General features: G+C 40.4%; 2 protein-coding genes across 2 annotated transcripts in view; one reads left to right on the top strand and one right to left on the bottom strand.

Moving 5' to 3' along the window:
- Window positions 1-4,963, top strand: part of LOC139452684 (uncharacterized) — a 16,176-nt gene extending 11,213 nt beyond the window's left edge. Inside the window, exons 4-5 of the mRNA XM_071234232.1 lie at window positions 1,815-1,871; window positions 3,559-4,963. Of these exons, the coding sequence (XP_071090333.1) occupies window positions 1,815-1,871; window positions 3,559-3,717 (216 nt within the window). The 3' untranslated portion in view covers window positions 3,718-4,963. The remainder of the gene's footprint in view (window positions 1-1,814; window positions 1,872-3,558) is intronic.
- Window positions 4,964-18,025: 13,062 nt separating this feature from the next.
- On the bottom strand, window positions 18,026-68,195 carry LOC139452142 (uncharacterized). The gene is made up of 25 exons (XM_071233480.1): window positions 67,901-68,195; window positions 45,151-45,425; window positions 43,701-43,796; window positions 42,673-42,778; window positions 41,316-41,508; window positions 40,023-40,191; window positions 39,701-39,799; window positions 38,997-39,226; window positions 38,139-38,250; window positions 36,913-37,171; window positions 35,910-35,999; window positions 35,467-35,778; window positions 34,532-34,692; window positions 33,868-34,014; window positions 32,463-32,596; window positions 31,826-31,964; window positions 29,960-30,081; window positions 29,611-29,767; window positions 28,844-28,969; window positions 28,374-28,534; window positions 27,756-27,864; window positions 26,702-26,836; window positions 23,176-23,312; window positions 22,397-22,570; window positions 18,026-21,490 (listed from the first exon to the last, which is right to left on the bottom strand). The coding sequence occupies exons 1-25, from the start codon at window positions 68,094-68,096 to the stop codon at window positions 21,391-21,393; spliced, it is 3,939 nt and encodes a 1,312-aa protein (XP_071089581.1). The 5' UTR covers window positions 68,097-68,195; the 3' UTR covers window positions 18,026-21,390.
- Between the last annotated feature and the right edge of the window lie 3,894 nt (window positions 68,196-72,089).

Here is a 72,089-nt window from a genome sequence, read left to right as displayed (position 1 = left end):
TGTCCGCGCTACCCCCGACACCCCACCCTATCAGTGATACAGCGTCCGCGCTACCCTAGACACCCCCCTATCAGTGATACAGCGTCCGCTCTACCCCAGACACCCCCCTATCAGTGATACAGCGTCCGCGCTACCCCAGACACCCCACCCTATCAGTGATACAGTGTCCGCGCTACCCCCGACACCCCACCCTATCAGTGATACAGCGTCCGCGCTACCCCAGACACCCCCCTATCAGTGATACAGTGTCCCCGCTACCCCAGACACCCCACCCTATTAGTGATACAGCGTCCGCGCTACCCCAGACACCCCATGCCACAGTGGTTCTGATCCAGTGTCTGTGTGTCAGCACCACACCCATGGTTACGCTGGCTTTACTCCCACACTGAGCTGACGCCCTTTGATAAAACCGAAATACAAAATCGATCATGCAATTGTAAAATCTAGAACCATAAACATCCAACGATTAACTTTCAACATGCACCATTAGTTATTCTGTTGGCCCTGGTAGCTGAATTGAGCAGCTATGATCAGGAAGAAACCTGCTTTCGTTAAATAAAAAAAAAAAAGCTACAGGGAAGTGTTCTGTTGAATAATCCAGTATTAATTACCGTGTGTATTGAACTATATCGCATTGTGACTGATATGTCAACGTTGTTACGTTTTATTAACATCATGAATCCCATATAACAATCTATTCTCAATTTGTTAGCGATTTAATCTGACAGTAAACTTATCAAACTATTTTCCCTATAATTTATGATAGTATTGGAGATGTTATCTAACTGGTACACAGCAAAAACCGTTAATTTTTAAACCTCTAGATAAATACGTTTTGGGAACGACTCAATGTGACCCATGGACACATGTGCCCCTCCCTTTCATCCCTCACTTACAAGTCGAATTAAATTAATGATACATCACGAACATAAATTTACAGTTTTTTTATTCTGCGGGAAACTCTGTTCTGTGATATCATCCGCTGTCAGTTCAGGTAAATCTCGCCATTTAATAGCGTCTCCTTGTCAAACCGGTTCGATAGTGGCAGTTACATTTACACCATAAGATAGGAAATTTGATACCAGTATGTGCGACATATAGGCGTAGTGTTTACAGTCGGAGATTGACTTTCGAGCGCAATTCTGGTACAACCTTAATTTTTCAGATCTTATGAGTGAGTGAGTGAATATGGTTTTACGCCGCTTTTAGCAATATTCCAGCAATATCACGGCGGGGGACAAAGAAATGGGCTTCACACATTGTACCCATGTCGGGAATCGAACCCGGGACTTCGGCGTGACGAGCGAACTCTTTAACCACTAGGCTACCCGACCGCCCATGATCTTATGAAAATGTGCGTCAGAAAAATGACTCCACATCCACCGGGTTGAGGATGTGTGCTGGTTTTGCATTAACTGCGCAACTCGACCTGTCATGTATGACAGTGTTCTAAACGACATAGTGTCATTCAATCTTTGATTCTGAAGCCGGAAATCATAGAATCAAGAGTCGAATAATAAAATAGACGGCGTTATATATCAAACGTAAATGGAACGAATTCACATTTTACGACATCTGACGTCTTTTTTTATGGCAAAGAAGAAAACTATGACATCACTGCATTGTAACCTCGTTGTGTAACGTCATAGCCACATTATTGTGATTCGATAATCTGGAAATTGAAACAAAAACATCTCCTCTTCAGTTCAGTGTCATATTATTATATTAAATCATTGGAATAATTATATACTGCTCAGCGTCTTAATAGGGCTTAAATGGTCATTGTCAGCAGTGATGTATTCTGTTTGTTACAGAAGGTGCTAGTCGTCTACGCCGAGAATAAGCCAAGAAAATTCCGAATTGAAAATGTCGTAAGTATTTGCATTCAGTCAAAAGACACAGTCGGATAATACTTGAGAGATTGGTTGCACAGTGGGTGGTGAGTTGTTTGTTGTTGTCGGGGTTCTAGTGCCAAATTACAAACATGATAAATTAGTAGTGTCTAGAAGTGTTTTTGTGTGAGACTCGCTGATGTCTTCACCGTCATCTCTGGGTTGTCTGTGTGAGACTCGCTGATGTCTTCATCGTCATCTCTGGGTTATCTGTGTGAGATTCGCTGATGTCTTCACCGCAAACTGTGGGTTGTCTGCGTGAGACTTGCTGATGTCTCCACCGCAATCTCTGGGTTATCTGTGTGAGACTTGCTGATGTCTTCACCGCAAACTCTGGGTTATCTGTGTGAGACTTGATGATGTCTTCACCGCAAACTCTGGGTTGTCTGTGTGTGACTCGCTGATGTCTTTACCGTCATCTCTGAGTTGTCTGTGTGAGACTTCCTGATGTCTTCACCGCAAACTCTGGGTTGTCTGTGTGTGACTCGCTGATGTCTTCACCGTCATCTCTGGGTTGTCTGTGTGAGACTTCCTGATGTCTTCACCGCAAACTCTGGGTTATCTGTGTGAGACTCGCTGATGTCTTCACCGCAAACTCTGGGTTATCTGTGTGAGACTTGCTGATGTCTTCACCGTCTTCTCTTGTCTGTGTGCGTGCATCTACCGATCGTTTCCGTCCACACGTGTATTTTGCAGTCGATTTATAAACACGTTATACCTTTACTATAACGCAGTATCTCAATCTCTGGCAAAGCTTATAACTGAAACATTGTTCTTTAGAATCTCACACACTAATTCCTTTGGTCTGAGAAGGATATTTTTTATCAGTGTTAATATATTCGAAGTACATCAGGAGGTGTATGATGTATTGGGTAATTAAATCAAGCCCGAGCTTAGTTCAGCATGTGATGTCTATATCTTTGTATATTATATGTTATGTAATGTATTAGATTGTTCCAAAGCTGTTTTCACGCCCAACTATTATTGGCTTACGACATATACAAAGGTGGGGTGTAGGTCAGATGACGCAGCGCAACTCCCAGTTACGCATCATTTTAGAGTTAAATAAAGATGTATGGTACTGTTCACTAGCAAATCAAATGTCCTATTTTACATCTTTTCTTACCAGTTTACCGGTTAATTTGACCATTTGACTAAACCACCCAGAATATTAAATGGTCGGCCCCAAGGAAACATCAATATATTGAACCCTCTGGAGCGCTTGAGTGTGTATGTGGCTTTAGTGTTGGGGGTCGAACCAGGTCCATGTCTGTCTGTAACCGTGTACTCATATTCTGCTTGTGTAAAGATTTTGTGAAAACCATTCACAAGACATAAACTCACAAGCATACATATAGTTTGTTTGTTGTTAAACGCCGCACTCAGCAATATTCCAGCATTATGACGGAGGTCTGTAAATGATCGAATCTGGACCAGACAATCCAGTAATTGATATCATGAGCATCGATCCACGCAATATGGATACGATGACATATTGACAGACAGACAGACAGACATACAGATAGATAGATAGATAGATAGATAGATAGATAGATAGATAGATAGATAGATAGATAGATAGATAGATTGATTGATAGATATTTTAGGGCAAAATCATGGACTCTGATTGCCTTGATGCTTATCTTATCTTTCTGTTGACTTTCAGCAAGGACAATATTGCTTGGAGAGTAATCATGAAGTCGTATGCAGCACGGTGGAAGAATTACTGCACTATTACTATACCACGTGTCTACCTCATTATAACGTGTACCTGACAACTCCTTTTCAACTTCACCCAAGGTTTAGTTCAGACATGATGTGGTAACGCCGAACTGGATTTGGTGTCATAGGGTAAATATTTGTGACCATTCCAAAGACTCGCCCGGAAATGTACCGGAGTTCAGTCCCACGTTCGTGCATGGTGACTGTGATTGTCCCACAGTGAGCAACAGGATATGGTTATACATATCCATTATCCGGGCACTATTATGAAATTTACCAGCCATCGTCGTGGAAACGAAGTAATATTCTATCCATATTTAGGATTGTCCTTAGTTCCCATTGGCCCTGAATGTGTATATGGATGAATTTATGTGGACTCAGATGATTCCGTGGATGAACTAGTGAATTATTGACTCATCAACAATATCTCAGCTATTTGTGACTAAGATGAGTGAGCGTGTTGAGTTCAACGCCGCTTTGAACACTTATGGTATGGGGTTTAGAACCGATGTTATGTAGTTCCTCGTTTAGCACGCCACAGGGGGAATGAAGAACCGATGTTATGTAGTTCCTCCTTTAGCACGCCACAGGTGGGGATGAAGAACCAATGTTATGTAGTTCCTCGTTTAGCACGCCACAGGGGGGATGAAGAACCGATGTTATGTAGTTCCTCGTTTAGCACGCCACAGGGGGGATGAAGAACCGATGTTATGTAGTTCCTCGTATAGCACGCCACAGGGGGGATGAAGAACCGATGTTATGTAGTTCCTCGTTTAGCACGCCACAGGGGGGATGAAGAACCGATGTTATGTAGTTCCTCGTTTAGCACGCCACAGGGGGGATGAAGAACCGATGTTATGTAGTTCCTCGTTTAGCACGCCACAGGGGAGATGAAGAACCGATGTTATGTAGTTCCTCGTTTAGCACGACACAGGGGAGATGAAGAACCGATGTTATGTAGTTCCTCGTTTAGCACGCCACAGGGGGGATGAAGAACCGATGTTATGTAGTTCCTCGTTTAGCACGCCACAGGGGGGATGAAGAACCGATGTTATGTAGTTCCTCGTTTAGCACGCCACAGGGGGGATGAAGAACCGATGTTATGTAGTTCGATTGTGAATTATTGTGCTTTTGCATGTGGTCTCATTTAGCCAGCAAAACAAACCATTTTATTATCTATGTATGCGTTGTTTTTATTGAAACAAGGTCCTAGCTGCGTGTCAGGATGTAAGTGTAACACTGCATGCAGCAATACTTCAGCTTCATCACGAGGTGGGACATTACACCAAAAATGCGCCTCACGTTTCGTAACCATGTCGGGAATCGAACCCGTGTCTTCGGTGTGACGAACCAGTGCTTTCACCACTAGGCCATCTAACTCACCGCATGCGTTAGTTTAGGACTTTCCTTGAAATCGACGGAAATCCTGAATGTACAGCAATCAATCCTGTCAAACGTGTATTTGTTCATGTAGCTGAACCGGACATCCGAGTGGTCTTTTTATGTGCTTTGAAATTCTCGGAAATCACAGAAATTGTGTGTTCATGGGTAGAAGGAAGTTGTCACCGCTTGCCAAGAACACCAAAGTGTATTAATATTAACATTCCGCTTCCTCCCGCCCGACCAACACTCAATCACAGCTCAACTTGTCAACATGTCTGTCGTACAGACCCTGAAACAAATATATCCAATACAGCCCATGCATGTCTATAATATCGGGCAAGTCTAGATTACTGCAGTATCAGGAAGAAAGTCCTTTTATTATATGTTATAACTATAATTTAACGACTATTTTTCTGTAAAATGGTTCATTTCAGAGACTTGATGATATTCTACTTGTCAACTTGAAGGGGCCGTATTGCTCAAGTGAGCAATACTTTTAGCCGACTTTGACATCATCTGACAAGACTGTTAGTTATGTGTACCAATCCCACTGGACTGAAGACGGATGCTTCGTCTGTGATAAAGCAATGAGCTCATCAATGTTCCCTGTCATTTTTATCCAGAAATGTAAAACCTCTCTGGAAATGAAATAAGTCTTTGGGGCCCTTTTTATTATATTTTGTAACTATAATTTAACAACTGATTTTTTTCTGTAAAGTTATTCATTTCAGAGATGAGATGTAAGTTTACTTGTCAACATGATGGGGTCATAATTTACCATAGGAATAATCGTCGAGCAGTGAATGTTACCAAAAGGATTATCATTTTTTTTCTCACAGTTCATCTTTGTATTGTTAAAAGAGCAGAGTATAATACTGTTTCTTCAAAGGCTGGCTGTGGTATTATTAATATTAAAAAGAGATAAATGTCAGGTGTTATATTAACAGATATATATATATATGAGGTCGTGTGTAGTAGGCGACGTATGTTTCACCACTGAATCTTTCGCTTCATGTAGTGGAGCGCGACACGGTTGTATGCTGAGCCTGTAGGTATTTATGTACTTTTTATAAAAAAAACTTGTATGTAAACTTATAAACGATTCTGTTATGATCCAGGTAACGTTTTGATGCGATCGCTTAAAGCTTATGTAACACGTGTCGATGACTTTATCGGTCACTGTTCTTTGCGATTTATCGCGTAGCTATCTTATATAGATATATAAAGGTGTTCCAGTGCCGCTATATAGGTATATATAAGATAGATACGCGATAAATCACAAAGAACAATGAAGAACGAATCGTGTTTTTTTTCACGATAAAACATTGTTCTCTCATGACGTCATTTCTGGAGATTCGAACACGCGCTCGCAACTTGATGACGTCGTAAATTGGACGACGTTTTTCTTAGAGGTTACTAGTGAGTTCCCTGTAGATGTAGCTGGCCAAGGTGTTCCGATTCTGCTATATACTCATATATAGGTGTTCCTATGCCGCTATATAGGTATATATAAGATAGCTACGCCATAAATCACAATGAAGAACGAAGCGAGTTTTTTTTCATGATAAAACATTGTTCTATCATGACGTCATTTCTGGAGATTCGAACATGCACTCGCAACTTGACGTATATTGGAGGACGTTATTTTTGAGAGGGGAGTGTCTAGTGAGACGTTCACCATAGATGTAGCTGGACACGCAGATAAACGCAACGACCAAACGCATCAAAAAGCGGGAGGGGGTATCTTAATGACAATCGGTATTGGCAGGAAAGGTAATCGACGTGAGGGTTGTGAGAATATGCGGGAAATTCCAACCTGTGCATAAAATGTACCGTATTCTATTGAGGGAGTCATCATTATTTAAAAACGTGTTAATAGTTCTAATGCTTGTACAGTTTATCATCATCCTTACAGAGGCTGTCTCATATAAGAAATATACGACTCGTGGTCATACCGTACAATAAAACACTGCAGAGAGAACAAACCACTCCGGGCCGCTCCCGCCATGATTTATTCTCCCTGCAGTGTTTTATTGTACGCTAAACAACTCCCACTTGTCGTATATTTCTTAAATAAAGGTGTTATTATTCTACTATATAGATATACAAAGGTGTTCCTATGCTCCTATATAGGTATGTAAAGGTGTTCATGTGTTGCTATATAGGTATATGAAGGTGTTCCTATTCTGGTATATTAAGGTCTTCCTATGCTGCTACATAGGTATATTTCAAGGTGTTCCTATGCTTCCATGTAGGTATATAAAGGTGTTCCTTTGCTGCTATATAGGTATATAAAGGTGTTCCTATGCTTCTATATAGGTATATAAAGGTGTTCCTTTGCTTCTATATAGGTATATAAAGGTGTTTCTATACTTCTATATAGGTATATAAAGGTGTTCCTTTGCTTCTATATAGGTATATAAAGGCGTTCCTATTCCGCTATATAGGTATATAAAGGTGTTCCTTTGCTTTTATATAGGTATATAAAGGCGTTCCTATTCCGCTATATAGGTATATAAAGGTGTTCCTATGCTTCTATATAAGGTATATAAAGGTGTTCCTATGCTTCTATATAGGTATATATAAAGGTGTTCCTATGCTTCTATATAGGTATATAAAGGTGTTCCTATGCTTCTATATAGGTAAATAAAGGTGTTCCTTTGCTTCTATATAGGTATATAAAGGTGTTACTATGCTTCTACATAGGTATATAAAGGTGTTCCTATACTTCTATATAGGTATATAAAGGTGTTCCTATGCTTCTATATAGGTATCAATCAATCAATCAATCTTTATTTCAAGTACTGAAAAGGCCATAGGCCTATAGTACATATATACATACAGTAGCAATGGGTGCAATAGGAATTACATATATCGTAACAAAATATCACATCTATAATGCAGAGGATCTGATGTTCATTGCATGATATATATACATTGAAAGATATTTTGTGACTGTTTCATTTTGGGATGACATGAGGATATAAAATTTGTCTATTCTAGGATTCAGATAAAAATAGTTATGTATGTATTCTTTTCTGATATTTGCATACAATGGACAGACTAGCAAAAAATGGTATTCATCTTCTATCTCTTTGCAAGTACAATATTTACACAATCTGTTTTCCCTTGGTATCGCTAAATGTCTACCTTTTTCTATTAGAAGGTCATGAGAACCACATCTGAAACGGGATAGTGCTGTTCGGAATTTCTTAACATTTATATCCAAAAGATATTTTTCGGTCAGAATGAATGATTTAAAACAGGTGTAATGCTTTAACTTATTATGTAAGTTTAGTGAAGAGTACCACTTTTGAAAATACATATCTTTTAGCCTTTGTCTTAAATCATATATGAAACGATCTGGTACTGTTACATGTTGCTCTCTCCAAATGTACTCATACCCGCAAGATTGGAGTATCTTTTTGACACCCGAGGCCCAGTTATTTTTACCTCTGCTATCGTAAAGAATCATCATGTTATAGCATTTCTTTGGGAATCTGGTATTTGGCATTTTAAGCAATTTTATCCAATATTTTATTACTTTTATGTAACTGAATATATACATTGGGTATCTCCCACATTCCCCGTAAACTGTAACATTTGGAGTGTTGGAATTTACTCCTAAAAATCTTTTATACGCAAATAGATGTACCTTCTCTATTGTATCATAGTTCTCTAGGCCCCAGACCTCAGCACCATAGAGTAAAATAGGACTGATCTTAGTGTCGAAAATCTTAGAGAATGTTTCAAAGCTAATATTTCCAAGGGGTTTTAGGTTTTGTAAAATGCCAATTAAAATCTTTTTGGCTTGTAGTGCGGCTTTGTTGCAATGCAGTGACCAAGTAAGTCGATTTGTAAAATGTACCCCCAAATATTTGTAACTTCTTACAACCTCAAGTTTTTCACCTTTGTATAGCCATTTTTCTCGTTTTGATAATTTCCCTCCATTTTTGAAAACTACAACCTTTGTCTTATCGATATTGACCTTCAATTTCCATTTGTTACAATAATACTCAAGTTCATTTATTAACTTTTGAAGTCCAGGTACTGTGCTCGAGAACATAACTATATCATCAGCAAAAAGGAGTAGGAAAAGTTTAATAGTTTCTGGATGGAGTTGGATACCCTCGTTACAATTTTCAGATATTTGTATCGAAAGTTCATTTATGAAAAATGAAAACAGGAATGGACTTAGAATACATCCTTGTCTAACCCCAATATTACAGTAGAAGGAATCAGATAAGGTGTTATTGTTTCGAACACAGACCTTCACATTGTGATATATACAACATAGTAATTTACCAATTTTACTACTGATACCTTGAGATTTGCAAAGGGACCACAACATGTTTCTGTTAATTGAGTCAAACGCCTTAGCAAAATCAACAAATATAGCATACATTTTTTCTCCTTTTCGTGCTAAATATCTCTGTACAAGTGTCTGCAATACAAATACATTATCAATTGTAGAGTATCCATGCCTGAAACCGGCTTGTGCTTCATCTATCTTATTGTGCACACTATCCGATTAAGAGAAACCCTTAGAGACATGGGATATGGCGTAGCAAATGACTTGACATATAATCAAAGACAAGAACTCAATAAATTACGAACTGAAAATCCGACTAAAAGATTTTTCTATAAAGGAGGCAAAATCGTAGAGGATATTAGACGCCAAAAAGGAAATGACAACACACAGCAGAGTCAAGGTAGAGACATTAGACAAGGTGACAGGAGAGACACACGGACAACACAGGATGACTCTGGGAGCGGGGAGCAAAGGAGACGTTATCTTAGGTCAACCTCTCGCTCCCAGACCCCTGGTCGGAAGGCTGTGAGATAGGGGTGTGGCCAGGGCCATGACAATTTACGGGTGCTTCAAACAAGTGTACCCCACAGAACTATCAACAAGGATGTACAATTTTTATTTTGGAATGTATCAGGGCTGGTGGCTAAATTACAGGATCGTGACTTTGTAAGCTTTATATGTAAATGCGACATCATTGGATTGACAGAATCCTGGTCCAAAGATATTGACTTACTATCCATATTTCCAGATTTTAAGGTTATAACAAAACATGGAGAAAAAATATCTGACTTCGGCCGCCTTTCAGGTGGAATAGTACTTCTTATAAGAAAAAGGTATGAGAATTTTGTGAAATGGACAAAAATCCGTAAAAGTGGAATATTTGTGTTATTAGACAAAACCATGTTTAATATAGATAAGGATGTAGTGTACTCATGTGTGTATATTCACCCAGAATCGTCACGCTGGTACAGTGCGTTATCACCTGATTGTAGTAACGGTGTGCTATTGTTGCAGGAGGAGCTACTAGATGTTCTTTCTCACTGCGGCAACTATTATATTATGTTAGGTGGAGATTTCAATGCACGCACAGGTACTGAGCCGGATTTTGTTGAAGATGATATTCTTGAATATTTAGAAAATGATAATTCTTCCGTGTATAGTTTTCTACTCGACCATTTCAACATGGTACGAGCGTCAGCAGATAATGTGTTAAACAACTTTGGAAAAAGTTTGATAAATTTATGCAGTATCTTAAATATACATATCTTGAATGGAAGATGTGGGTCAGACTCAGAAGTTGGAGACTATACGTTTATTGGCCATCAAGGTGCTAGCGTCATAGATTACATAATCTGTTCATCTGGGTTGTTTGACGTATGCTGTAATTTCACCATTGTATCACGCACGGAATCCTGTCATCTTCCTGTCATGGCGAGCTTGTATACTTCTGTGCAGACTAAACCCGTGCAAGCTCATGGTAATAAGAAGGCTTCCAAATTCGTTTGGGTCAATGATAAAGCTGACCAATTTATGTATAACTTGTTGAGCAGTGAATGCTACTCTTTATTAGAAAAGGCTGTTGACGAAGTGTTACACAATATAGACGAAAGTGTTAGATACATGTCAGAGGCCTTGTGCACGGCAGCAAGCGACATGAAAAGAGTGTGTACTTCTAACACATCTAGTCAACAGTGGTTTGACCGTGAATGTGAGCTACTCAAAAAGGAAAGATGTAAATATTTAAACAATTTTAGGAGAAAAAAGGATAATAACTCATTATATGAGTATAATTATATTAGAAATAAATATAATAGTGTATGCAGAGAAAAGAAAACGAATTTTTTCAAAGAGAAACAGGAAAAACTTGAACGTTGTATGCGCGATTCTAAACAATTTTGGGCCACTCTTAAAGGGCTAAACACTAATCGTTATACTCAAAACAGTATTCCAATTGATGATTGGTTTAACTATTTCAGGGATCTGTTTTCAACTTCTACAGAGAACGAGGAAAGATGTTTTGATATCGACGAATGGAATGTATTTGATAACTCTTTTTGTCAGTTAACTTCAGATATTCTTGATTCACCTATAACAAGAAATGAAATTTCAGAAAGCATTGCAAACTTAAAAAGCAATAAAGCAGCTGGTGAAGATAATTTGATTCCTGAATTTTTTAAATATTCGTCCGATATTCTCCTCCCCTACCTTGAAATTCTTTTTAACGTTATGCTTGAAAAGACTTATTTTCCAGAACAGTGGACTCTGGGGATAGTAATTCCTTTGCACAAACAGGGATCAACTAATGTCACCAATAACTATAGGGGTATAACTCTTTTGAGTGTTTTCAGTAAGATTTTTACCAGTATTATACACAAACGTTTAGTATTTTGGACAGATTCCTATATAGGTATATAAAGGTGTTCCTTTGCTTCTATATAGGTATATAAAGGTGTTCCTGTTCCGCTATATAGGTATACAAAGGTGTTCCTATTCCGCTATATAGGTATATAAAGGTGTTCCTATTCCGCTTTATTCAACAAAGATAACGGTCGGCACAATAGCAATAATATAAAATATAAGAATAAAATGACTTGGTTGGTCATCTGACGAACAAATCGACGGCTGAGGAAATAGTTCCTCGCCGGCGTGACAGTCCCGAAGTGATGCAGATCTCAGACGTTTGCCACTTTGGTGAAACCCAAGAGCACGGGTACATTGTGCAAACAAACTTAGAAACATAATGAGGGAGAGCCGTGACTGCAAACACGGGTTTCTAGCACACCTGAAGGACACAACTCTTCACTTCAGGACTAGGACACACGTGTCCCCGGTATAAATACGTAAAAATCATGTAAATGTGTGTGTGTGTGTGTGCGTGTGTGTGCGTGTGTGTGCGTGCGTGCGTGCGTGTGTGTGTGTGTGTGTCTGTGTTTGTGTGTGTCTGTGTGTGTGTGTGAGGAAGGGGAGGGGGTGAACAAATGTTACACGTATCATTTAAAAAACATTTATTTGGGGGGCGTGAGGGGGGTGGATGTTGAATAAAACGAGCCCCTATAATAAATTACCAGTTCCTTAGACTAATACCATGTGTAGATATTAGTAAGTAGTACATAACCTTGACCAATGTATTTGTATCATATTATGTCATTAGAATAGGGAGTCTTGAACGGGTTTGTCAAATAAATAGAACATCACCTTAACCATAGTACATGGGCCGAGGGCCTAGCATCCATTAGAAAACCCCTGTGACGTCATGTATTATTTTCGGAGGCTTCTGAAACTTGTATACTGACCTCTGACCTCAACTGTGCTCAAAGAAGGAAGTCCACGTCACCTTTGATGATCAGTTGCAGTAGGCTATTTTTACAAACTTCACAATACATTTGTAGCTCAGTTGCAGCGGGTTATTATTACAAACTTCACAATTCACCTGTAGCTCAGTTGCAGTAGGTTATTTTTACAAACTTCAAATACACCTGTAGCTCAGTTGCAGTAGGTTATTTTTACAAACTTCAAATACATCTGTAGCTCAGTTGCAGTAGGTTATTTTTATAAACTTCACAATTCACCTGTAGCTCAGTTGCAGTAGGTTATTTTTACAAACTTCACAATACATCTGTAGCTCAGTTGCAGTGGGTTATTTTTACAAACTTCACAATACACATGTAGCTCAGTTGCATTAGGTCATTTTTACAAACTTCAAATACACCTGTAGCTCAGTTGCATTAGGTCTTTTTACAAACTTCACAATACACCTGTAGCTCAGTTGCATTAGGTCTTTTTACAAACTTAACAATACACCTGTAGCTCAGTTGCATTAGGTTATTTTTACAAACTTCACAATTCATCTGTAGCTCAGTTGCATTAGGTCATTTTTACAAACTTCACAATACATCTGTAGCTCAGTTGCAGTGGGTTATTTTTACAAACTTCAAATACACCTGTAGCTCAGTTGCATTAGGTCTTTTTACAAACTTCACAATACACCTGTAGCTCAGTTGCATTAGGTCTTTTTACAAACTTAACAATACACCTGTAGCTCAGTTGCAGTAGGTTATTTTTACAAACTTCACAATTCATCTGTAGCTCAGTTGCAGTGGGTCATTTTTACAAACTTCACAATACACCTGTAGCTCAGTTGCAGTGGGTCATTTTTACAAACTTCAAATACACCTGTAGCTCAGTTGCATTAGGTCTTTTTACAAACTTCACAATACATCTGTAGCTCAGTTGCATTAGGTCATTTTTACAAACTTCACAATACATCTGTAGCTCAGTTGCAGTGGGTCATTTTTACAAACTTCAAATACACCTGTAGCTCAGTTGCATTAGGTCTTTCTACAAACTTCACAATACACCTGTAGCTCAGTTGCATTAGGGCTTTTTACAAACTTAACAATACACCTGTAGCTCAGTTGCAGTAGGTTATTTTTACAAACTTCACAATACACCTGTAGCTCAGTTGCATTAGGTCATTTTTACAAACTTCACAATACATCTGTAGCTCAGTTGCAGTGGGTCATTTTTACAAACTTCACAATACACCTGTAGCTCAGTTGCAGTAGGTCATTTTTACAAACTTCAAATACACCTGTAGCTCAGTTGCATTAGGTCTTTTTACAAACTTCACAATACACCTGTAGCTCAGTTGCATTAGGTCTTTTTACAAACTTAACAATACACCTGTAGCTCAGTTGCATTAGGTCATTTTTACAAACTTCACAATACATCTGTAGCTCAGTTGCAGTAGGTTATTTTTACAAACTTCACAATTCATCTGTAGCTCAGTTGCATTAGGTCATTTTTACAAACTTCACAATACACCTGTAGCTCAGGTGCAGTAGGTTATTTTTATAAACTTCTGTTTATGCACAATGTGTAACAGGGACACAGATAGTTTATGGAAACACTCTACGTTCGGAAGGCAAAGTTCACTGAATGATGAGTCTGTTTTCTCCCTGATAACGCCAATACAGTGAGTGATTAAGTGCTTTAACGCTCTGGACAGCATATCCGTATTTCAGTTACCCGTCAAGATCCGGCCGGGTTAGAATAGGTCTTCAGCAACCATGTTTGTCGAAAGACGCGACTATGCTTGTCACAAATGGTCAGGCTCGCTGACTTGATTGATACATGTCATCGTATCTCAATTGCGTGGATCGATGCTCATGGTATCAACTACTGGATTGTCTGGTCCAGACTCGATTACTTACAGACCGACATCATACAAGGACACAACTCTTCACTTCAGGACAAGGAGACACACGTGTCCCCGGTATAAATACGTATTGCGTAGCGCTGGATGCCAATTGTGAACATTTATTCTGAAACATCGACCTCACTTTGGAGGTAAACGTTCTGTGTTTTCAAGTAAGAGATAAGTCATCTGTAGATTATCCGCGCTAAATTGAATTATATATTAGTGTACATATAATCGTTTAAAAAATGCCTGCCGACGATGACCGAAGAAGTGTTTTATTATCTCCTGGGGTGATGCGGCCATCAAGTCGGCTGTTTCAATCACAGGTGGTTATTGTGATTTGATACCTCGAGCTCTGATTAACCAATCAGAATCAATTTCCCAAATTAATGGTAGAATGATAACTCAACTCACTATCGATTTCCTCAATCAATAGAGATCATTAGTACAGCCTGTTTCAGCATGAGCACAATGCACGTTTTACGAATATGATATTTACGATTCGAAACGATTTCCTCTATGTTTTGAAATCAATAGAGATTATTAGTACAACCTGTTTCAGCATGAGTACAATACACGTTTAACGCCTGATATACGAATATGATATTCACGATTCGAAAGCAACCACGAGGGTAATAAACATATTTATCATACAATGTCACATATAATCATCAACATTTAAGATCGGTATTTATCACTGAAGTAACTTGAGGAAGTGCGTTTGAATATAACATGTTAGAGTGAATCGCCAAATGATATGAAACACCCACATATCGATGAATATACATCTCAATGTATAGGGAACGTTTGGTAAAAGTATACATTGACATATTGATATATACGAGGATGTTGATTCATGGATCTTATTGAAAGTATATAAGTTTCTGTAGAGTGAGTGAGTGAGTGAGTTGGGTTTAACGCCGCTTTGAACATTATTCCAGTCATATCACGGCGTGCCAGCTAAATGTGGGAGGAAAGCCCGAAGTGATGCAGGTCTCAGACGTTTACCGCTTCGATGAAACCCACGAGCACGGGTATGGTGCTGACAAACCTAGAAACATAATCGGGGCGAACCGGGATTCGAACCCACAATCATAGGTTTCTGGCGTGCCCAAGGGACGCAACTCTGCACAGCGAATCGCGGCGCCTTAGACGACTGGGCCACCCGTGCCCCCTTCTGTAGAGTGACCTTCATATGTATACATTATAAGTAGTCAAACGATCCCTCGGGGCATAGGGAGTGATGTGCCCTGTGTGTGAGCCTATAAAGAGGTACATAGTCTCACCCAGGGTACATCACGCAATAAGCCCCAAGGGATCGGTTGACAACGAATTTATCTTACCGACACTAATTCATACAGGTCCGGAACATATATCCGCAGTTTCACTAGCAATAACAGACGACGCAACCTAACCGAGTTACTTCCCTTTACCGAATGCATTCAGATAAATATCGGTTTATTTCAACTCAAAGATACTTATCCGTCATTTTGTCTCTATCTATATGTATCAAATTCAAATGTCAAAATGACTTCATGTAAAGGATAAAACACGCCCCCAAGGATTGTATTTAAAAATGTAAACATTAGGCATGGACAAACCTGAGGGTCTAAGGGTTCTGATCCCGAGCGTTTATGTTTTTAATCAAACTTGTGGGACAGTGTTATATCTGCCTTAAACACCGAAAGAAATACGTGAAACAACATTTATGAATAATTTTATGTGTATAACACACTGTCGATAAACCTCAAGAAACGGACGTACAATATCTATTGTTGGTCTACATGTTCCTGAAAATGATTCTTAAAAGCATTGCGCTTTACAAATGCCATACCAAGGTTGCAGGTTCGATCCCACAGAATATGAATAACATTGTCGTTGGATTTTGAAGTCATCATTTGGCACATTTCGTTAAGTTAACATTGTAATGCGTGTTATGTTGTGTTTAAATTCAAAATGGATCTCTAACGAGGGACATTCTGTAGAATATCCCAAGGACAGCGGGATATACTGTAGAAATGTCCCCCTAAGATGCTATTCTATAAAATGAAGGTCCGGCGGAAACAGTAGGATGACGTCACTAGAGGTTTGTAAACGTCCAGTAATCTTAAGGGCAACGTTAACTCCATTTCACCCAACCTCACTCGTCAGTATATGTTATATTTTTCACACCTCACCTCGTCAGAATACGTCAATACATTTATCTCAATTCACCTCAGTATTATCTTGATATATTTATGTACACAATTCATTTATAACAGAAATATGGCACACAATTAGTCCATGAAGCCATACTGGTTTACTTATCATAAACAAGAATATGATTTTTGTGTTAAGGTATACACTTTAACACCGGCGTGCATACTGTGTACATCCGAGTAGGAAATATGTGGCCCTGTTCCGTTTCATTCGTTAAACTGAAAAAAAGAAACCACAACATCATAGTATACTGAATAAACGTTGACCGGGTGTGTGTACCCTGTTTGAAATGAAAGCGGACTGGGCTCATCTCCAGATTTCACACATGTAAACAATGTTTCGGGTCCTTTTTTGTAAATTTGCACGAGACCAGGAACATGAGAGAGAGAGAGAGAGTGTGTGTGTGTGTGTGTGTGTGTGTGTGTGAACAACATGTTATACTCGGTAAGTCTAGGTTTCTCTGTAACATTTCAAACGTTTTTTCTTCATGATCATTCTTAAAATGGCAACGGTTAATATATTATTAACATAAGTTACTCGTAAAGTCTTGCGGCATTCACACTTCGTTACCTCCGTTTTGATAATCCCAAATTCGTTGCAGTGCGTTGGTTATTCTCCAAATACTACCCCACCCTGATTCTGATGTGTGTGTGGTATGGGGATAGTGGTAATGGGAACATGCAACAGTTTCTATTTGTACAGAAAACCGCTTTTGATGTTGTAGTTCCCCCTTCAGTCATAAACGTATAGTGACGAACACGCCCTTGTGTGAACACTCAATTTGTGAATGGCACGAGGACACCGATAGTTTATGTAAACATTCAATAAGGGGATTACACTAATTCACCTGATTTTAGTATAAAATTGTATTAATTAATTTCTAAACGTAACATTTTTTAGTCGCAACAGCTATTTCCAACAGCACTTTGTTTCCACGTCTATTTCCAACAGAAAGGTTTTTAAGCCTTATATCGGGTTTTGAAACGGGCCTTTCAAAACCTAGGGTTTGATATGATAAACGGAATAGTTTTCTTGATTCTGCAAGGAACCTACTTTATTATACACTCAATCGGCGATAAGTTTAAAAGATAAACAACTATTGTATCTTGAACTGTGCTTACTTTGAATGTTTAATGGTTGTCTTTTTGGTTGATAGGATATTTGCTGACCGTTATTATACGAGTTGAACGCACACATACAGAACAACATGATGCCTGATGAATTACCAGCTGTAACACACACCTGGACAACTGGCGAAATATGGCAATCCCAAACAAAATGATAAAACGGACACAATGTATCCGATAAAGTAAGAAAATATTTTATTTTTCAAAAATAGGAAACGTATTTGCACTTCAGCACATCATATGTACAACAAAAGATCACACATTCGACTCTTTGCAAATAAATATTTACATCAAATTGTCATTTAAATCTAAGCAGAATAAAATATGGTAAAATATTAAAATATTGTATACAATTTTGTTTTTAAAACATGGAAATAGCACTTTGACTAAACTGTGTAGGTACAGTTGATTTCATGAATTTGACTTTCTTGCCAATTGAGACATCTTATTATTAACAATCATATTAGTGCTAATTTTGCAGCACTTTTACAGCGAAGTATAACCAAAGGACTCAATGTACACGTGCACCGCACGTGCTGATACACAAGTAGAATTCTTTAAGGACGCCTTCTCCAAACACATTTTTATTTCCTTGTCATCAGAGGGTTATTAAATAAATAGTAACTAAAGTATCTTGACTTTTCTAGAGTGCTTCTTAACATTCACGAGTCTCTTACAATTTCAAGTAGTATTCTTGTTATGTATATTCGAGAAATTAATTGCAAATATTAGAAAAGACACGTAATGGAAACTGATCGAAGATATATTGTGAAAAAAAAGATAGCATACAAGATTACATATTTTTCTCTCGTGCAAGAGACAGTATGAAGACTAGGCAGACAGGATCAACGGTATGATTTTAACATTTTTATTCTTTCACCTCGAATAAAATTCCTGTCCAATATGAGACAGCAGCTTCTAACACAGAGTGACTCTTAAAGATATTCTAGTTTAAGTAGCTCAACAACTGTGGACCAGCAGACTTGAAGGTTTCAGACAGGGCAAACGGCATCAATAATACCATCACAAAGTTGGTTCTCTGTCCATACGTGATCTCTCTATAAATGTCGTCAACAAACACTCCATACTAACACATTATTCCTGAGGTCTGGTTACCACGGTCGTGGCTTCAGGAATGAACAAAGGGAATGTTTTCCATAAGGATGTATGTGTAAGGTCATTATTTGGGCAGGCATAAGGGAAAAGAACATATTAAATGTAACATTATCCTCATGAGGATTTATAACTAGGCGAATCTGATATATATTGTTTTAATCCTTGATGGGGGGTCAGTTTTGCATAAACAGGCTTAGAAATGTTTGCTCGAAGCCAAGCATGCATATTATGCATAATCTTATTGCAAGCCAATACTTTATACACTAAACCACACGTTTATGTGTCTTCTTTTGATTTCATTCTCTGCATATATCGATGGTTAAAATCTCCTATTTGACATACAATACAGAAATGAACCGAATACCAATCTCCGATGCCTTTTGTTCATAGTCGAATCATTCAAGTCATGTTTTAGCATCTGAAGATTGGAATGTAAAATGGGAATAATTCAATAATTATACTTGTTTTCATACTGATCTTTCAAACCTGACTTTAAAAAAGGTAATTAAGAATGACATAATTTTGAAAAAGAATTGTAGAATATTATTTCATCACACAGCACAATTTTAGAAGCAAACACAATCATCAATTAATTTGACGTTGCTACAGGATTTTTGCTTTCCCAAATTCGAAAAAACTACCTTTATGTAAATTACAATGACAATTTGTATTGTACACTTCAGTGTGAAAGACTGAATTTTCTGAAGTTGAGAAAAGTGATATTTTCATTGCAATGAACGTAACGCTTGACATTTTCAAATGCAGTGAACATAACACTTTGACGGAATTATTGTCATACAAGAGTTACCTGCCCGCAAATTGTCTCCCTTTATCGTCAGTGTTTAGCCTGTACACAAACGTTGACTTTTACTTCTACATTGACAAGGCAAAATAATTACAGATGGTCATTTATGGAGTTTTATCGTTTGTTGCCGTTTTCTTGAAAATGTTTCGTTATAAACTGTAAATTTCTCTTTTAACTCGTCAATCGACGTTCGTTTCGCCAAAGACGTGTATATTATATAGTATATACGTCTTTGGTTTCGCAAAGCGGCGCTTTTGTTCCTTGACAAGCGTGTATTCTCTCGCTTCCAACAGCGGTTTCGTAGATTTCAAGAATATTGTTTGTTTAAGTTGATTTTGTATGTAATCTTATCTAAATATATGATATGAACTTTCGTGACCTGAAGTATATTTTGTTACTTTTGTTTATATATTTTAAAATTTTGCAAAACACGGAACTACCTTTTAAGTCGCGAATACAAGGGGTGGTGAAACGTCACCGTGTGTTAGGTAGGGAGAATTTATGTTTCAAGGTTTTACTGTATTAATGAAATCCGGTAGATAACTACACAATAGGATATCATAAATAGGATATTTCATATGTCTCGTGAAATATCATGTTTATCACATCAAATGACGGGGAAAGGAGGTACTTTCACGAGTACACTTGAAATAACCTCTATATATCAATGAATAAAACATGACGTATTTTGTATACGCCTGCGTACCAAACTGGCAGTCAACGCAAATTGGTAAGACAGATAAGTAATTATAAACCCCTTAATCTTGGCGTTTACTGGTTTTCAAAATCAATATATACACATATCGTGTCCAGTTAACTCTATCACAGCACTTAATGACAAAACAATGATAACGAACACTGTGAAATATATGATGTTTTGCAACAGGTGTTCACCCATTAAGTAGTTGTTTAAGCTTCATACTGTGCCGACAAGAACTGTTATATCATTGAAATTTCTCACTACAAACGTCACACCAATGCACACAGGGCACAAGGGGCACACCATGTATTTCTATTAACACATTTCGATATAGTGTGGTATTGTCACTTCGTTTTTACAACAGTAAAGTATTATCGAACCAAACAGTTGGGCAGTTGGATTAAAAAAATGTGTTTCACTCGGATGTATGTGGGGAGCCTTCCCTGGTCAATGACAATTTCAAAAACTAATTTGATATTCAAGTTTGAAGTTCTTCCTTTTGTACAAAACATTCCTGTTTTTTCAAAAGGTGAGACACTTTTTCGAGTCTTTAAATGCTCCGACACGAACAATTTTGAGATTTGCGAGTGTTCGAATTTTCACAGGTTCTTACCAAGAAGCAGCACAATGATATTTCTACAAATCAAATATAACGGTATCCGAGGTTTCCTGTTAGAGACAACGGGGATGTTGTCTAAACTTGTGTCGTTTATAATGAATACTACCCTATAATGTGGATGCAGGAAATAACTACAGTTATCAGAAAAGGAAAAAGTTTACATATGTACGATTATATATCATGAATGTATGCATATATGTTAATCTCATCATGTGCTTCGGTCAACGGCTTGCAATGCCCTCTGTTGATACAAGTTGGCAGCTGATAACTTACAACTATTTACAAATGTGTGTGGTGAGGAGAGTTAGGTACACCCTAACGCCGTCTCACATCCACGGAGACAGGGTCCGATCTGTGGGCACTGGGGCATGAGGACAGTCCGTTGTCTGTGATGTATTTCGTCATGTCCAGATATCTGAAATTAACACACATATGTTTGAGTTTGAAATGAAATAATTGTCGATGGCCTGCTGAACTTCAAACTTTAAAATCATGTCTACATTGAATCATCATGCCAGCTGAGATTATCCATAACATGCAAACAGCTATATCAGATGTGAGGTGAGGTGAGGTGAGGTAAGGTGTAATGGGGTTTAACGTCGCGTCCAGGATTATTGCACTTATATAGCACGTGTGTGTGTGTGTGTGTGCGTGCGTGCGTGCGTGCTTACAAATGCAGATTTTATGGTGCTAGCCCACTGGGATACCATGCCTCACGGTTAATGTATTTAATGATTTTAACTAGGCACATATAGACTGTTCTTCTGCATAATCTGATTGTTATAATGTAGAGTGTATTTTGATTGTTAAAATGTAGACGTGGCTGGTTATTCTGTATATTTTGATTGTTAGTAAGTAGACTGTATTTTGATTGTTAAAATGCAGACGTGGGTGGTTGTTTTGTATATTTTGATTGTTATCATGTAAACGTGATGGTTATTCTGTAAATTTTGATTGTTAGTATGTAGACTGTATTTTAATTGTTAGTATGTGGACGTGATGGTTGTTCTGTATATTTTGATTGTTAGTATGTAGATGTGATGGTTATTCTGTATATTTTGATTGTTATTATGTAAGTATGGGGGTATCGTGTAGATAGTGATTGTCATCATGTAGATGTGATGGTTATTCTGTATATTTTGATTGTTATTATGTTAGTATGGGGGTATCGTGTAGATAGTGATTGTCATCATGTAGATGTGATGGTTATTCTGTATATTTTGATTGTTATTGTGTTAGTATGGGGGTATCGTGTAGATAGTGATTGTCATCATGCATGGTGATGAGGCAACATCCACAATGTGGGTCACAGCATACTTACTGTTTTCCAACAATCATCTGAGAAATGCCTCCAGAGAATGGTGACATGCTGTCGTCCTCGTCCTGCCCGCCGATAGTGACGGTGTATGGAGTGTTCGAGTCACCGCCACCAAATAACCAACCACCCCCATAGTTGATGGACGCTTCCTTGTCCAAGTACTTCACTGTCAGTGTGCTGCAAAATGAAGATGGATAGGGATTTCAAATAATGTTTTTTCTTAAGTCCCAACTAAATAACTTCTTATACAAATGCCCAGAGCCAGGAAGAGTGACAACAAGTACAATCTTTTTAGCGTCTTTTGGTATGACGCGATCGGGGATTGAACCCCCGCCCTTCCGCTCTCTGGGCAGACGCTCTACTAACACATGGCGGAGGCGGTCTACAATATCTTTGAATCGCCAAAAGGGTTTATGAAATGATCATGCACGATGTACTTGTGAAAGAACAAAAAATCCACACAGAAATTTGAGAAATACATTATGACATTGTCAAGTGACCCGTGAAGATCCGGGTTAGAACACGTCTTCCGCAACCAGTGTTTGCTGTAAAAGACGACTGTGCTTGTCGTGAGAGGCGACTTGGTCGTCCTCGTTGACTTGGTTGAAGCATGTCATCGTATCCTAATTGCGGGGATCGATGCTCATGATGTCAATCATTGGATTGTCTGGTCCAGACTTGATTAATTACAGACAGCCGTAATATAGCTGAACTATTGCTGAGTGCGGCGTTAACCAACAAACAAAGAAACAAACAAACAAAAATTAAGAAATGTTGCCAACCTGTCCTTGTCTGTTATTGTGATGACCACAAACATATTGTGATCATTCTTCGCATAGTCCAGTTGACCGTCGTAGGATTTCTTAGACTCTACAATGGCGATTCCATTTTCTTCCATCGAAATAATGGCATTGAACTTCTGCAAGAAAATGTACTTCCTAATTACAATGAACGTTCATGAATTCCTGATCGCAACAAAAAACAAAAACTCCAGCTTTAGTAAGGAAAGATTTGACTTCAATTGGGAACTAACCTAACGTTCTGTAAAAACAAAAGCTAGCTTCATCTAATACCAATACAGAAAGTATCTAAGGCCAGTCTACAGAAGCAAGTAAGTTAGCATAATTATATATCAAATATCAAATATATAGAACTAAAACAACCCTAGGTACGCTGAATACTCATTTACATAGATGGATATTCTTCAAAGCATATTACTATAGAATATAAAGGAATATTAATAATGAAACATGTGTCAGTAAATGTCTAGCAAACACAACTTGTTATATATACTACTCAACGTTTTCTAGGGATATGCCAATAGTATTTGGAGAGTATTACGGTGGTGAAGCGGTGCACGGAAGATCACTTTTCACACAGATGAGGACGGTAAAATATATATAATCAGGCGAAATAGCTACATTAAACGGTATCATGCCGTGCCATCTCATTGACGATGATATTATAAGAAGAAACTGCGTTTCTACAAAAAGTCAACCTTATTCGTCGTTTTGGGAAGTAACGTCAGTATCCTTGCAAAAGTTGAGTAGTATACCATAAGTACAACACAGATGCAAAGGGTTTCCATGCAAAACTATCACCAAAAGTCCTTCCTATGAACCAAATTAACACATAAAACCGTTTCATTATTTTCTGGAATGAAATCATAATCAAGGTGACACTGTGAGATAACATAGTTGTTGACTAAAGCGCCATGTAAATACTTTTCGAAAAATGTTCTTAATGTTGCGTTTCATACATTATTCAGTGTTAACTTGAACTGCATTGTAGTGAAATACTTCCGTCACTTGAATTATGAATTTCCCATTTGTCAGAATCTACGTCACACTCGATGTTGTCATACCGAATCGGTTTTGTTGATATTCTCCTATATTGTTGTTTGTGCAAAGACGCTTGTAGTTATCGAAAGAATTAACAGCACTGAAAAGATGACAGTTAATAGCGATAACAGGATTTGAAGTAATGTGATGGAGAAGAAGTACTGAAATGAACTCTCAGCATACTAGATAGGAGATTTAGTACATGTGACTTTATATTACGTTATCTGATAACATGTGACGGAGATCATGAGTACTGGTGAAAATATTTACAGAATTATCTCCCATGTTCGATCTTTATTTGAATGATCATTGCCATAGTAACCATATATTTTTTAAACGGCCAAAGAACCAAAGGGAGATAACTCGCTATTGCACAATGCAAGAATATTCACACGTGACTTTCATGCACCGGGTAACACTATACTGGCCAATGCTACCTAAAAAATCTCATTTTAAAATATTAAATTTGCAGGTTTTACGATTATCAGAAAAAATGGCAATTTCATATTAAAAAGACACCTTGAAATGATCATACACGTATCAAATCTAGAAATCAATTCTTGTTCTAAGCCACTTTACCAGTCAAAACCCAAAGGGCAGATCACATATACAAAAACTTGTTTATGTATGTCTGTGTAGGAAAGTAAAACCTGTTAATTTTTCATACCTTTGAAAACCACGCGAGACAATACTAACCCTTTTCGTTTGAACAAACGCACCCAATACGTTAAAAAGCTTGTAATTAACGTGCGTATCATAAGTTTCAAAAACACCTTTTAACTTATCGGTTGCGTTTGTTGGCTAACGTCGCATACAACTAGTTCTATACAACTGTGTCGAGTGCTACAAGTCGTGTCACCTTAGGCACGTCCTCCTCATCATAATAAGCCTGTTAAAATCAAGCAAGGCATTAGAAGAGAGAAACTACAAGCGACTGTGTCGGAGGCGGTCCACCCTCATGGATCTCATGAGTTGCATGCTAAACATAAACTTGGATTAAACATAGATTGGAGCTGCGTTTTATTACAACAAAATGAAAATAATGTCAAATCACCTTAAACAAGAAAACAAAATAAAACACTAAAATGTGTACCTTGTTGCAAAAAAAGGTAATAAAGTGACTTTCGAAAAAGTCGTTTTTCGTTTGGGGTAATCTCGTTTTGATTATATTTTTCCAAGTCATATTGAAAACAGGGGCTGTTTCCCGTCAAGGCAAACTATACATGTTATTTTTCTTATTTCAATGTTTTGCATATGAGCCACGTTAATTCCAGTGAAGATGGGGTGTCCAGGGCCCCGTTCCACAAAACGATATTAGCACGATTGCTATCCTGTACTCTAATATGGACTTTAATGATAGTCGTGGGGCAACAACAGCTTTTGGGAACTGCGCCCAGAAAGAACACACAATAATTCACCTTTCAGCGGAGTTACCCACGTCAACTCGGGAGAACAAGTCATCAATTTTATTAATCTGTATACTTATAAACACCTGTAAGGTTATATTTCCTGATATAGTATCGCTTTCTATCGTTTTGGGGTAAAATACCCGACTGGTTTGTAGTAGTGTCAATACATCACGAGGTTGCAGACACTACGTTCCTCCAATACCCGTGAATACGTACAGTTGCTTAATGGGCAGTCGCTATTTTTAACCAACGAATCAACCAACGGCCTGGTTAACGTTTCAGCGAGTGCTCTGACCAATGAGCGCTCAGTTTGTGACCTGTCTGAAGGTGCGTCATTTCACCCGGACGGTGAGGACGTGTACCAATGTTACTAGACTGTCAGGTACAGACGCCACATTTATTACTAATTGATGATACATTGCTGATAGCGCAGTGCAGCTTCCTCTCTCATCGTAAAATATTTTGTCGGAGGCAGCTGAGATTTAAAATAACGTCCCTTCAAGTGAATGGTGACGAATTGGAAAGGACAGTTATAATGCATGTAACAATATGCATTGGTCATACTTAAGTGCATTATGTATTTAGTTATGAAAATGTGCTTAACCTTGTAATTTTAAAAGGAGGAATAAAAAAATGTCGGTTGTATTTGAGGGACGATAATCCTGGTTCGTACAAATTATTCACATTTGCTGTGTCCATAGAAAAGTGATATCTGATACAAAAACATGTTTTTCAACATTGCAACATTCAGTCGTTGTTTTTATCTTTTAGAGAAAGATGCATAATCTTCATGTTTTGTTGAAGTTATTGATAGGAAAAGAGCATGTATTTAAAGAAGAATGTATAATAGATTTAACGGAGTTTTTGTCACAAATTAAGCAACTGTAATATTGATCTTTCCAGTTATCCACAGTTCGAGACTAGCCAAAGGATGATAGTAGACCAGGGTATTGATAAGGATTCTGCCGGGAATTAGATAATCTTAAAAAATATATTCCACTGAGATGTGAAGCAAAGTGCAGTTTCCTGACAAGCGATCACGTAAGCTGTATACATACATCTCCCTTCTGATACTGTAGTATTGGCCCACGACTTGCACGTGTTGCGACGATAACGACGGCTGCAGCATCCTCCGTCGTTCCATAGGCGATAGGCGAGCTGGTATTGACAAACTGCACACAGCTAAACAAGGGCTGGAAGATAATACACGACAATGAACGTCAAGGACAGTCGTGCTGTGAACATTACCATGATTCCTAAAGGGAACGAGGACCGGAACTGTAAGGAATATTTCTGCTTTGCCTTCCAGAGTTTTCTCCTCCTTTTGTCATGTGACCACAGTTCATTTTGACAGTTGGACCGCGGTTACCTAATTTTGCAAAGGTACGCTACTCTTTATTGGCCAATGTCCAATTGACATTTCTGGGAAATTAAGTTGTTATTTCATTTTTATAAATAGAACTAATCTATTTTGTTATTATGCAGATTTTATACCACGTCCCATTTGACAGCAAAACCATTTACAATGGCTTGACGTTGACGGCGGCTGGAGATAACTCGGGAATGACATTATATGTATCGACAGTAAAGACGTGGAGAGGTTAAGAGTGGAACAGCTTTTGTGGATATAATAAATAAGACATTTTATTCACATCATCTTTTATCTGACAATTGATGTCTTTTAACAACCCAATTCATTCAGTTTATGGGGACGGGTTATTTCTAATAACTTCACGGTGTTTTATCTGACATCAATAACACGTATGGGATACCTATGTCCTCGACAGACACGCTGGGGGAAGTCCAGGGTCGATTCGGTCTCCAGCAACCTGTAAGTGTTTTAAGTGGCGACAAAAGTCAGGCTCGGTGACTTTGTTGATTGCCTACCAACTTTACTACACTTGACTATTTATTTACAGGCCCATCGATATAGCTGGATGTTCAACAACAACAACAATTACTCCTTAGCATACATTGATCTGGTCCCCAACTTTCTTAAACCTTCAATGTACAGTCAGCAAGGGTAGATGATTGCATACGCAGGTCCTCCTCAAAGCGTGACACTGACTCTTGAAACACTCACTCACTCACTCATTCATTCACTACCCTTACGTTGTTACTGGAGCAGCTGCCGATGTGAACACCCTCTGCACGCTCAACATCGGACATCGTCATGGTGACGTCATTGATCTGAAGCTTTCGCACGCAGCCAATCAGCGGTCTGCACAAAGTATAGGGAATCCATCAAACTAAACATATTTACAATCTATGTCTGGGTCAATGTAGCTTTAATCAATCCTGTATTAACTATTAATTCACCAGTTAAGTACTGAATAAACCTGGTATAGGTAGTTCAAAATCAGTCGTGGTACGATGAAAAGAACAATATTCGACTAATATTTCTGCATGACACGATACTTAACATGCAACGTTTTGGTTTGGTACTAAAGTATTGATTTACGAAACAAAGAAATTGTTTTGTGAACAGTCGAAAACAGAATATGTTTTAAAGTTATGTTCATTTAAAAGATCGATGTATACTGTATGAGCAATAATCTTGAACGCGACGTTAAACCCATTTCACCTCACCTCATTTCATAAGATGAGTTACGCTCATTAAGAACCAGACCTTGTTCATATTGCAAGGTAATAATCACTAATATATAATTATTTATGTACCATCACTATATCCTATCAGCGACTTATACTTTTCTGCTAATTGGATTTTACCTGAACCTGTTCCCCATTCTCTCTCGTTGTTCTGGCAGCATCCCACCGATGAGGATACCCTTGGTCGGCGTCTGTATCCTCTCGGGGCGTGTCCGCTCTATGGAGAACAGGCCTTCTTTGCCATCAATCTCTGGATACGTCTTGCTGTCTCTGTATCCGATCTGTGGACATAAACACAGAAGGCTCATGCCTGCATGACATCGTGTCTAGTCGATGACATTACACCGAATTATACACTGATAAGCAAATAGTGACAGATATATTACACTATTAAAATCATAATTCCGACATTACTTCAAATGCTTCTTTGGAACGAAATAAGGGTGACTTTTCTGTAGTGCGCAAAACGCAATAATATATACACTAACACCTTCTATTGTAGGTTTGACAAGAAATACAAACTAGCGGCCATCCCTAGTAAAGTATTGTGGCGGTCGATGAATTCTTGTCCACCTGTGGTATAGACCTACCTTAAGCGTGTGGAACAGCCCATCACTATATTTGTTTTTGTCTTCTGTAAGAACCACTGCTTCTGATGGAGTTGTAGTCTCTATAACCAGCGTCCCGTCCTGTAGTTGAGCTCGAAGCTGGAAGCCCTGCCATGACAATTGTGACATAAGCATTGTTGCCAACTTGGCTCTGATCAACCGCACAGTGCTTTGAACACGTCATTAATATGGAGTTGTGTTTTAATCGGAGAAAAGTTTACGTGCATACAACCCTGTTCCGAGACATATGCAAAACATTATTACAAATGGTTGCGTAAAATTTAATACAATGCAGTGATTGTACCAACGATTAAATTCATCTCTCGCCAAGGGGAGATAATTGTGTTTCAAGGTTAACGATCGCCTGAGAAATTGGAGTATCTCCGATGTTTCGTGCAGGAAACGCAAAGTGTGTGACCAGCCGATGGAATTATCGACCCTCATTAGCGTATTTTGTTTACAACAGTTTATTCCATGTCGTATTAGTATCTTTATTCAGCACATTTCATAACCATTATCGTCATGAGTGAGTTCATTTCTGGTATCCCCCCACCGTGACATTGACATAATATTGGTAAATGAGATATAATACACTACTCACTCATACCCATGTAATAACGTAGAGTTCATCGATAATGCATTAGAAAATATCTTTATGAACAAGTCAGTTACCTGAATCAATGGCAGTGCATGACAACCTGGTGAATTTAATTTTTTTTAAATAAATAAAGATCAAAGATCCAACTTACTCTCTTCACGACTGTCATAAGGAACGCGTCCTTCTGTCTCGTTCTGAACTCAAAGTAGACGGATTTGGTGGGGTACCTCAGCTGCGCTGTGTGGACCGGGTAGTGGGCGTACCCGTCACCCTCGAACACCATGGAGGGAGGCTGCAGCGACGGGGAGCTGTGGGGAGTTCACGGTTGATTGTACCAGCGTTAGTTATGCTGTACACCGTATATTTCTTACAAGATATTAATTTTCTTCATTATTACTACTGCTTATGAAAGTATTCAATAAATTATGAAACACAAATTATATTTCAACTTTGTCTGATATCCGTTATTATCGGTAGGGATCGCTACCACAGCCACTCACCAGCTAGACGTGCATGGAGCTGGCACTTTACCGTCGCTGGTCTTCTGCAGGAGGCCCACCGACCGACCGTTCACCCTCAGTCCGCCCACACAGCCTTTCCACACGTCACTGGACAGAGACATCTGCAAAGAGGGGGGATAGGGATACAGCATAGTAGGGTAGGGATATAACACAGTAGGATAGGGATACAACATAGTAGGGTAGGGATATAACACAGTAGGATAGGGATATAACACAGTAGGATAGGGATACAACACAGTAGGATAGGGATATAACACAGTAGGATAGGGATACAACACAGTAGGATAGGGATACAACACAGTAGGATAGGGATACAACATAGTAGGGTAGGGATATAACACAGTAAGATAGGGATACAACATAGTAGGGTAGGGATATAACATAGTAGGATATGGATACAACACAGTAGGATAGGGATATAACACAGTAGGATAGGGATACAACACAGTAGGGTAGGGATATAACACAGTAGGATAGGGATACAACACAGTAGGATAGGGATACAACATAGTAGGATAGGGATACAACACAGTAGGATAGGGATACAACACAGTAGGACAGGGATATAACATAGTAGGATAGGGATATAATATAGTAGGATAGGGATATAACACAGTAGGGTAGGGATACAACATAGTATGATAGGGATATAACACAGTAGGACAGGGATATAACACAGTAGGATAGGGATACAACACAGTAGGATAGGGATATAACACAGTAAGATAGGGATACAACATAGTAGGATAGGGATACAACATAGTAGGGTAGGGATATAACACAGTAAGATAGGGATACAACACAGTAGGATAGGGATATAACACAGTAGGATAGGATAGAGCATAGTAGGGTAGGGATATAACACAGTAAGATAGGGATATAACACAGTAAGATAGGGATACAACACAGTAGGATAGGGATACAACACAGTGGGATAGAACATAGTAGGATAGAGATACAACACAGTAGGATAGGGATACAACATAGTAGGATAGAGATATAACATAGTAGGATAGGGATACAACACAGTAGGATATGGATATAACACAGTAGGATAGGGATATAACACAGTAGGATAGGGATATAACACAGTAGGATAGGGATACAACATAGTAGGATAGGGATACAACACAGTAGGATAGGGATATAACATAGTAGGATAGAACATAGTAGGATAGAGATACAACATAGTAGGATAGGGATATAACACAGTAGGATAGGGATACAACACAGTAGGATAGGGATACAACACAGTAGGATAGGGATATAACACAGTAGGATAGAACATAGTAGGATAGAGATACAACACAGTAGGATAGGGATACAACATAGTAGGATAGAGATATAACATAGTAGGATAGGGATACAACACAGTAGGATATGGATATAACACAGTAGGATAGGGATATAACACAGTAGGATAGGGATACAACACAGTAGGATAGGGATACAACACAGTAGGATAGGGATACAACACAGTAGGACAGGGATACAACACAGTAGGATAGGGATACAACACAGTAAGATAGGGATATAACACAGTAAGATAGGGATACAACACAGAAGAATAGGGATACAACACAGTAGGATAGGGATACAACATAGTAGGATAGGGATACAACACAGTAGGATAGGGATACAACATAGTAGGATAGGGATACAGCATCAGAGGAGTAGGGTACAACATAGTAGGATAGGGATACAGCATCAGAAGAATAGGGATACAACAAAAGCAGAAATAGCACAGGCTATATAACAAACGCGAGAGTACACAATACCGGCACCATGCAAGTTAGTTGCGTGAATGCATTAATATAACATATTTATGAACATAGGCCTACGTACGGGCACTGTGTCAGGTGCACCTCCCACGTAGGCGGCTAGAGGCGGTGGTTGCCCGTACGACATGTCCATGCTGTCTTCCACAACGTCGGGGTCGCCACTTCCTTCAGACCGAACCATCAGTGCCACATTCTGACCATTCCTTGAGAAGCATTTAGCGGCATAAGTGACACCAGTGTGAGTATTTTAATCATTTTTACAGGTTGTTCCTATTCGACAAATCTAACCATAATACTCTTTGAACATTTCCATTGTGATAGCATTAGAAATGCAATTTTGATTAGATGTCAGAACATTTTAAAGAAAATTGACGACTGTTAACTATGTTGCACTTACAAGAATTGTTTTTCTTTATGTTGAAAGTAGTTCAATGTATTGGACCACTGACGGAATCATCTGACATACTGTGTGTGAAAACACACCAAGTATCTCTGTGGTCCTGAGCTAGTTGCTAAAGTGTTAAAAAGATAACAAAACGTCGTAAAAACACTACGTTGTCATGCTCTTACAGTACGTGTTGAGAAGAATTAGTTCCGATGAAATGTCAAAAGACGCGTGTGAGTTTATTGCTTAACGCCGCACCAGCACTCGCAGCCAGACAAGTACATGCAATAATGAGGTTGTAACACTGCGTCCCCACCTCTGTATCAGCACGTTATACCACTTGTCCTTCTCGAGGGAAATCGTGCTGTCGACGTCGCCGGTCTCATAGCCCTCCTTGTCGTAGACGGTCATCTTCAAGGAGTTGCTCGACATGCTGAGGCCGTACGACTCCTAAAATTGACAATGATTTATCTCTGAAGAAGGCCACTGAGTGAGTTATTTGGTGCATTAGTAAAGGAGAAAGACGAGTTCCAGGTCTGGGTTGGGATTGTGAAACCTAAGGGTAGAAAAACAGGATACGCAGAGAAGAAACTGGTTATTGTAAATTGTAAAAACCTATTTCAGTGGAGGTATGGGTTATCATACAGTTTGTCATAAACCCCTGGGAGGAGGCCAGCACAGACAAAGCCCAAATAAGCATCATCAGAGGTCATTATACGGTCACATGAGTTTTCTAAGGCTGCTTCCCTCTCGGTTTTCCTAACCCGATCTCTGCTACTCTCGGGTTTTTATTTCAAACCAGTCACTTCACCGTATTTCAAACCGATAACCAACAATGCCTGGTAGCATTGCTAGCTGAAGCTCTTCCATATTTCCAAGGCAAGGGACTGTAAAAGTCTAGTTTCCGCCCTTGCCAAACTAGGTTGGAATTTGTGGGCCTCATCTGGGGCTTTTACGAGTCATGCCCCTTCTATGACCCTCCTATTGACCAATCAGATTTTACCTCTCATATCACTTGCATTTGCTTCAAATAAAATGGCTGCGCCCCGTCAAGACGATCTGATCGATAATCAAGGTCCTCATAGTGATAGAAATGAGGCTTACCTCGCGAAGCGCATCAAATTACTTGTGCACCTTAATTTAAAAACATGAGATATTTTAAATATATCTGTCGACGCCCAGTTGACGGTACACATGCTCTGCAAATTCTGCAATCGGCGAAAATATGTACGGCAGTCGCTATGTTGATTATGAACCGGATGTAGATTTCGTTACGCGATTTTGATTGGACTATGCAAAGACTAGTTAGTCCAGCCAAAATATAAGTTCGATAATTCCAGCCTAATTCGGCAAGGGTGGAAACTGGATTTTTATAGTCTTTGCCTCGGGTAGACGAAGCAGTGCAGGGTTGGGTTAGTTATTAATTCATTCATTGATTGTTGTTCCAAGCCACTATAAAAAAACAAGCTATATCATGGTTGCGGTGTCCCCCATGACACAAAGTGCTATAATAAGCTATAGTCATCGGTTCGAATCCCTGATTTGCTACGACAGTTAGTTTAGTTTATCAGCATCATGCCTCTACCCCCACCAAGTGTGCTGAGTTCCCGTTCCATAACTGAAATTCAGTTCCATCGAACGTTCAACCTTTCTCAAGACCATCGAGGATAGGACAGAACTATACAAATCATTGCCATCATGAACTAGTTCCTTGTTCTCACCGAATTGTTCCCAGACAACAACAGGATTGGTCCGTCGGCAACTTCCGGTCTGATACAAACTTCGACAGATGTGCGCAGGGTCAGAGAGTCGTCAGAAGCCACAAGGGGCAGGGCGAGATAGTCCTCGTCTTGCTTGTTGATGCTCATCTGATATCGACATGAATGATGTTGATGGTGTATTGGAATAAGCAAAGCGTATTTCAGTCAAATAAATCAGTTTTTTCTGTTGCCAATTTGGTCTAAACTGCCCAAGTTAACAGTTAATGTAGCGAGCACAATTTTGAATCATAAAAAAACAATGTTTCATATACATCTCGATAAATTACAAACACACACACACCCAACACACCAGATATCAGAAAGGTTCAGAAAGACTCCAGAGTTACAGTCCCGGAAATATAGTTATCTTATTTAAAAAGAGATGTATCTACAAAATAAAGTCGATGTGGAGCCCAGAAATAAGCTCAATTACAGCCTAGGGCTGAGGCAATCCAGACTCGATTTGGATTCATTTGTTAATTGATCTCTAGGCTCTGGGAGATATGCAGGGTTATACGTGTATGGTTATTTTTGTCGGGGTCAATGGCCAGGACCCCCAGGCAATCTGATGCCATCGACCCAGAGTGGCAATGGTCACCAAACATAGCTCCTTTGTGTGACGTACCTGTATAGACGCGAGCATCATCCTCGCCTTCTCCACCTTGTTCCTGAGACTAGAGATGTTGGCTTGTATCTGGCCGACAGTCAGATCCACTCCGGCCACCATTGATGGGCTCAGCCGGGTCAAGGTCAGCATGGACCGCATGTTGGTTTGTGCTTTACCCGCTGTGTACAAGGCATCGTAATGAATACAAGGCGACTTTAAACGGAAGTCACTTTGGTGGACGAGAAATATTTGAAGAATCAATACTAAATGCAAGACAGGTATAGGTTGTTCTCGAGTTCTCACATGAGGCAAAAAGTACCAGAAAGAGTCAGGAAAGGATGTTAAATGGGACAGTCAGCAATATTCCTGGTATATCAAGGCTGGAGAAATAAGCCAGGCAAACTGGTAGCTGAAAACCCGAGCAACGACCAACCTCATCAGGGTATCTTAACACATAGCCATTTAAGTGAACGATCCAGGTCCCCGATACTGTAGTGGATAGAGCGTCTGATCAGAGAGCGGAAGGTCGGTAGTTCGTTCTCTGGCCGCGTCGGACCACAATACGTTAAAAATGGTACATGTTATTACCTGCCTGGTGCTCTGCATGAAGGGGATAAAACAAATATTGGTCGGCTCGGAGTGAGTACAATGCACCTGAATTGGCTACCGATGTTAACATCTCAGAATGGTATCTCATGAGAGCTAGCTCTATATAACCGGATTAATGCTAGTAGACACACGCGCGTACATGCATGTTGCAATCTTAATGGGATGTCCCAATAATCTCGACGTTAAACCCCACTTCATCTCACCTCACAGTATTTGCTGTGTATTCAGCAGTGTAAACAGGCCGGCAAAAGGAGAGCCGTGAGTTGTGATCAATTACTGAGATATTTCCTAATTTGTGGCAACATTTGAGCGTAAGTTATTTTACAATATAATTTAAAACCTACTGGCTTCAATGGCTGCAGCAAAATCTTGGCTTTCACTTCCACCGCTTCCCCGATTACCGGCGTCACCTGACCCCCCGCCACCCTTGACCTCTGCCACTTTTCGTTCCGCTTTCAGCACAGCCTGGAACGTCTTGCTCTGGGTCATATTGTAGACCAGGTCCACCCTGTCGTGAACATCTTTTATCCGATCCGAAATCCGATCAATGTTTGGCCTTTCTCTGTCCCAATCCGACAAAAACTGCTTGGCATCGTCCACAAATCTCCTTGTGGATTGGAGATTGACCTGAGCAACATTCCACCTTGTAGAAAAGGCTGGAAATTGAAGGTGAACTAATAAAAAGGTTGGCAAAAAGACACTTTTAGGAGGAAACGTTTTATTAATTTGTTTGAATTTCTGGTCGGTCTGTGACAAGAATGCATTAGAAACAAAATGCAAAACTCACCTCTTGATTTGTTCCTTGCCACTTGTGATTTGATGAGAGTAACGTCCCCTTTTTGACCCAGTTGAACAATATGCACCCGCAACTTATCACCTTAAACAGAAAACACATGTTGAAATATACTTTTTAACCACTACAACTCATAATGGTATTTAGATTAAAATGCCCCACCATGTTCAAGCCTATACAAACATCACAATAACTCAGACGTGAAATACAATACAGGTTCTAGTCTGAAACTTAAATCAAGGAGACCATGCGGCTCACCTGATATTAAGGCGCAGAATAAGGACATGGTGAAAACGATCCGAGAATAATGCGGTTCTGGAGTGCAAATAATCCGGAAAAAACTGACATAATATAAATGACAGTGCAGATAGAAAGAATGTATGCTTTCTTCGAGCGGTTTATTCATCTTAACCAAAAATAGTAAAAGACATTACTCCCATACTTCAAACCTAAGCTCAACCAGGTTGTTCTTTACAAAATAATTGCAGTTTTCTGGGATTTTTCCCCAAATCAATGAATTTCCACACCCATAAAGTTTCATTTTAGTTCTAAAATTAAACAGAAAATCATCGATGGATTCCTTGCACTCTGACTGAATTTTCAAATTTCATGCCTATCAAACTTAAATCCCTTAAAGTGCAGGGTCAATCGGTAACCAGTCCGACATTTCAAAAGGTAAAACGATCACAGAGGCCGACAGACGTAACCGATTTCCCATCCATTTATTCATAAAGGAAACAATTGATGAGATCATGGGAAGAAACGGTTTCAGATAGGATTTCAAAAATAATTAGATACAATCTTTGCAAAATGTTAGCTATCGTTTTCGTATAAATATATTTTATTCGCATCAAATAACATATCGATAATAATTTGGTTACAGTTGAACAAAGAAACCAGATCTGCAAATAATTGGAACATGTTTTTTTCTGCATTACTTCATAACATTTGGGTGAAATAAAAGATTATAATCTACGACTGTAATGCTGGAAATTACCAAAGTTTTTCAAAGCCTTGTCTGGAATTCTTTTGGGAAGTTTGTCTTCGTCAAATACAAAATCTGAACCATCGGCATCCGGGTCGGTTGACGTAAGAGCTGTTTCGAGTGCACTCCCCACGTCGACGTAGTCGTCACAGTCGATGGGGGTGACGTCACTGTCATCGCCTGAACCCATTTCAAGCTCCTCGCAGCGTCGGCGTAGTTCGTCTTCGTCATTGATAGCTAATCGTATGCGATCTAACACAGTGTGAATTTGCTGAAATTGACGAAACGGAACATATTAACGCGTATACACGTTGACATTTCCCCTTAAAATATACCTGAACTTGACAGTTACTGTTGTTTTATTATAATTCAACATCGAATGTTGAAAACTGACTAACTGGGTCCCACCAAATCGGTATCAAACAATGACTAGACTGAGACAGTTGGTGACGATGGTTGACACAATGTTGTTATAAACGTCATCCCGATCACTGACATACAGTATAAAAGTAGAAATTCAGTCTCCTTAAAATCGCTACCACTTAACAAAGATCTGACATCCCATTAAGGGTGACGTCAGAACGACCTTTCTTCCGACCAATCAGAGCGTCGCTTACCAGATCAGCAAGGTGACATTCGGGATGTGCTTTCTAATCATGCAACCTCGTAAAGGTTAGCACGGGGTATTCCAAACGACTGAATCCGTCAAAATTACCGTTTATCTCTCGCCTCAAAGCGATAAACATTTTAACGGAAGATACTTTGCGTAGCCCGTGCGAAATACAGCGCTTCAATCTAGGTCATCTATTGGACCTTCTAAAATGTTCTTTTGTTCAGTTTTCAAATTTTGAATCGAGAACTTTGTCAAAATATTTTTGAAAGTGTTGTCTGGAATGTAACGTGCCAATTTGAAATGCTGCTTTCTGATTGGGTTATGTCGACTTCTTGATATAAATCATTTTACTGGTCGGTTAAAGTACGCGAAATGTCGTTCTGACGTGATCGGTAATGGGGTGTCCTCATATCTTTCTTTAGCCGTAGCGAGTACTAAGATCTGATTTTAATGAGATTTGGAGAAATCGAGATAGTTTGTATTTGCTATTGCCAGAAAACATTTTTTAAGTCATCCACCATGTCTAACGAACATTTTTTTTGTTGGGACAAAATGAATTCACAGACCACCGACCACCCACCAGAATATCAATATTAGTCCCGTGCGTATGTTTGTCAGACTATACCTTTACATGTGCGATGAGTCTATCTGCCAGTAGGGACGCCTGCAGGCGATATGGCACGCCCCCTCCTCCCTGCCCAACATTCTTGGCCTGTCTTATCAACGGGTTCATCAACCTAGAATAGACATCTTCCATAAGATAATGCATAATCAGATTGATAATCAGCCTAGATTATTCAATGCATTATATCTCCATAATACCATGGACCAACTGGAGTCAACAGTCTCGTTTTGATCCCGATTCTATAAATAACCGTCCACTGAATACACTCATAGACGAGAGAAACTTTGTGCGAAGTTACTGATAAGAGGAATGGAAATTGTGACATCACTTCCGAATCGTAATTATGGTAATCAATCAGTCTTTATCATTAAAGATTATATTAATACTCACATATTACTAACACATGATGCTGGTTGTAAACAACTTATGTTTGTGCTTAACGCTGCAGTCAGCAATATTTCAGCTGTATTACTGCCGGTTGTAACCAGACAAACCAGTGATGAACAAACGTTGTGATACGATGACACGCAATTAGCCAAGTCACCGGATCCGCTACGATGCCTCTTACGACAAGCATAGATTACTAGGGACCTATTCTAACCCGGACCACACGGACCCACATACTTTAGTCTATGTGTTTACGGTTTGTGAACCAGTCTTCGCACATTTAAGGAACACAGTAGTTAACCTCGTTTGTATTCCGGGTGATAGTGATTTCTGGATTAACCATAATTTCCCGTCTGGATTAACGGGGTTTCACTGCATACCACTACTATGGCCTAAGATGTCATTCATTGGTTTTTGTTCTGTATGAACGAGGATTCCACCTTCCGTCCAGCCCAGTTTTAGGCGTATTACCTGGCGATGTTGTTCGCTTGCCGTTCCAACTTATTGGCATAACTGACAGCTCGGTTAATGATTGGTCGAAGTCGATCCCTTTCTGCGGCAGTGATGTATGTGGTGGATGCTCTTCTCGGCCTTGACCTTGACCCACGGTGTGGTCTCCTGTCGGTAAATGACACGGGCGCCAAAGGATTTATGCCTCCACCCCTCTGTCTTTTCAGATCTCCAGCAGCAATCCTGTTACCCTGAAGAAAAAACAAAAATCACAGTGAGGGATCAGCAATCTTGCAGTTATTCATGGCCAGGTTTCCGGAGACGACTCCGCCTACGATGCTTTGATTGTCGTGATATTCGCAAGTGATTGAATGCTGTTTGACGCCTTAGCAAGCATTTGGCAGAAATAGACGAACTGTAATACAAGGCCAGACAAACAACAAATTGATAGCATGAATATGCCTGGTATTGTGGATGACACCAGTCAGTCACCTCAAGCGTTCTAACCAACAAATACCCGGGTTAGTTGGCTTTTGGGGCAAACATGGGGTACTGAGGACCAAATACCGGCTTTGCACAATGTATTTTGAGAAGACACAAGCAATATGTCACAAGTGAATCCTTTGACTTCATGTCGAACGCCATAACCACTAGGCTAACCTACTGCCCCAACTGATCACACGTTAATTATTCATGTGGCCTAAGAACGAATCTGCAGACCATACCCTGGAGGTGGCAGCCGCCACTCTCAGCTCTTCTTTTGCCTTCCTGACCAAGTTGGATGCCACTATGATGTCGTCTCTAGCCGTCGCCCCATTTGTCAGCTGAAAAAGCATACCGGTACAAAATTAAATGTTGAATCTCTTTAGACGTCAGCAACTGGAAACTGCATCGATAATATACACAATGAATCTTCATACTGGGAGAACATTTTGACGCAGGACAAAAGAGAAAATAAATAATTATGTAATTTTATTCCTGGAGTAAAACAAAAACATTTCCCTGGTACTTTGGGGAGAGATTATTTCGGGAAACGCCAGTTCTTACCGAGAACCTGCCAAGCTTCCTTGCCACCATGGCGGTGTCGAACTCGGCTTGAAGCTTCCAGACCGTCATGTTGACATGGCGGACCAGGTCGGCCAGCTCGTGCTCATTGGTGTTGTCAGCTAGGATCTCCTCCAACTGCAGCACGTAGGAGGTCTGCTTCTCGCATTCGCTGCAAAACAGGTGCCCGTTCATAGACTTATCAACGTACAAAGCGAATGTAAAACACGTTCTCGATCCCTATATCTTCTTGAAATGTTGCATAAACAGAAATAACACCTACGGAAACTGTCAGTCCTGGGTTCCATGCCATAAAACGATCGTAGTGCTGAGGTTATCGTTACTCCCATACTTAGTACGATAAAAGACGTACGATAGTCGTAGCGCTGTTCGCTTTGTGGAACGGGGCCCTGGTCTACTAACGACATAGCTTGCCACGAAGTCAACACAACACACGGTCGCATTTACACAACCCGTGAAAGTTCCCACCCACGACTGACGTTACGCGGTCGCCTTTTATCACAATCCGTGAAATATCCATACCCATCACTGACGTCATCCGGTGGCCTTTTACCACAACCCGTGAAATATCCATACCTACCACTCACGTCATCCGGTGGCCTTTTACCACTACCCGTGAAATATCCATACCTACCACTGACGTCATCCGGTCGCCTTTTACCACTACCCGTGAAATATCCATACCTACCACTGACGTCACCCGGTCGCCTTTTACCACTACCCGTGAAATATCCATACCCATCACTGACGTCATCCGGTCGCCTTTTACCACTACCCGTGAAATATCCATACCTACCACTGACGTCACCCGGTCGCCTTTTACCACTACCCGTGAAATATCCATACCCATCACTGACGTCATCCGGTCGCCTTTTACCACTACCCGTGAAATATCCATACCTACCACTGACGTCACCCGGTCGCCTTTTACCACTACCCGTGAAATATCCATACCCATCACTGACGTCATGCGGTCGCCTTTTACCACTACCCGTGAAATATCCATACCCATCACTGACGTCATTCGGTCGCCTTTTACCACTCATTGCCTTTAAAATCGCTTACACCAATTCTTGTCATGACCTAAGCCATAAAGCAACCAAAGATATAATCAAATGTAACAATCGACGTTCTGGTGTACTGACAGCTGGTCCATTGCTGATATTGACGAAACTTGAACAAAATCGCGAGTATTTGTGACTCAATAGTCACAGGGATTTCTAAACTACAAGAGGGAAAATATGAACGTCTCTCCGAAAACATATATGTACTTACTCGACCATATGTTGAGCCTGATCAAACTGGACTTTAGACAGTCGCTGAGCGTTCTGCACCGAATCCAAATCCTGTCTAAAAGACTTGAATTTTGGCATTTCTTGTTTTCGGTACGTCCTTGGTCGGGTATCTCCCCGCTTATGCGCACGCATGTATATGTCTTTCGTGAGGAGGGATATATCCATGACGACATCTGAAAAAGAAGAAGATTTGTCTACATGTATAAAAAACAACGAGCCTCCGACTCTATACTGTTGATACATAGTCGGGTATATTGTCATAGGGCCCCGTCAACACGGTGAACTTTGTGTCACGAGTACTTCCTAGCTCCTACATTTGACACAAACGCACGAGTGCTAGGTTATATATGTAAAGGTGACTACAAGCAAGAGTATCTGTGATGGTAGCGTCCGCATAGACTGCAGTGGATCGCTAATCGTAACATTGGTCAAAATATACACTGAAACCATTTTCATGTTATAATAATAAAATCCAAATTATGGCTCAAATTGCCTCAAACAAGACAACAGATAAAAGTAAAATTGGAACATAGTTCCGAGGGGGTTATATCATGTTTCTGGGTTCATATCCATTCGGAACACTTGGCCGAGTCTCACATAGAAGCAATTGAGTAATAGTGAAATTGTTTGTTGAGGACATTACATAATGACATAGATGTATATCCACAGAAACGTCAGTCAATTGAGAAAATTGTTTTCTTTTGACGAGTCAGTAGAATAAGCAGGTGTACAAACTTGAACGTGCAGTGACCAAGTCCTTGCAGAAAATGGCTTCCATGACACCAAACCCCTCCATGCAGATATGAGTAAAAGACTAGGAATGGTATGCCCTTCCTATGTTACCGTAAAGATTTGGGCAGCGGAGGTTAAGCATACACTTTGGCAATGAAGAACGTATGAGGCACATGTCTCGTGATTATCTAGCTCTGTTTGAAGTTGTTCCAGAGTACGGTTCGTTACCGCAGAAACGTTAGCAATAAAGAAAAGATAGGTTTGATGGGTTGCAAAGCTTCTTACATCTGATAAAAACGCACCATGCACATGTCTCGTCATAATCTAGTTCTTTTTAAAGCTGACCAAGAAAGATTCTTGCAACGATTTGTGACTATGGATTGAACCTGGGTTCACCGCTTCCAGCCAAACACCAATCAAAACAGTGAAGGCATCTGACCACCACCAAATAAGGAAACCACTGTTCCATCAGCTGGAAAGGCCCCCGTGTTCTGGGATGCCGAGGGGAAGACCAGACAATAAACAAGGCATATTATACTGCTCTTCCGAGGCGACCGCGGGTTGAATTTAAGACCAAGACACGTGTGAAGCTATAGTCATCTCACCATACACCATGTCATTTGCCTTAGCAATGTTCTGGAGTTCGTGCCTCACGCCCATCATGATAGTATAGCGTGTACTGTTGAAGGCGAAGTCGTAGGTGTCATGCATCTGAAAGATGAACCAGGTACATAGTCAGTAGGACGCAAGTATTCTCAGTAGCCACTGCTTGCATGTTTAGTGCATATACATATATTAGTACTATATACTTTATTAACCCATCATGCCATGGAATCTATACATGCGATAAGTAAACGCACACTGTACAGCTTCTCTAGAACACACAACATAAGTACCATTTAGGCAGTAATCCCTGCATTTGTCTGTTGACAAGCTTTACGGGTAAATTAGAATATTCGATATTTACATTTGACTAGATATTTGCTCCTTCGGTTTAAGATATCTTTACAGCAAATAGGCCTAAATAGGATTTCGGTGTGGCTTTGATAAGTTCAGGCTGAAAAAGGCAAAATATCCCATTGTAACGTACAGTCAAACACCGTTGTGTCTAGGTTAATAGGACCAAGATAAATACTTCGAGACAAACTTAAGTTCGACACACTAACGTTCGACACAACAGTGTTTGATTGTATTTGTCCCGGCGGTACAACATAAATGTGTGCATGACATTTTTAAATGTATGAAGCGGCCGGAAAAGTCTCATAGCTTGAAAGCATTATTTCACTCGCCCTCCATCCGCTCACATTCGATATATGTCACTGCCGTGTGATAACAATTGTATCCAACGTATTATTTCGTAATCTTCATCAATAATGGTGATTTCGGGTCAGGGTGAGCTTGAGGGGACATAGTGACCCATATGTTCACGGGGATCTTATCGATGAGAATGGCTCACGCTGGAGTGACCCGATCCAACCCATCTAATGTAATGTGATTACTTACAAGGACGACTTACGCCTGGGAGCTGCGTCAATGATTGACGCATTAAGTACTTAACCTTGTACGACACTGGTTGGGGGGATTTGCGCAACACAACAACATAAGCGGATTATATGAGGGGTGAAAAACTTGCCTGTTGAATGTTCGACTTCAAGGCCATAATGACCCGGTCCATGGAGGACACGAGGTGATGGGTAGAAGTCCCCATGCTGGGGTGGAGTCGTCGTTCCTGATGAAACAAGATTGTTAATGACAAAAAATATCAATAATTGCAAACTAAAAGTAGGGGTAGTTACATGGAAAACTGAAAATAAATGTGAAACTTGCGCTAAGGCTCTGTAGCTCACCCGACGGATAACAACCACTGCACGTTCAACATTCTGGGTCATGTGTGTTTCAATAGTTTTTGTTTATAGGAAATACAGCCATTCACTCGAACAGAGAAAGTGTACACAATTATTCAAACATACATGAATAGGAAATCCTACCTGCTCTATATGGATGTGGATCATTATATTATTAACATGATTGGCACCTTTGTTTGGTCATAAAACTGGAACATGTTACAATGTGTTTAGATCAAAGATTACGTTTCGACGACATATTCGTTGAATATTGAATTAGACGTTGCTACATAAATAAATAGTTTGTTTGACAACAAAGAACATTTCAATATGGTTGCTGTGGGTGCCATGCTAAGCACGTGTATTGGAACTATGAGGACACTATAACTCGGCTCAGAAACATACACGTCCTGCTAGATAGGTGCCATAAGAGTAATTGAAAGTCAAAGGTCGGGCGCAGGGCAAAAGAACATAATAAATTAGTCACAATGTGTTACTATTGCTACAAATTGAAAGCACGGACAATTTTTAAACCAAACCCGCAGACTTGGTGGAGGAAAGGGCCTAAATGACATTTGAAAAATGGCCATGTTCAAATTCGGATGGGAATTCTATTACTATTGTAAAGCCTTGTGGGATTATCCATGCAAAGTTTCAGCTACGGTGGCCTTTTGACATTTAGAAGAGGTGTAATGTGAAATAAATACAAAAGTTCATGGGCGGGAGTTACTTATATTCCTCATTTTACTGTCAAAACCTATTTCTTGTTTGAGAAGGCCTAGTGTCAAGTATACATGTGCAAATGGGACTAGTTGTTCTCCAAACAATACACCCAGGTTTGTTATTTCAAGGTCGCTACAAACGGCTATAATTGTTTTTCCAAGAAGCAAAGTGCTTTGGTAAACCTAAAAATAAGTAATTTCCAATGTCGAATGTCTTCATCAAACGGAAATGCTGCTGTGTGATTTAACAAGGCTTATAAAGGGTTAGTTCTCCAAGTTGTAAAGAAGAACTTGAAAATGCGGCATGTCAGCGCGGATCGGACCGGTTCCAAAAAGCAATCTTAGCGTGACGTCTCTCGTGAGTCAATGTCAATGAATGTTAAAGAGTTCAAGATCTCACTATCATCGTAGAAGAACAAGGAACGTTTTCTGGAACGGGGCCTATGACCTTTATAGCAGTGGAAACAGAAGCCTGAATACATAACCATGTAAAGCTGAACACCGCTAAATCACTAACCAGTCTGTCAGCTTCAGGTGGCCTTTGTAGACGGTCGAAACCCCTACCAAACCCGGCATAGTACTGGTCGTATGACGCTCGTTCATGGTGATCCGCTAATACGTCCTCTGATTGAAACATGTCTTCCAGGGATACGGCGGCCATCTGGGATTTTTCCTTGCGTTGTCGGTTCTTTCTTCTCCTCTTCTTTTTGTTCTTTCCGTGTTTCTTTTTATTCATATTTTTCGGTTTTCCATGGTGGTGGCGACGTCGTTGCTCTTCCGCACGTTTACAACCTGATTTTAAATAAAATAAATTTAATTAAATAAAATCATAAATTATGTTGTTAGTCTCAATTCGGGAATTGCCCGACCTCGGTTATAACGATTCATGATATATTTCCAAGGTGTGTTATTGAAATATGATGTGAAAAGCCGATTTGGGATTATAAGTGATCTGTCTTTAATTTTTATTGTTTTACGTGTTTATATTGTATATATGTAAGGTGAAACGTTCAAACAATTATGCATATCTATATAACAGTAAGCTACGGTTATAACGAACTCGAAGGGACCACTAATTTTAGTTCGTTAAAATCGTTGTTCGTAATAAGCATATATACAGCATATACATAGCAATTGTCCGGGACAAAAAACACAGTTCGTTATATCCGCCAGTTTGTTGTAAGAGTGTTCGTTGTAAATGTATATATAATATATTAAGCGTGTATATCCACTCAAATCGTACACTTTAAACACTGAGATTAAAATCACAAGTGAAATGGTTTCATTGGCATTTTAACACGACTTTTACTTCATATAGTGTACATCTACATGTGCATCAAACACGTGGCACTGAGCCGGTCCATAAAATGACAATCGAGATTTTTACCAACTTTCTGTGAAACAAGCTTTCAAGTAAATAGAGATCAGAGAACGGATAGCATAAGGTTAAAGAAACAAATAGAATCTAAGTCAGATAACATAAAATCAAAATGGCACTTTATACATATCTACGATCGGTATCTGAAGTGTACATAATGTTGATAATACAAGGATATGTGTGTATGATAAAATCTGTAGTTCTGAAAACAGTTTGAGCTTCATTACATCCCACATGTCTATACTATGTAAGTATATGTCTATGAAATGTTTATAGAAGGTTTATAACACAGCTAGGGGTTAAGGAGTACATATCCCCAGACGGCCCACAGACTGGGGTAAGTGACATTAAGATAAGGGCTTTATGAACACCGGCTGTACAATACATTGTATACTGACCGGGCCCTACATACACCTGTGGCGACAAGTAGCGAGACACACGAGACGCCGGGTCATGTCGGGTCAGCTGGGAACAAATCTGCTTTGTCGCGAACATCAAAGTCGACTTGGGGTAGTGAGGAACGTAGAGCGATAACATCTCATTCTGAACAGCACTAAGAAGGTAACCAGTTCACCAGTAGCGCTATATGACGGTATTTCATTCATGGCTCAGCGATAAACTCTGCAGAGAGAATGGCTGATCTACACGCAAGCGTTGTCAGGGGGTAGTTTCGTGGGGTAACTAATTCATCATTGTAACAGCAAGTCTACACTTGGAGGTATCAAATGGTGAGAATGACGTTAGCCACACAAGATATCATTCAGATGACACTAAAAATGACAAAAGGCCCATATAGCGTAATTGTCTTTTGTTGTACTGCTTTTTTTGTTTATTAGTTGTATAATGCCGCATTATAAGTTGTATATTCATGCTATATCACAACAGCCTGCAAATAAACGAGTCTGGACCAGACGAGCCAGTAATCGATATTACCAACAACGTCTCATGTCATCGGGATATGATGACGTAATCATGTCAAGGAGCTCATCACTTAGTCGCCAACGGTTATGATTTATGCTTTCATTAAAATGCACCCGCATCATACCAAAAGATGTTAAATGCTGGTACTTGTTGTTACCCTGCCTGATGTTCTTTAAGAGGATGAAACTTAGTAAGGACTGGTCGTTTCGGAGTCAGTATACTCGGTCTGAGGGGAGTATCTATATTAAACTGACACACGGTATGTCAGTTGGCACTAAAACACCACTAGTTCGGAGGGGTACACATCACGCACGCAAGCACGCACGCACGTCGCTATAAAAGTGCAATTATCTTGAACGCAACGTTAAACCGATTACACCTCATGAGCGCGGGGGATTGTATGCTAAGTTAGAGATAGGAGGGATGGTGGAGGTGACGTTTTTTCCGATATTCATATATGGTAGCGAATGGGTCCAGGCTATTTCTTGAACTGAAATAGAGAAATAATATACTCGATCATGGAGGATGGCCTAAGGGATGCAATTCTGCCCTCTTGTCAAAGTAGGACTCAAACTCCGATATATCTTGAATGACCAACCCTCGACAGTTAGCCTGAAGCCATTCCGCAGCATACAGAAAATAACTGAACTAGCACTTGAATGATGTGGTCCTTGGATGTGAACTGGTCTTTGCGGACAGAACATGGGTACTATGTTTGCTCATCCCTGCGCCACCGTCAACGACCTTCACAGACGTATCCATCATCACCCCATACCACGCCCTCAGTAAATATGTGTCCCCTCGGGGCCGTCAGAATGTCAGCATGGCCTTATGTAGAGCACTCGAGTGTTGTCATTCGAAGCTCCGAAAAGTGGGCAAACAGAACCTTCATGCAATATCGCAGGCATTCATTCGTGGGTGTGATTTCGAATGCGATAGGAGTGGGTTAGACCAACCAACCATTGCAGCAAGCCAAAAGGATTCCACGCTACTAACACAATAGGTAAAGCTTAAGGGACTGGGAAAAGAATGATAAAAATAATTAAGTTTCAGATTGCTGAAAAAAGAGCTTATCTGAAACATGAATTGCATTAATGTAAGGTGTCCGTCTATAATAAATAATCGCGTTCATAGTTTTAATTTTAAAAATATGTGGTTGTGCACTCTACTCTATCTACTCTAATCACCAGAATCTCAAGACAGAGCCCACGTATACAAAATGTGAATGTTGAATCGTTGTGACAAAGAGCGGATAAATCAAGCCTACTGCAACCACGAGTACATTGCTAAATCCCCTCGATATCAATCTGTCTATATGTGTTAACCTTGCCCATGCATCCTGTAACCTAGATTCGGGTCAGACCCCGGCCCTCTGACACTACCTGCTATTTTCTGCAAAGGAGGACCGAAAGGTCAGCGGGACATGACCTCTCCGATGGGCACGAACAAACAGCACTATGTTGTGTTCCCAAACAATTACGGATAGTATCTAGACTGGACTACGGTGGAAATGTGCAGCACATGGGAAATGGGAGCGCGATCTCAGGCAGGATTCAAACCAACTGCATAGCGTTTCTATAAAACGTGCTTATTTGCATGTGTGCTATATTTTGGTATCGTGGGCAACACCCGGTTCCCATCTTGAAATGTAGGTCAGCGTGCGATGAATGTGAGGGTATACTACAGCAATACTCAGCATGCAGCAGTTGTAAACGCCACATTTTCAAGCGCATTCTCTGGTGTAAACATGTAAAGATGGGTACCCCTGGTAATAAAGTAGGTATCCGGGACAGAATAGGTCCTGAGTGCCTATGATTGTCGAACGAATCTACTAACCTGGCTGCAATTGCGTGCAATGGTGCCTTGCTGCCTTGGGTCGTTGATTATGCTATCGACCACTGGTTTCCCTGGATCCTGCGCGATATAGTCATATAGCTGGGCTACTGCTGATATTGTTTGTCACTTATACTTATATGAATCATTCAATAAATGACAGTTTGAACGTTATTGGTGGATCTTGTGGATCGTGAGAAATTGTGTCAACTTCAGTAATCAATGTGTCAAACGTACAGACTGTATTCCGACTTATCGTAAACTGAGATGCATGTTTCTCGTATGTTTGTAAGAAAAGAGCCATTGCCCAGATCTACATCGGAGTTGACTCCCTCAACTTAACATGGACATGTGAGAAAGTAGCGCTATCATAGATTTCTGGACGTAAGACCTGGGGCCGTGTTACGAAGCGAGGGTTTAGTGTTTCATCCATGTACATATGAGTACGGTAGTTGTGGAGAATGACTTCGTTGAAGTTTCGGTGTTACGATAGTCGCATCCTCGTGTACCCAGTGTATTATATCTCCTTAATAAAGCTGATTCTTTGAGTCATAAACACAAAGTTTCATTTCGGAAGTTACGTCACCATCCCCCATCTCTATCAACTTAGCACAGGATTTCTCTCGCTCATGGGTGAAAGCCGATTGGACGGCTATTTTTAGAGGCGTGTGTTGTGAACATGGTTCAAAGCGAAGCTATGGTAGCGAACGGATCCCGGTTGTTTATCATAATATAATAGAGAAATAACACACTGGATAATCGAAGATGCGATAGCGGTAACGCTAACACCGCTTTATGAATCGGTGCCAAACTCACAATGTCAAAGTATATACTTCTTTTTCTTTATTAACTGGAAAGGCAGGTATATAGTTTCACAATATAATCAACAGTTCTTTCAAAAGGTGTCATACTTGGCACGCTCAACAAAACATTCTGACGAACTGTCATCGCTTCCAATCTGACACCCTCTGTGGGCATCGACAAATCACCTGTCAGAGGTTGTGGGCAAAGGAAACTCGTTAACAACTCAGCTGTGAGCAGAGTCTTGACAACAGCATGTTTCTCATGTATTGCTGAGGACATCTGCACGAGTAATCAAGAGAAAACCTTGGTCAGTAGATGAGGAGATATCACAAACGAGTTTCTTTTATTTATTTTTATTACCATTTCGCCATAGCTTGGCAACTCAATAGATCGAGTAGTCAGGCTCAGTGACTTGGTTGATTGGTGTCACCGTACCCCGATGGTCTGGGTAAAAGGAATTAGGATTCAAGATCAAAAGAAAATCGGAACGGGTGTTGGAAAACAAGATGGCGTCCACCTCGAAAACACCCCGGTCTTAGTTTCGACATGAAATCCTTCTTCATTGTTCAGTTTGGATGACATAAACCACACCTTTTGAAGGTTTAAGTGACTAAGGTCGAGACTAGTATATAGATTTTTAAATGATTTAATGGTTTCTAGCCATTCGGCGATGTAGAAGTTAAAATCCTAGAGCGCAAATCCGCTAACTTTTCTTAGGGACGCCGTCACGGTAGGGCTGGAATATTGCCACTATCTCCACTATCCACACCCGCCAGTAGCGACGTAGGAAACTGATATTAAAAGAGGAACGGATGTGGGGATACGGTAACCGAAGCTACGCCATATCCGTGCTCGTGGGTTTCACCAAAGTGGTAAACGCCTGAGACTTACTCCCACATAAAGCTGACATGCCGTGGTATAAGTGTAAGCGACATTAAACCTACGCACGCAACGCACGCACGCATGCATAGCCATATCGCAACACTAGTTCCGGTGCACTGTGAAAGGTATCTTAACCACCTGTATGAATGCACCCCAAGTCAGTAAACAACAGCAGTAGAGCAGGTTTATCTGACTTAATATAGGTCAGGGTCCCTCGCCTTAACTTTCTGTCATTTACCAGCCGCGTCATTGCAGAAACAACATGAAAAGATACGTCAACACATGAACAGCGACGGATAATGCTAAATGTAAACACTGCATGATAAACATTGACTTGCTAAACACAACCGAGGTCACCCATGGTGCCACAGGCTTGGTGATTTATTTAGTATACCCTCCACAATGGTGGAGTATATGACCTGTATCATACCGCCTGCAGTTTAGGATCAATATTAAGGGTGACATCAGACTTCCCAGTTTACTGTATATTTTTAAAGATATTTAATTCATATATGATACTGGAAGTCAAGTTCTAAAATAGGACATTTATTAACTTGCCCTTTTCCAAGATGGTGTACATGGATTGCTAATAGAAACAGAAAAGATTGGGTAATGTATGATAAACCAGGTACCTGGTTCATATAAGAACGTCTTTGCAGCGTGTGACACTTCCATCTCTCTGAGAACAAGTTATCGCTATGGTTAAAAAGTCAGTAAATAATTTTGCAAGGCCGAAATAATTTTCAAATACACAACGCACATAACAAACAGATCAGAGCCAATACAAATGTCATCTTGTAGATTTTAACACATGCGTAGGACTATGTCTGGTCGCCTCAGGGAAGGGAGGTGACTTTGCGTTCGGCGTTTCTGTGACATACTTGGGTAAATATATGTACGTATAGAATAGTGATTTTTAATGAAGTAGCGAGGAATGATATCGTACTACCTACGTTGTTTATCACTGGCAGATGTATAGCCTAAGGACGGAGCGGCAGGTCGGATTTGTTTGTTTGTTTTTTAACGCCGCACACAATATTCCAGCTCTATGACGGCTGTCTGTATATAATCGAGTCTGGACCGAGTGGTTGATATTATGATTATCGATCCACGCAATTTGGATACGATGACATGCCTTAACCAAGTCAGCGAGCTTGACCACCCGATCCCGTTAGTCGCCTCTTACTCAGATCGGATTAAGGGATCATCACGTACTGACGCTAAATGTGTCAACCACGATGGGAGATAAGCGTTTAAAGCAAACACTTAGTATGAAGCGCCTGCGTATATTACCAATAACAACATAATCTGTCGACCTTGCTTCTGGATTGGCGGTATCGAATAGACATGCTTCCTATTCTGGAACACGAAATTTTACTTCATTTTCATCTTACATGTCAGCGAGAGAAAAATATTTAAATGCGTCTTGCCCTTGAACCAAAGTCCCTTGCCCTTTCTCCTTCAGACGTCTCAGCGTGCAATCGCAATGTTATCACATATGACTTCCGGATGAATTGCAGGCCTTCATTTATCATTCACATCGGACATAGGTTCACAGGCCCCGTGTGTTCTATCTGTGTCTGTCAACTTTAATGCTAGATACCACACAACGCACAAGGTTTGTCGAGGGAGATTAAGGGGGATATGATATATGCATTCTACGTCTCGGGATCGCGATCTGGGAGCACGAGTGGCACAGGTGTTTCTAGGTGAGGTTATAATAGAGCTACCAGGATCCGCAGATAGAGTTTTCGAATCCCAAGTTATGATCAATCACCCATGGTCTGTAAGCAACATAGCCGTGTTCCTGACTTTCACCCGTCCTCAAGGTTTTCCAGCAAGATAGGTCCTCAGCAACATGTGCTTGTCGTATATGAGGCAACTACAATGATGGGTGGTCAGTCTCGGTGACTTGGTTGATTGCATGTCAGGAAACGTCGACGGCGTCGGACGTTTCTCATGACATTAATCACGGGTTTGTCTGATCCAGACTCGATTATTTACAGGCCGCCGCGATAGTAGTAGTGAGTCGGTTTTATATTTTGTTTAAGCAACATCACGACGGGGTACACACAGTGAATTCTGTTCAACGCCACTTTGAATAGTATTTCAGTTATGCCATGTTAGCAAGTGTCGTGTAACTGTTCTAGGTTATCGTCTACGAGGATACTATATACTTATTATAATCAAATTTAAACTTTGAGCTAGTGTGAGGTATTTACTTTACTGACAGCGATGTTCTTGTAAATGATCGTGTCTGGAACAGGGAAACCGATGAAACCGGGAAAGAATAACCCCAATTGAATAGTTCTATTTAGACTTGAGCGCAACTTCTTTACCTACTTCAACGTGATTTAAACAGTGAAACCAGGACAGAATACTACATACATGAACGCACATGGTTTTGAGTCGTAAACTAGCTTATTTTCAAAGATAGATGTCATCGGGTTTGGAGGAGACAGAATTCATTTGTATGTAAATCGGTTCAAACAACAACTTGTTTGTCCACACTGCAACATGCAGTGGGGGATGGTTCGCCACAAGGGACGTCTGTTGAAGCTCTAGCTATCCTATATTCTTTGCATTGTGATAAACACAATACGCGCCTGCATATAGCACCATGTTTAACCCAATTAATAGCCCACCAAACTTGTGCACAGCAACAATGTGATATATAATGTCACCCGCTGTGTCATATTGCTAGCACACCCCAACGATGTGTATTCCTTTTCATAAGCATGTGATATAAAATGTCTAATCTTGTCACAAGTCATTCCCCTGATACGTATTTCTGTCCATAAACACATAACGCATAAATATCGATATGATAAAGCGTGTCATCCCATTATAAACTTGTCAATATACACTCCTAAAGGCGGGTTTGTTTTCATAAAACATATGACACAGTATATCACACCCGTGAGATATCAGCCTTTTCAACTGAAGCCACCATTTACGTCCTAAACATCCTATAATGCCATGTAAATGGCGTGTAAATACCCTCTCACAACCACGACTGCCCCGCTGATTCAGGCAGGTGTGCGTAGGAATACATTAGTGCCGGTGTGTACAACAAGATTGTGTTGCCTTCAGGAGCCCACACAGTTGCCTTTGTACCTACGAGCGGAAGTCCATGGAGCTTAAACCATTAAGTCCTTTACATTTAAATATAGATATATAGGGGATTACACTGCCATGTGTGTTTCCCTCGAGTTGTACGCGAGAAGAATTAAAAACATTGCTGATTCGCTATGCGTATGTGTGTGCTTGTATGTAAGCTCATGCATTTTGATGTTTGGCTTTTTGTTGGTTTATGAGAACGTTGTGGTTTGAAGTCCATTATCTGTGCGTGTTGTTTTTTCCTTTTAATTGTTTGACTCGGTGCAAACAACAAAAAGGTGCCTGTGATAGATATGTTTACGTTCATGTCTTTAACAGACGCATAAATAGAACCTGAGAGAGATAAGACCAGAAGAGGGTCGTATTAAATGGAATGACATAATACACTGAGCACTTCGAAATGTATTTATCATATCCATGGCTGAACAAGCCGCTTAAAGTGGCGTTCTTAATTGTCACTGTTGTCCTTTAGCAGTTAAGTGTCCTTTTTCCTTTTCTTCAGTACACTTTGGCTTTTGTTTGCGAGTTGTTTTGAATTCATTATTTGTATGTAAACAATGACCTTTATTTGTGACATTCATTCTTTATTCGTAACATTTGACTATTATTGCGTACGTTTTTCCTTTATTTCAACTTGGTATTTTTGACCGGATCGCCGCCCATATTTGTCCACTTTTCCCTTGCGAAAAAATATTCATCACAGGTTTCGTATAATTTATATCATCAGAAGCAAATTAGGAAAAATACAGCTATTCATTGCTGAGTGTGCCCTTTAGGCACCAGGAACTTATTTTAACTTGCTTTTACTAATTTAATGGTGTCATTGGCACAAGAAAGATCTAACCCTGATCCCATATGACTTCACTGTGCATGGGGGCAAGAAGCGAAGGCGTTTACTTGGAAGACCCGAGTTTGATGTCCTACATGCATACAATATTTGTAGCCAGTTCATGGTGGTCCCATATATTTCATTTTCAGATATTTTCCAATTTGAGGGGGCACGGGTGGTCCAGTTGTCGGAGGTGCCTCAATTCACCCGATAGAGTTGCGTCGCTTAGACTTGCCAGGAACCTATGGCCGGGTTTGAATCCAATATTCGCCCTCATTCTGTTTTCTAGGTTTGTCATAACCATTCCTGTGCTCGTGGGGTTTTACCAAAGTGGTAAATGTCTAAGACTTGCATCACATCGGGCTTTGCTCTCACACCGAGCCGATCTGATGTATCGTAACAGAAACATACCTGTATATACTCACTAAATATAACTCACTTAAGTTTGCAAAGCATGTGTTCGTCATGTCCTGAATCACACAATCTCTTTCCCATAACACCATGCCTCATATATTCACTTAGTCTACTGTGACAGGTTGCTCAACAGGCATTGTGCAATCACATCACATAAACAACTATGTTTAAAACTGCCATTTATGGCCGATATCCTGCTGCGGGTGCTAAAGGCTAACATCAAATTACGTTATGGGATCGCACAGGGCGCAATCATGTTTGTGACGTCACATCATGTACAGCACGTGCACATCAACCACACCAGGTGTCCTGACGCGAGGAATGACTGTCAGATGAACGTTAACACATCAGGACCGCCAAATGATAACGCTGATGTTTGTCATTTAGGAATTAATTAGGACGCAGACTTTCACCGGGGTTGAATGTATGCACCGTATAATAACAATATAATGAAATGTTACATGCATGCACACAAAGGCTTGGATGTTGCAGGACAGTTAGTGTCATTAAAAATGGATGGGGCGTAATTTCGACGCATGGTATTGGTCATCATACGAACTGACTGAAATGTTCTGTCATTGACAGTAAAATATACATATTAACAGTGTGTAACCCGAGCAAATAGTGCCATTTCTAACGTTGTATCCCTCAGATTTCGAGGTGAGATTCACACTCGTATCTAAACCAAACTGATATACAGTAAACTACGGTTATAACAAACTGATTTTTGAGTTCGATATAACCGTAGTTCGTTATAAGCATATATACATCAAATGGCCGGTACCAAAAATATGTTCGTTATATCCGTCAGTTCGTTAAAAGCGTGTTCGTTATAAACGTAGTTTACTGTTCAGTGAACTACAGTTAAATATACATGTAACTATGCTTACTCGATACGCCAATTTGTAAGACGCTGGCACTTCTAAACATATATACTGACCATAACAGCTGTGTTAAGAGTGCGTTGTTTAACGCCGCTCTCGACAATATTCCAACCACATGGTGAGAACATAATCGGGCCTGACCAGACGAACCAGTGATTGACATTATAAGCAACGTCCTACATCGTCGGAGTACGAGGACACCCAGTCAACCAAGTCACCGAGCCTGACCATCCGATACCTTTGTTATCGAACGACAAATTAAAGTTACCAGTAGCATATTCCAACCTCAGATCTCGGGGCGCGTTGACAGTACAAAGAAATGCATGTACAAAAACATATTTTTACTCAATTTATTTCTATCCAATAAGTGTCTTTCATCCACAGAATTCGTGGGTTTTTTTGTTAGGATATTTTCATAATATTTATATTCCAACATACAATGTTCTTTTTTCACATCATAACAAACCACATACCTGATATTCACATGTTAAATAATACGTACTGGGTCTTTTTCATGCTCACCGGCCCGAAACTAGGATAAACTGTCTGTATTAGCAGTCGCTGTAGGTTTCAGTGATAACTCATTGCGGGCCCTAAATTCGTTTAATTTGGCCCCGAAGAAGGATACCAAGAGTGAAATTGTCGTCGCCAGGTATGTAATCGTATACAGGTAGATCGACCGCGAGATGTCTACCTGGACACATGTAATGACCTTCAGCTAACGCGCCTTGCAATGATCAAAGCGCTCAAGAACGTGCATTTACCTGGAAAATGCCACACACGTCACTTGGCATAAAGGGAGCACTGTTCATGGCGAATCGTGGTTTCTTCTGGTAATTATGTAACCAAATATTGCATGTGCTAATATAGGTTATTTGTTTCGTGGGAAAACTGAAAGAATTTGAGCGTATCCGAACCACCCTTTTTTGTGGATTTATGTGGTATTTTGTCAACTGTCTTTGAAGGCATTTCCTTGGTCAAGAAATCAAATCATCCATGGAAAGAAAACCGACAATTAACCTTAATTTGCAAATGTACGATAGCAGAATGGTATGCAAGCCATGATTTAACTGGTTATTTAACGCTGCAAGGACAACACAAGGCCATGTTCGACAGAGAAGAGTAATGAAGCGGGGGTTCTTTATTTCAAAACGTGGCGGGGAGGCAGCCCAATGGTTAAAGCGTTCCCACACCACGTCGAAGGCCCTTGTTCAGTTGCCCACTTGGTGTCCCCCGCTGATATTGCGGGACTATTGCTTAAAGCGGCGTAAATCCATACTCACTCACTCACTCACTATTTCCAAACGTGAAGGAGACCACTCTTGAACATATAACTGAGTAATACATTGAATATATGAATAAATACCATTGCGATGAGGAAGACAGTGCCCTGAGTGAGTGGTTGTATCTTTCACGTCCCATTCAGCAAGGCCCCATCAATATCACGACTGTCAAGATATATTCAAGTCTGTATTGGCAAGCAAATGGTTTATATTGTGAACAGGATATGTTGACACACAATCAGCTAGGTCACACGGATGGTACTACGGACGCTAGTGTGGACACACTTGCAGTCGGATCGAGTGTTATAGCCAACAAATACCCCATGTAGTCGCTTCTTTTGACAAGCATGGGGACTAGGGACCTCTTCTGTTTGTTTGTTTGTTGTTTAACGCCGCACTCAGCATTATTCCAGTTATATGACGCCGGCCTCTAAATAATTGAATCTTGACCAGACAATCCAGTGATTGACATCATTAGCATCGATATACGCAATTGGGACACGATGACATGCTTTGTTTGTTGTTTAACGCCGCAATCAGCAATATTCAAGCTGTATGACGGCGGTCTGTAAATAATCGAATTTGGACAAGACAATCAAGTGATCTCTATCATGAGCATCGATCCACACAATTGGGATACGATGATATGCATCAACCAAGTCAGCGAGGATGACAACCCGATCCCGTTAGTCGCCTCTTTCGAAAAACATAGCCACCTTTTTCTTGCTGAAGATCTATTCTAACCCGGATCTTCACGGGTGTGATGACATGCATTAACCAAGTCAGCGAGCCTGACCACTCGATCCTGTTAGTCGCATCTTAAGACAAGCATAGTCACCTTTTACGCGTCCTGGTCCGGATTGAATCCTTTTAGTATGAGTGACTTCGAGATAAGAGATATAGCTGTCACTGACTGGGAAGAAGACAATCCGGAAACTGACATATTTGTATCATGTCAAAAACACCAAACAAATTGTTTTGGATTTTCTATTTAGTTTCTTTGACCAAAAAACCGCCTCCATGGTCTAGAGGTAGAGCGTCCGCCCGGGGAGCGGAAGGTCCGGGGTTCGATCCCCGGCAGCACCATACCAAAAGACTTTAAAAGATGGTACTTGTTGTTACCTTGTCTGGCGCTCGGTATTAAGGCGCTAAAACAAGGAATGGTCGGCTCGGAGTCAGTATACTGTGTCTGAGTGGGGTATATATGTTAAACTGCGGCATTGTATCTCAGTGAGCTAGCACTATAAATCGGCATCAGTCTGGACTAGTACAAGCAGCCACACACGCACACACACACACACACTCACACACACGTGCATGCACGTCGCTATATGAGTGCAATAATCTTGGACCCGACGTTAAACCTAATTTCACCCCACCTCACCTTATTTGACCAAAACAGAATGCAGGTATGTTCAACCTGTCCTATAGAAATACATGTGATCAAAAGTAATCTATGTCTGCAATTGGATGAGACAACAGGTCCATATCAAATAAATTTCTCCAAGCTTGATTTTGAAAGAAAAAGTATACTAAAATAAGATATATATATAGATATTATGTTGGCTGAGATTAGTAAGACATCGCACGAGTTGCCCTTCCCAAACTCGTCCTGAAGCTTAAGCCGCGCTTTTACTAATTAACCTTGAGCGTTACAGTGGATCATGCTAATTCTGTAGTCATCCTTTCAAACTTTCTATTTTCCCCAACAAATCTCTGGCACGCGGGGATAGGCTAAGCGAGTTGCCATTAAGGTCAAAAATGGGATTGATTCAAATCCCCCGTGTCCGTCTAACAAGGAATCAGGTCAGGGTAGAGGTCCTACCAACCAAATCAAACATTTGTTGTGGATAATAGACTTTAGGAACGATCGTTGGAAAATTCTACAATGTAGAGTTGCTTAATGCCTTAGTGGATTTTTCCCGCCTCAACTGACCGCTTACGCTGTACGACCAAGAGAATTGCTGGCAACAACCCCTGACACGTCCATGTCGGCGAATAACACTATTGAACAACATTTACTTGATGCAAACCACCTGAGAAATGCTAGAAAATATATTTATTGCATAGAAATCGTGTAAACATTCAGGAGCTTAAAGCTGAAATGTTGTTTGTGGACATTGCTATTGCATATTTCTATTACCCGTTTCAAAGACCATACCAGCCCAGACAACTACTGACAGTAGATTGCTGAAGATAATTACGAAAACCACGGACCTTATACAAGTCCGTGCGAAAACCTATACTTTCATCTGCAAATAATTTTTTATCGGAAAAGAATCCTGTCGGTATATGACATTTTACAAAATGGCTCTCAAAGTAAATCTGGAACGCACTTTTATGTAGAGAACATAGCGAGTTTATGACAACAATCATTAAGGTGGATTGTTGTGTGAAGATGTCCGGTGACCTTGTATTTCTGCCTAGAGAAATATTGACTAATGGGACAGTACGAGATACAGACAGAGTTCTCAATATCTAAACAATAATTCATGAATGCAGTTGGAAAATAATATTTGCTCACTTAAAGCTTCAAGAAATCCTTTCAATAAATACCGAGACAGCTCACGATCTACGCGGTTGCAAACGTCAATGAACGAGACATAACGCTCTGTGAATGGAGGTGAAATAAGAGCGCGAATACCCGGATAATTACAGCGCCCCCAAGTGGGCGGTAGTGTAAACACATTGTCTGTTCATTCATGAAAATCGGACGATCGAAAATCAGGCGATTTAAAGCATTTGTTTGAATAATAGGGGCCTTTTGGGGGTTGGAAAACGTTGCGCCCAATTATTGTCTGATCTAACAATAAGTAAGTAGGTTAACGCTTTAATGGTGTCATTAAAAGTACAGAATGCCACTTAAAAAGAACACTTCAAGTCCAAATACACATTTTTGTCGATAACAAAAATGACATTTTAACATCCTATTCCACTCAGCCACTTTTATTGTCATGTACAGTCGATCATTACATGGAATAAATCAGGTTAATCTTTTTGTATATGAGGAGAGTTGAATGGGTCAAACGTCGGGTTCAAGATTATTTCACGCAAATAGTGACACCCATGCACGTTATATAGTGCTAGCCCAGTAAGATATCCTGCCGCAGTTTCAAAGTATACCCCAGTCAGAGACTTTGCACTGACTCCGAGCCAGGCAGAGTGTTATCCCCTTAACGTGGACCGTTGGGCAGGGTAACAACAAGTACTATATTTTACAAGTATGGCGTTGCCAGGGGGTTGAATTTCCGCTTTCCTCTCTCAGAGCAGACGCCCTATCCGAGGCAGTGCGTGTGACGTTATGCTATCAGTCACTGTTTTGCATGGTGAAGGTTTGATTATTTATATCTCGTCGTGGCATAGCCTGAATATTGCCGATGTACCAATGCTGGACGTCAACATAGGACAAGTATCAACGATACTTTCGTGAATCGTTAAAGCCACAACAGTGTGTGCTTAACCCAATCTTAGAACACATGGACCTATTTTCATCTCTTGCATTAAAAGAATTAGTAGTTCTCTGTTGTTCACGTTCTCTTAGTTATGTCACGTGGTTATCGTTGAGATATCTAAATGTCAATAAACACTGAAATGAAATACAGAAAATAACAGGGAATATGAATAATTTGACCTTTTGGGGAAATAAGCGAGTCATAATTTTCATTTTGACTTATACGATCAATGACTGCATATATTCACGGTATTCGTAAGCTCCCTGGGCCCAGAACACACATTATATGTGTTTCCCTTGAAAACGTAATACATAATGTTCCTTACTTGAGCTAATGTGAGTGAGTGAGTTTGGTTTAACGCTACTTTTAACAGTATTCCAGTTATATCGCGGCGTGTCAGCTTAATGTGGGAGGAAAGCCCGAAGTAATGCAGGTCTCTGACGTTTACCAACTCGGTGAAACCCACGAGCATGCTGCTGGCAAACCTAGAAATATAATCGGGGCGAACCGGGATTCGAACCCACAATCATAGGTTTCTGGCGTGCCCAAGGGACGCAACTCTGCACTGCGAATCGCGGCGCCTTAGACGACTGGGCCACCCGTGCCCCCACTTGAGCTAATGAAGCAAATAGATTCAGGACACTTTCCAACCCCAACAAGGCCCCTCCAAGATCTGGACACGGGGAAGGTGAGAGAGGTGCAAGTGTAACCCAGGTCACCACGTGTGTAAGCCCAAACTAAACGCACCGTGGGACTCCGCCGACCTAATGCTGGTCGACAGTTGGACTAAAACGCAAAATTTGTTTTATATAAAAAAGTAACTTCCCTTTTTTCAGGTACGTTAGTTTCCTCCCGTGTATGTCACTCTGACATAGGAGTGTGTTCACTTAGTAGCTGGGAATAATTACATCCAACCATCATCCTCTTTAAACTATGGTGGTAGTAGCAGAAGTAGTTCTTGTAGTAACAAAAGACGTGTCATTCTTCATTAGACATGCGGTAAGTATCCATCCCGGCAACGAATACAGAGCAGCTGTATACAGCATACAGCCGCTCTTCATAATGTGGAACTGTAGGTTCAAAGTGAGGAGAAGGCAAACACCTTGTCTAGATTCGCTGTATCGGCCATGGAACTTCAGCTGGCTAATAGCTTCCAAAATCACAACCAGCTTTTTATGCGATGCCAATATTCCCATAATGTGTCAACCATTTTACAATAACGGAATGAAGAACTGTAATCCTTTACATACACGACTACAAAGGGGAAGACTAGCTTTGTTTGGTGATGTTGTTTAAAAACTATATTCGTGTTGTGAAACAAAACAAGAGTATTTGCTCAGTGCAGAGCGCTGTGGCGGGTGGAATTCAGTGAACGCTAATGTTTAAGAAACGACATTTTGGTATTTGAAGTCCAGTATTTGATTCACAGCTAGAATCAAGCAAAGAACAGTGTTCAGAACAAGTGAAATACCTGCATATGGTAACTCTTCAAGAGCGATGTTTCTTCTTAACATTTGCACGTTCGATAGTAAATGTACACGTTCGAAAGTAAATGTGAAAGTACTCACATATAGCAAGATCGCCGCTCTCTGTACTTGTGTAGTCTTATCTCTGAAAGCTAGTCCGCCATAGGACTTAACATATTGCAGTCACAACAGCATTCGGACCAGGTCCCTGGATGTTAGTTTCCACTAATAGTCTGGTCCCCTTATCAAATCCAGAGTGAGTGAGGAATTACGTCGCTGTAGGTTGTATGGAACAACATCGTGACAAGAGAAACTGCAAAATGAGCTTCACACGCTGTTTCAGTTTTGGATCAGAACCTCGGTGTGCCAAGCGAACACTTCAACCACAAGGCTACCGATCAGCATAAACAGAACGTTGTGAGATACCAAGCCAGCCAAATCATGTTTGTGACCATTTGATTGGTGATATTACACTGACTGGACTAAATCTTATGCTAATTTCTTACGATTCGTACTCAACAGTTATGTTTTGCCAACGTATTTTTATGATAAAACCATTTGCGCAATGGGAAGCTCGAACCAGTTCACGAAGATACTGGTGGTGCCTTATGTATATGTCGACAGGCAGTTTTCAATAATCTGTCATCGTGCAGGCATTTGTCCTTTAAGCCGCAGCAGCCATGTGTTTAGGATCGACACGTTAGATTAGAAGCAGAGCGTCAAGTCATTGCTGTTCAGTTATTGATCAAATACCCCAAGGACTTGTTTGGAAGTGTGCCATCGTTTTCCGGCGACGTGGGACGTTGCTAATTATATCAATCACTGGTTTGTCTGGTCCAGGATGGTTTATCTGGTCCAGGATGGTTTATCTGGTTCAGGATGGTTGTTCTGGTCCAGGATGGTTTATCTGGTCCAGGATGGTTTATCTGGTTCAGGATGGTTGTTCTGGTCCAGGATGGTTTATCTGGTTCAGGATGGTTGGTCTGGTTTAGATGGTCGTCTTTACAGGCCACCTTCATATAGCTGAAATATTGCCTACTGCGGCGTTTACAACAAGGCTGGTGAGTGAGTTCGGTTTAAAACCGCTTTAAACAGTATTTCAGTTATACTACTCAAAGTCTGCTTAGGATCACCACTTTTAACGGGAATACGTCAAACTGGTGCAACAGGCCAGAGACAATATTGCGTGATGACATGGTTAAGGACCATTAGTCATGTACCAAACAATGGTTGCCAAGGGACTGTTCCGATCTTTAGCAAGAGCATTGCCGAATTCCTGTACAGTTGCCGGAAGGACAGAATGTCGTGAGAGGGCTATCTGCAGATCGTTCAACATGTGTTCGATAGGGTTGGTGACCGGGCTGGCCACTCCATGCGGACAATGGTCTCCTACTCTAAGTAGGTATCAACGAACCTGGCACGATGAGGTCGTACGTTATCGTCCATGAGGATGAAGTCCGGCCTGATTGCGCCAGCATGCGATCTCACGTACACATCAAGAATATCAACCCTGCGGCGCACACTTGTCATCGTGCTCCGCTTTAGGACAGAGGGATCGGTTCTTCCAGCTCTACTGATCCCACCCCAAATCATGATTGAGCCCCTCCATAGCGGTCATGTTCGGCTATGTTGGAATGCTGAAATCTTCACTCTGGCACGACAATCTGTGAAGTCTAGACAGTATCTCGATTCATCAGGGAAAATTACTGGAGCCCAGTCCTGGTCTGTCCAACTGACGTGATATTCAGCCCAATTCAAACGTGCCTGCCTGTGATGTTGGGTCATTGCGAATGCGAATGCATCACGGAGACTATTTCTAACTGTCTAAGCAGAAACGTTAAAGCCACTAGCGTTCCGCGGGTCATTTCTGAAAGTGGTGGCAGTCACGAAGTGATGACGCCTTACTACAATCAGGAGAAACCTGGCTTCCCGCTGCGTGGTGGAACGCCATGTTGCTCGGTTGCTGATCCAAACGTCTGATATCGATTCCATGCCCTGTTGATCACTTGGCTGACACCAAAGACGTTTGAGATGTGACGTTGTGTTAACCAAGTTTCAAGCATGCCTATGCATCTGTCTAATATATTCCGTCGTCAAACGACGTCTTTGACACTGAGGGTGCATTCGATTGTTGCATTCCCCAGTAGCAAATATTGTTTTGCTCTCCGAAAATGATGTGCAGTGATTCTGTCACTATACATCGAAACACAGGTTTTCAAGCACCTCGTGCACTTCTTGCCAATGACTGCGTGCTTCGGTCCGTTCATCATGACACTAAGGCCCTGTAGGGGTTACCCAATCATTGTGTATCGGGCTTTTTCCATCTTTATTTGTTGGATGACTTGATTATGTCATCAAACTCAAAATTGATCCTCAGCAAACTTTGAGTAGTATAAATATATACAACAGAACATTACTACTTTACTACTGGTGAAAACCCAAGAACATAGGTATGCTGTTGACAAATCAAGGGTCTGGTATTCGAAACCACGACCAGAGGATCCTAGCACAAACTAAGGGACGCAACTCCACACAAAAATTACAGCAGCTTAAACTAGTGGGCCAACGTGGCTCCTCTGTACAGATGAATACCCTGGTTGTGTTTTTTTATCGATAGCATAAAAACGCGGTTCTCCTTCTTGCGTTAGATACTTAAATCATCTCACAAGGCTTCAAGCGTATACTCGGCGTACATCCCGACGTCGCACAGTGAGCCCACCTTACTCCAGATATGCAGTAAAATAGGTCATTATATGAATCACGATGTGAAGATGTACCCGATACCCTTTTAACGTGATTCACGCGGCTTTGTGCTTGGGATGTCATACTAAAAGGATTACACTGGCTTTGCGATTTGCACCACAGACAAAACATCTCAGAGACACCATACATAAAATATATTTTCGATTTTCAAGAGCGTGTAAAGAAATATATTTTTTATCAAAAAACGCAAAGAAAATTTTAACCAGTGTAACGCCTGATTGCACTATATGTAATGCAAAAGGGTAATTATCTATTTACGTTGCTGCAACTGCAACTGTCTGTTTCTTAAATGTAATGCCATATTTAAAGTGAGTACCCAAAACCTCTGTTTCTATTTTAGAGATTATATTTGTGGATATTATGAGTGTGTGTTATGACTCATATCGTACTGGTCCCCTTGACAGTTTGAACTGTGATAGCCTTCACCTTTCAGGGACATCATATTAATCGGAAACACAAAAAAAACAATTTGCACTGGATGGTATGTGTAACGGGACCTTGCACTCTCACCCATTGTTATTGATGTTAACATATTCATAATAGCGGCTGGTGTCACGGGAGTTATTAACCCTGTGTCACAATGCACACTTTGATTGACTGACTGTCTGTCAGAAAGTGACGCCATCGATCACTGGGGCCACGTCATCATTCAAGCACACATGTAGTTGGATATATCAGAGTTAGCTGTTAACGGGTCACAATAAAACCACATGTCCAACAAAGAAAATACGGAAGGAATTAGAAACAAAGAAAACGTGACGGTATTATATGTTTAACTTTTGTAAAAAGAGGACTTCGTGAAAGTTTCCGCATACGGCTTCTGTACAGGTTTTAACAACATCGAATTTATGAGATGGGGTGATCTGGTCACGTGATCTGCCCACACTCAGGTGGGTCGGGTTTGCAAGTGTCGAAGGGGAAGGAATTCTCCCCTACGTGTTTTCGTTTAGTCTGCCCTGACTGCAAGATTGTCAAGGAACTTTGTAAACAGAGAGTTGCTCCGCTGCTGGTCCTGGTTAAACACTCTCCCTCGCTCCCCCTGGCGTCCCCTCCCCCGCATACCTGTTCACATGACAAGTAGCCATCACCCGACACTGCAAAAGTCGCATGTTCTCTTTCGACCAATACGCAATTGACGATCAGCTACACCATAATGCATCCGTGGGCTTCATTCATGCGTTTGTACTACTGTGTTAAAGCGCAGGGACTGAATTGAAAAAGGCCATACACTCGTAAAACGTGTATAAGCGTCAGTGTGATTCAAAGTCTAGCCAGTGCACATGAATATCTGAACATTTGTTTATCTACAATACACAGCGTTTCCGTCTTTTGAATACCGCGGACCCCACATATACATTAAACTAGTACTTCTGCACTTCTATATGTGTTTTTGCCTTGGACATCCCAGGCTAAGCTCTGTATCTATGTATGCATGACGTTTTACTTGCTCTTTGATCATCAATGCAGTTAAGCGTTTGGATGAAACCTCTCTGATGTACAACAACCTGCAATAGTACTGTAACAGTACTTTAGTTGATATCGAAGTACAAACCTCTGTCTGTCTTTACTGCTACAGTTAAAATCAAACCACTGGTATTCTCCCTGCCTCATGGCATTCATTCACCTGATGAAGGAGTAAGCATATACTCCAAAACGTTGTGTTCCTCATAATAAATAAGTTGACATCCGTATATTCTTCCTTAAACCACATATATACTCTGTTTGATATGGTATTGTCCTGGACACGCTGGACATAACGTCCAATAAGTCGACAGTGTATGATGCAAGGCAAAACAAATATGACGCTGGTTTCTGGTATTCTGAGCCAACCATTATTTCATTTGCGAGCCTTTTTTATCACCTCTTTAACTCGTCGTCATAAAAAAATAACAAAAAATATTAATGACTCACCTATTCTACCGACCAGTGAATGTTAAGCACATAATAACAGTATATATATTTTCCTAATATCCCTAGATCCGAGGATTCGAGCTACGCGTTACTGCGAACGAGGACATGATAGTGTATTTAGTCATGAGACTCTAATAAAGAAAACGGTCAAAATAAAAACAATTATTGATTATACGATGCTATTCACGGGTGTGGCAATTTATGTTATGTGACACGACCCTGAAAGAGATGCTATTCGGGTGCCGAAGCACGTGGTATCTCATTCAGAAGACGACATTAGAATGCGATCACCTTCCCGCACTGAGCGGTACAACTGTCTCTATGATGCAATAGCGCAAGACACAGCAAGGCAGCGAGTGCGAAGATCCTATGTAAAAGGGCTTGGCTGAAAGTTGTCTCACGGTAGATTTCTATGGTAAACATTCAGAGCATGATGAGTTTATCTTTTTTAGTGAGGAAAATATATCAACATATATATCCTGCATGGCAGTCGTGTTCTTTTCATGCCCTTATTATAACCGGATGTTCCTCCAATGCAGGTAATTGATGCATTGTACCATATATCAAGAGAATGCCGACGGTCATAGTGTATTGGTTGAATATTTATATTGTTTGACTCCATTGAATATTTTTAATTCCCCATTAGCATGAAAAAGAAGAAACAAAGTTTAAATAATTCATCATGCACTAAATTTCATTGATAGAAAGTCAAAAGTAATTGAAACATGATTGAATTGCGGTTTCATTATAAGTAGGTCAATAAACCCTTTTGTCTGACATTGTTAATTTAACTTAATTCCGGTTTAATTGATAATTATAATAACAATGTAATCCTGTTGGAAGTACTACAACGACATCAATTGTAAGGACTCCAAGAAAACCTGTGCCTACAAATGTGTGTTTATCCAAGATGTACTGTGTGTTTTATTGGGTAAATATGTCTTTGTGTCACCACAAACAAGACTTGAACATTTCACTTCCCTGACCTACCTTTCAGGTATACTCGGTAAAGTTAAACATGCTTTTCACCCTAGTCACCGAGACCTCGGTGTAGGGCACGACATAAATGCGTATCAAACGACGCTGTCAATATGGGGAACACAAGTGAGAATATATCATCTGTCTAGTATCTATCACCAGATCACGTCACACTGTCGTGGGTTGATTTGATGTCAAGTCAATATCGCTTGATAATACCTGTGCTGATGAAGTTCGACCTGATTACCGATAAATCTATTTAAGATTCTGATGCACACAGATACATAAGGTTGAACAAAAACAAATAAGTTATTATCAATTATATACCTAATATTCTTAATTGGCTTACCTGAACCGTGGCAGATGACTTCAGTGTTATCCGACGACGTTCGTTTAAAATATATCTCAACAGAATCATCCGATCTCCCTGCTTGTTTTTTCTTGTGTTTTCGGCGTAAAATCCCTCTGCCTTCGATAAACTCCGAAAGAAATACCATCAGGGTGAAGACAATCACGAAAAACACCAATTGGTTTATTTGAGACATGATTTATCGTCTGTAAGTAGCGTCCAGTACTCGCATGTTCCCACAGTCTCGCGGTGTTATGTCGTCTGGGTGCTTGTATCGTCTGCTTAGTCACGTGATCGTAAGGTATCGGGGTCACGGCTAACAAAGCCGTATTTCGGTATTTACCAAGCAGCCGGCGAACATACACAGTTTTTACTTCACACTGACAAGAAAAATGCGCCTAAACTACGTACATGAAGTATATTGGTGTAGTAATATTATGACAAAGTATAGGTTATGATAAACGCATGTGCTCGTTTTGAATTTAATAATAGCCTTACTGCTTGAATGATTAAAAAGATTATATTACCTGTTTATGGTTATTAAATGAAACTATTATGCACGGTTGAACACACGAATCACCTGTTGGTATCTGTATCGATGTGGCCAAATGTAGACAGCTTTATACCTGTGGGACTCGATAGGGTCATAGATTTGCATTCATTAAGAGCCTAATTCAGGTCAGGTGAGGTGGGGCTTAACGTCACGTTCAACATTATTGCACTTATATTGTGACGTGCATGTACCTTAGTGAGTGTGTGTGTGTGTGTGCGCGCGCGCGCGCGTGTGTGTGTGCGTGTGTGTGTCACCTTAATGCCGAGCGCCAGGCAGGGTAACAATAAGTACCATGTATTTAATATGACGCGACCGAGGATTGAACCACCAAACTTCCGCTCTCAAGACAGGAGCTCTGTCCACTTGACCAAGAAGGCGGTGCTTATTTTAGGAGATAAACTCGCTGTGTTTGAAAAGTAGAGGAATGCTCTACTGAATTGATAGCCTTCAATTTCATTTGAAAACGAAATAAAATAGAGGTATCAATTCGGTATAACATTCCACTAATTTTCAAATACGGTGTGTCTGTCTCAATTCTACCATGTATCCAAGTATTGAACGGAACCATGGTAGACTATACAGCTAATACTAGGACACACCGCAAGCGCACATTGCATGGTTCTAGACATTGAGATTATACATATAAAAAGCACATATTAGGCAGATATATTTTGAGATCTTTTTTCCAATATAGCCCGGATTAATTAAATATCATATGATATTTACGAGTTACAAGGCGGTGCGGCCTTCTGGAAAAGGGGCTTGCATTGTACATGCTAGATGGGTGGGATATATATGAACAAAGGTAATGTTGGATTTCCTCAAACAAAATGAAGAAGAATAAAATCGTTCTTTTGTTTTCTTGTTTGTTTGTTTGTTTGTTTGTTTGTTTCACGCCACACTCAGCGATATACAAGCTATAAAATGGCAGTCTGTAAATAATCGAGTCTGGAATAGACAATCCAATGATTGACATCACGAGCACCGAGCTACGCAATTGGGATACGATGACATGCATCAACCAAGTCAGCGAGCCAGACCACCCGATCCCTTTACTCGCCTCTTACGGTAAGCATGGGTTGCTGAAGACCTATTCTACCCCGGATTTAAAGAGAAATCTGTTTCTGTTCTCCTTTAAGAGAAAAGGTATTCCACGGAAGTCTATAAATAATCGAGAACAGACAAACCAGTGGTTAATATAATGAGCAACGTTCCACGCCATCAGGTTACGATAACCCCCAATAACACCCAATCTTACACCCAATCTTACACCCAGTCTTACAAGCAATAGGAACCAACGTACCAACGGGTTGTACATAATCATGTGCGTTAGGATCGTAACCTTTTTCATAAACAACACCATAGCATAGACATGGGATTTCAAACGCTTAAATCATAAATCTGTTGATTACCAATTAGTTTGATTTCCAGCATGTGCTCTGCCCCTAGATCAGGAGATCAGAGCTCCCTGGCTGTCACCAGGGGGGCCTTGCGTTAAACACTCACTCACTCACTCTGAGACCTGCGTTACTTCGGGCTTTCCTCCATGCTAACAGGCCGTTTTAAAACTGAATTCTCATTCACTCGCTCGCCCGCCCACTCACTCACCCATCCACCAGCCCAAAACTCAAAGTTATGTTTTCAGATATGACAAGAGTCAAATGATATCTTCAGATAATATCCCACGGATGACGCATCCCCTCACACCACTGTCGGTGTGCACCTGTTGGTGAAGGAGCCAAGGAGGGACTGCCACGGCGTGGGTGGGATACAAAGGGGTGGGGTAGCGCGTTATGCCGACATGCTCGAGGGTCATACGCCTCCATCTGTGAGCGGACAATCATGTTATTGCCATATTCAGATGTGTTGGGGACATTTGGGCTTTCTTACCTATTGGTGTGTGAAGTCTACCCCATTTATAACGTCCTTTAAGCTCGGGAGGATTAACGCCTATCTCTATTCCATTAAAACGCAGTGTACAAACACGGTCTGTATTCTAGAGTCCGACTCAGTAGCCACGAGTCCTATGAAGATTCAAGCGACAGGAACGATTATTCCTAAGTGGACGAATTAGATATTCAGTCTGGAAATGAACTCGGCACCAACAAAGATATGAACTCGAGAGAAACGACATATCGATTGAAAAGTTAATCAACTTACGTTTGAGCAATGTTTTTCTTGAATGGTGAAAGATTTATGTTTGAATGAAACTTTATTGAATATTTTCTTTTAACATATAGAAAGTTATTTCTTTTTGAAGTTAGACACCTAAAGTTAGGGTTTGGTCAGCATCAAACCTAAGTGACCATTCCGCGCATCCGTCATTAATGTCTTTGCTCGATCACAGTATATCTATGGCAGGATATATTGTCTTGTTGTAATAAGGATCGGTTGTCCAAAATGGCTGCTGGTCACGGGCAGTAGTTGAACCCGATAAACAAAAGACCTCACTAGGTAAGACCTCAATGTCCAGTATGCCAAAACGAGAAGCTTGAATTGAATCATGTTCCCCACACTCGAGCTGTCTCTACGCTTCTCTTTTACTTGAATCGAAAGAAACTCCTAGTATGTAAGAGTGAGTGAGTGACTGATTGAATGGCGTGTATTGGTCATGCTTCTAGTCACTGGGGGCGGTCGGGTAGCCTTGTGGTTAAAGCGTTCGCTCGTCACGATGAAGACCCGGGTTCGATTCACCACATGGGTACAATGTGTGAAGCCCATTTCTGCTGTCCCTTGCCGTGATATTGCTGGAATATTGCTAGAAGCGGCGTAAAACCTTACTCACTCATTCACTCTAGTCACTGGTTTGCTTGTTCCAGACGGAATTATGCACAGGCGGCTGCTTAAATATTGCTGACTGCGGCGGTAAACAACATTCACTCTCTCACCATACCTTGTTTCATTAACCGGGAATATTCATAGGATGGGCAAATTGGCAGCAATGCTTAGTATGAATTCAACCGATTTAATAATTACATTGAAACGTTGATTCATGTTAAATCTTCATTATTCACAACGAATGTCAATAAACAGTGAAACATCCTTAAAATGGATGACATGTGTCAAAAAGACTGAACATGAGTCATGCCTTTGTTGCAAGCTGATGTTCTTAGATGTAGACGTAAACAGTACACACTTATGATCTGAAGCTTATCTTTGACCAAGGACTTGCTCTCGATGAACAGGGGGCGTTGCAGTAGTGTAGTGGTCAGTGCGTTCCTTCGTCACACAAAAGGCCCGTGTTCGATCCCCGCATGGGTGCCATGTGTTATTCCCCGCTGTGATAGTGCTGGGCGGTTGCTAAAACGGCGTTAAGCTATACTCACTCACTCGCCAAATAGGGGGGCAGGGAGGTAGCTAAGTGGTTCATGCTTTTGTTCGTCACGCCAAGGCATGGGTTCGATTCCCCGCATGAGTGCAATGTGTGAGGCCATTTCTGTGTCCCTGACGTGATATTGCTGGACGATTGATAAATGCGGCGTACAACAATACTCGCTCATTCGACAAATGGACCCTCTCACTCATTTAGTCAAACCTCTGAGTAGTTGTTAGCCATCTGATAAGTTTAATGTTTTCCACAAATTAAAATCTTAAGCGAATATTATTTGGCAATGTAGCGGGAGCGGGAAAACAGAG

This window comes from Haliotis cracherodii, unplaced genomic scaffold, assembly GCF_022045235.1.
Source record: "Haliotis cracherodii isolate W230 unplaced genomic scaffold, xgHalCrac1.p SCAF_9, whole genome shotgun sequence".
In the NCBI taxonomy this organism is placed as follows: Eukaryota; Metazoa; Mollusca; class Gastropoda; order Lepetellida; family Haliotidae; genus Haliotis; species Haliotis cracherodii.
This window is presented reverse-complemented; position numbering and strand designations above follow the sequence as displayed.

Coding starts and splice junctions, on each gene's coding strand:
- LOC139452142 (XM_071233480.1), bottom strand. CDS start 68,096: ATGTCTCAAATAAACCAATTGGTGTTTTTCGTGATTGTCTTCACCCTG. Junction 30,082..31,825: donor GTGCACCTGACACAGTGCCC/GTACGTAGGCCT, acceptor CCCTCTTTGCAG/ATGTCTCTGTCCAGTGACGT. Junction 21,491..22,396: donor CAGATGATTGTTGGAAAACA/GTAAGTATGCTG, acceptor TGTTAATTTCAG/ATATCTGGACATGACGAAAT.